Here is a 72089-nt window from a genome sequence, read left to right on the forward strand (position 1 = left end):
TCTTAAAAGACCAAAAGAAGCAGAAGCAAAAGGTATGAGATGAGAAAACGGAACAAAGGGCAAAAATCAAAGAGAAAGCAAAGAAGCTATTCCTAGAAGTGAAATCAAAGAAACCACCGTGAAATCTAGAGGATCAATTTTGATTGACAAAATTTTTGAGCCTATTAATGTAGCCTTGGAAGCCTACCAAGCAGGTCTTAAAGCAGGCCAAAACATGGAAAACAAATGGAAAAAATATCCTTCTCCAGACATGGAAGCAGCTAAGCTTGACACTTATCAAAATTTGGTAAGAATCACACAAGAGTTGTTGGAAAAACAAAAACCCAAGCTCAAAAGTATGGCAAAACCTGAGGAGCTTGTGGTAAGAGACAATCAAGAAAAATACAAAGTGGTGATAGAACCCCACCTTGAAACAAAAGAGCCAAAACTTATAGTGCCGAACAACAAAGATGCCTCAGACGGATTCCATCTGTAGAAGAAGACTGGTTAGGACACTTATGGAAAAAAGTTAGGGAGATCAATGATGGGAGCCTAACTCTAAAGTCAGCTCCTATAGAGGAAGTTTGGTTAGACAACCTACCTCCTGATGTGGACATGGATGTACAATCCGTGTATGGGGATTGCGGATCTGAAGCTTCAGGAATGTCTAAACCATTGACCTTGAAAACACTACCCACTTACTTGGGTGATAACGAGGATGAATCCATAGTGTGTAAAACCACTCAAGTAAAAAGAGCCGAATAGACCCTAGAAGTAGACAACATCCATTCATCATGTCTACACCCATCCAATGCACTCTTACTTTAGAAGAACTGTTAAAAATCAGACCATATTTATGGAATGATCTACAAAAAAACTCTAGAGAAGGTGCGAATAACGGGGCTAATCGCAAAAAAATTAGGAAAATTGAAACACAAAATGCACAACAAAGAGATTCGATCTGTTCCAATGAACAAAGCTTGAGAATACCATGAAGGGAAAGAAGGAAACACCACCCTTCGAGTGAGGTATAATGATATAGAAACCATGGCAATACTGGATAGTGGGGCAGGCATAGCCATAGCCACAAAGCAGTATGGGAATCCTGAGGACAACCAGCCATTAGACAAACTCGAATGAAATTGCAATTGGCTTATGGACACATTGAAAGACCATCAAGACTTCTTGAAAAAGTGATAGTTAATTCCTGTGGGATTGAATATCAACACACTTTTGCGATAGTAGACTTTGGAAAGAAACTCAATTACAAAATCATATTGGGAAGACCTTCCATGTAACACGTACAGCTCATCCAAGATTGGGAAAACAATTATCTGTACTTGAAGCAAGTGGGATCAATAACAAGGGTTAATCTAAAAGATCACACTTATAGAGGTCTCATTCGATTCAGTCTCTTCGGCTGAAACTAAGCTTCCATCTTGGTTGAACAAAGACACTCCTATTTGGATGTGTGAAGCTTCAGAAAATGGGAGCTTAAAATGAGAAGAATGTATCTTAGAAAGGGATTGCACAGATGAAGCTTATGTACCTGAACGCTTTCCAGAGCATTTTTTTGAGCCATTTGAGTGGACTCAAATTTTAGTGACAATGGATGTATGTGTAAATATATCTATGCCTACTCAATTTTGCAATGAGGACGGCTATGGCATAATTCCCATACAAATGATTTCAACCCTCCACATTGAAGACGAAATTCAGGAATCCAAAGGCTTGATGAAAGCTCAACAAGTCTTTTCACACCTCTACTATGATGCAACAAATGGGTTAGAAGAACACTCAGCTACTTTAGATGATTCGGGGTCTGAAAAAGAACATGTGAGAGCTAAGCTACTCATGAAAGGAGGGGAGAAATTTTTTTTTGACTTTTCTAACCAGAAACCAAGAAGACAAAAATGGTATAGACGAAAAAGAGACACTAGAAATTTGAAAACTAAACTTATGCCATCATACTCTAGTAGAACACAGTTCTTGATGCAGATAGATGCACATGATTGTGTCAAGGACAAAATCACTCGTAGATATCCTTCAAACGAAAACCCAAAAATCTCAAAAACGTCGAGAAAAGCGAGAAAGGAAACTCAAGCAAAGCCAAAAAAAAAACAGGACAAGGGTTCAACCATGACCCGAGTTGAGCGAAAAAATAAATATCAAGAGTTGAAAAAAGCTCTAAAGGAGATATATACGACTGAAATGGAAACCACTGAAGAGGATGGTACATATGTAATAAGTGTTCCATTTCATTACAATAAATATACTCTCCAAGATTGAAGAATCATAGTGAAACAACTTGTTAGACAACTACGAAAACAGGGTGAGTCTTACGAAGGGCCTGAAAACGCAAAAAACATAGATTTAGTTGAACCAAGAGAAGAGCCTAAACCAGCCTACATTGCAAATGACCTTACAAAAGAATAAGAAGGGCTTTTGTTAAGCTTACTAAAAGAATACCGGGATATCTTTGCTTGGTCTTATAAGGATCTCAAGGGTGTTGATCCAGAAATCTGTCAACATACCATACCCATGAGAGATGGAAAATTGATTTTCCTATTTCTTATGCTAGCTGACAGTTGAACACGGCGAAAAAGAATTATACCACCACCGAAAGGGAAGGATTATGAATGATCTATGCCATAAAAAAGTATACATATTACCTATTAGCAAACAAATTTGTGTTCTTTGTGGACCACCAAGCCTTATTATACTTGGTCAACAAGCCATGCAACACAGGAAGAATAGTGAGATGGTTCATCGTTCTTCTAGAATCTGATTTCACTGTAGTTGTAAAAAAGGGCACCACTCATCAAAGAGAAGATTATTTGTATAGGATTGTTTCAGGGGAACCACCTAAAGGAGTAGACGATGATCTACCAGATTCATATCTGTTCTCCGTGGAAATGATACCTCGATGGTCAAAAAATATGGTGTCATTGATGACCATAGCTCAAGTGGATTCACAAATGCCACTTCCTATTACAATTGGATTAATTGAGCAATCGGCTATGTATCAATTACTAGCTGGTAGACTATACAAAAGAAATTGAGAAGGAATATTGCTCTTATGCATTAATCCTCAAGAGAAAACCCAATACCTAAGTCAAGCACATATTACCATAGTAGGACTTCACTTTGTGGAAGACCAAACTATGCAAAGGATCTTGAGACTTGGAGTATTTTGGCCAACTATGAGAAGTGATGTTCGCTCTTTTGTAAAGGATTGTCCTCAATGTATAAAAAAAACACTCATACATCATGTAACATTGTTCCAAATGTCACATGTTCCTAAGTGGAGTAACTATCTAGTTACTTACTTATCGAGCCGAACATTTCCTGACGGTATGAGTAAATGCCATCAAAGAGCAATTGAAACTGAAGCAATAGACTATGCTCTTATTGGAAACCAATTGTACCGGAGAGGTAAGGATCAACATTTGCGTCTTTGTGCAAATGAAGACAAATATATTCCAATTATAGAACAAGCACATGCTGGACTAGCTAGAGGTCTACCTAGAGGTCACTTTTCACTACAAGAGCAATCTTAATGGCAGGCATATGGTGGCCAACACTTCCTTTAGATGCAAAAGAATATGTTCGGAGATGTGATGCTTGTCAACAACGAGCAAAAATGCCTTGGCCATTGATCCCCTCCTAAAAAATCCCGTGTGAGATAGTGTTGAGGCTCATCGTGTCCATGCTCTAGCATCCGACACGTGAGTCCTCTCTCTCTCTCTCTCTCTCTCTCTCTCTCTCTCTCTCTCTCTCTCTCTCTCTCTCTCTCTCTCTCTCTCTCTCTCTCTCTATTCCCCTTCCACGGTGTTCTCTTCTCCAACAACGCAATAGGGCTCGACGATTTTGTGGATTGCAAAATCTTTACGCCTTCATAGCCTTCACACACTCACCTACATCTTGGTGTTAGCTTCGACTAGCAGAGACAGAAATGCAAAATAGCAAGGGGCTTTGAAATGTATTGTGTGGCTGGACCCAGCGATTACAAGCGAAGCCACTATGATTGCATCTTGTTGTGTTGAACAAATCAAGCGACCTCTCTCTCTCTCTCTCTCTCTCTCTCTCTCTCTCTCTCTCTCTCTCTCTCTCTCTCTCTCTCTCTCTCTCTCTCTCATTGCTCATGCATGAACACTCCAATTTGGGCCTCGTCCTCCAAGGGAAAAGTAGGGGTCTTATGGTATGCCTGCTAGTTGGAACACATCCCATTGTGAGCCCTCTAAAGAAGAAGCAGAAGGAGCAACTAGTACTGCAGGCAAGTCAAGTGGGGGTTTCAAATACTAATGCTCATGCATCTGCATCTGTGCTCTCTGCAATGGCGTATGTGAAGCTGTTTTGAGGTGAGGAGAAAATCAAGGATCCGGCCATAGATAGAGCGTGGATTTTAGAAACAGGGTGAATTGAACGTGTGAGCAAGCTGCCCTGAGTCATCCACCACCATGTCCAAGGATAAATCCACACCATGGCCTATATTAGGTTAAGCCGATCACTCTAAACCCCAGGTCTATGGTGCACTGCAGCCAATATCACTCCCCATCGACTTTGCCTGCAAAGCTTGGAAGTGTGTGTGGATGCGAACATGCAAGGTAGATGCAATGGCGCTCAAACTGACTTGGTAAAGACCCTACTCCTCCCTCTTAGGCCTCTCCTTCCTCTCGGGCTGTGGGGCAGGCCCAAACCACGTGCCTCTCCATCCTCTCAGGTTGCGGGTAAGTATTGGGTTGAGGGAGGTTCAAAGAAAGTGGTGGAGTAAGTTGTGGATGACTCATGCAACCACGTGGAGTCTCTAATTGGTGCACACATTGGCAGCAAATGTAGCATATGAAGCACCATCTCAAAGTTTTGAGGCTGTGGTTGCATGGAAATGCAACCACGTGGAGGCATAGGTGTGTCTTTTTAATATAGATATATAGATTGTGGACGACATATGCAAACATGTGGCGTCTCTAATTGGTGCACACGTTGGCAATAGATGTAGAATATGAAATGCCATCTCAAAGCTTTGAGGTTGTGGCTACATGGAAATGTAATCACGTGGAAACATAAGTGTGCATATTTAATATAGATATATAGATAGAATCTTCACACACGACTTCTTGTGTGCACACGCTAGTAAAATGTTGTATAGTGTGTCGTATGCTACATATGGCATGGATTCTAACTACAACATCACAATTGAGTACCTGGATTACCACTAATAGTGCTCACAAAGAATATTGACACTTAGCACTTGATGCTTTTGGCGTCACCTACCAGGGTCGGTATGAGCATAGATATTGCCAATTGTGATAATGATGCACATACCAATGCTCATACCGACTATAATGGCGAGACTCACTTGCGGTGTCATAAAATATAATAATTAACTTTACCAAATGATTTTCTCATATTAAACTGATAAAAGGGAAGATAAAAGGGGAACAAGAGATATGTGCTTCTAGACCTATCTCAATAGGGGACCAAAAGGAGAAATGGTTGCATCTCAATAGGGGTCCAAAAGGAGACGGTCTACCAAGAGCAATGTGCAATAAGTGCTTCTAGATTTACCTCAGCAAGGGACCAAGCGGAGAGATGGTTACATCTCAATAGGGGTCCAAAAGGAAGTAGTCTATCAAAGAGAAACGTGCATCTAATGGAGCTTAAAAGACCTTAGAGTTAGCTTCATTAAAGACAGCCAAAAGTTAGCGTTAAAATTCCTTTGACCTTAGACAAGTTAGGGCTGACCTTGCGGTGGGAATCCTACCCAAGCATGAGGTGCTTGTCGGCTTGCTAACTAAAGTGCTTAAAGTGTTTGTGGGAACCTTTCCCGAAGCTTGAGATGATTTTTATGCTTAAATGACTAAGGTTCTTCAACTGTTCAATTCAAATATAAACTCTCAAGAGGCATAGAAGTTTCCATGCTTGATTGACTAAGTGCTTGAAGTATTCAATTCAAACCAAATGACTTAATAAGCATAAAAAACACATGTTTCGATTGTTCCTCCACACGTGGCCCTCATGATGTGTTTGAATCCTATTGGATAGGTTTTAAAGGAGGAATCCAAAACTTCGAGCAAGTGTTTTCGAGCTAATACAAAATCGATCGATATCTAGCAAAGCACCTTGAATATATCCATGTTGTAAAATTGATGCAACTCATGATCAATCAAGAAATCAAATTCAAAAGTACATTTTTATGATTTTCAACTTCACATATGCATCTTCTCCATCTCTATGTTTACGGCCTCCAAACTTCACTTGTGCTCCCAAAATGTCAATGGATACAAGGATACAGTCTCCAATAGGCTCAAAATTCTTTTCCAAACAATAACCTTGATCTCAAACATTCTACATTCTAACATCAACATAACCTTATGGCCAGGAAGAGGACTAAAGATAGGGATATGGCTATCCATCGAAGGCTATTCTCTTGCAAAAGTTGGAGAGGGATGGGAGGTACTAGCATTTGTTAGAGAGAAGCTAAGGAAGCAAGCTTGTCAGCATTGAATGTGAAACTTTTGTAAAGAGAGAGTTAGATGACTCTCTCAAGGGGAAATTTCAAAGGCCATAGATGGCACATAGTGATGCATCATAGTGGAGCATCCTTCCATACCATGCGTGCAGAACTTGTGCACACAACCTTCATTTTTCTTTGGGTTAATGGAAGTTTTTTTTGGTGGTGGTTGTCTAGGTGATGGTCAAGTGATATCACCTAGTTATTCTTAAATGATAACTAAGGTAATAATGCCTAGCATTAATTACAAGGGAAAGTAGTGCTCCATGTCATGTTCAAGTACACTAACTAACATCACATTTCCCAACATCGACCACCACATGGAGGTGAGCTATGTGCATAATATATGTGATAGCATCTAGTTTCCACTACCTTCTCATATTTGCTTGGTCCATATGTGCTATTGCTTGCAACCATCTTCACAAAAGTAAGAAAGGGGTTAATAGTGTAAGTATGTTGATTTTGGCATGGTTGCTAAAGCCCCCAACATAGTTCTACTTTGCTCATAGCTACAAAGCCTATGAATCTCGTAATTGGTGCATAGTTATTTGAAAAGCAATTGAAAAATATGCATCATGCGACCATGCTTTTATTGCAGTCTACAAATAGCATACCCTCATGATCAAGTGGCATGCTTCAATTAATTCAAGGAATAACTTTTCCCTAAATTGAAGCTACTCCAAAGCTAGACCTTAACACTAGAGGAAAAATTCAAAGACCAATAAAGGGTTGATACAAGAGCTACATAGTCACTGCTAGACTAAAGGGGTGTGGGCTCCCTTTCGCCACTAGCAAAATTTTGAACTCTAACATGTCCTCTCTCTCTCTCTCTCTCTCTCTCTCTCTCTCTCTCTCTCTCTCTCTCTCAGTCAAAGACTCAAATTCCATTTGCACTGATGATTGATACATGCGAGTATGAATGTAGAAGCCCTAAAAAATTCAATTCCTAAAAAATCTTGCTTAGCTCTTGGATATCTTTGTGATCTTGTTGAATGCAGCTATAACTAGAGCAGCAGCTTCAACACCAATAGCTCTTCCCTTTTTGCACCCTTCCTCTAACAAATAGCCTTTCCTTAGGCTCTCCAAGCTTCAAATTGCTTTGAAAATGTTTTCTTGCGTGCATTTTTTAGCCTTTGAGACATGTGGATACTCCCCACAAGAAACGGTTGGTTCTTGAACATGTTCATGTACACATCAGACTTATCAATCTTCTTGACTTCCTTGTACGTACAAAGAAGCCAACGGTAGAACACACATGCATCTCAGCCATAAGACCTTGGATGGCATCACACTTCATCCTTGGTCTAAAGTAACTATTGGTTAGCTTCCAAATTACAAAACCATCTTTGACAAGCTTCGTGATGTCCTGCCATATTGAAAGTGAGTTGGCCATGGAAATCTCATTGACCTCATGGGGATTGGGCCATCGCGCATTTGAGAATACTGGCTACCATGCACTTTTGCAGCTTGAGAGAAACCATGGCTGAATTCACTCGGGTGACACTCACCATTTGCCCTTCTCTCTCTCTCTCTCTCTCTCTCTCTCTCTCTCTCTCTCTCTCTCTCTCTCTCTCTCTCTCTCTCTCTCTCTCTCTCTCTCTCTCTCTCTCTACGCAGTGCACAGCTCGCCTACACCTCCATAGTGTTGCCTTGCTGTTGCACAGATGTCAGTCTCATTCACCATATGTCATTTCCCTTCATGTGTTCTTAATTTTCAAAGTGCAATTCCTATCATGTGCAGCACGCAAACACCCCGTTAATTTCATGCATTGTTTCTACAAACGCGTCCTCACCAAGCTCTTGCTTCCAACGATGATAGAGGCTCCCTCCCCTTGGTTTTTTGCCCCACGCCACCTGCATATACATCCTCCCATTCTCATCACCTTATCATGATTAGTTTTGTCAATTGCAGAAACAAAAAGTTGTTTTGTCGAAATTACTACCCATTGAAAGGGTAGAGATATACATACTCTTTTCTCAACTTGAGGATCCAATGGGCTACATGTAGGACTTGCACAAGATCAGCCATGGGAAACTTGAGTTGTTGCCACACAACGCTTTCTCTACAAAATCACTATTGTTTCCACCACCATATCGACAAAAGTTTTATCGTGCCAATTATGTTATTATAATTGTCTCTATAACTCTTGGAGCCAAAGACTCACGAATCACGTGTCTCAAATAAGGATGTGAAGACAAGAATCGACACATATAGATCAGTACTCTATTAGGCTTTAAAGGAAATAAAATTGCTATAGTGCATGCACGAGAGAGAGAGAGAGAGAGAGAGAGAGAGAGAGAGAGAGAATATTAGAAAAAACTATAGACATGGTCTCTAGGTGGCATGCCCCCCTCTTCTTCATCCTTGATGTTGAGGATGGGAACCCAATAAGTAATGTTGAGTAGAGAAGCTTCCAATTGTTACATATTGCCACTAGGAAAATTTAAACTCTAAATTGTTGGAGGAAAATTTTGCTAGTGGCGAAAGGGAGCCCACACCTTGTCTTTTTATGTAGAGAGTTAAAGGACCTTTAGAGCTAACTTCTCTAAAATATTTGCTCGGATTTTGGTTCACTCGAAAAATGTTGCTCGGTGAATGGTAAGACTCGTTTTGAAGGGGTCCAATGAGAATTTAGATGCATAAAAATAAATAATTAAGTTCTTTCTCTCAAAGAGGAAAAAGAGAACACATGTCCAACTGAAATAATTAAATAATTAAATAATACAAGAGAGAGAGAGAGAGGAGAGAGAGGTGTGGATCAAGCATGAGAGGGGGTATACTCTCCCCCCCCACACACACACACATTTTCTCTCATTGTGTGGAGTGCAAAGTGCAAGAGCTCCATCTCCTTCTCCAAGCTTGTTGAGAAGTTGAGAGCCTACACCAACACTCTTGGCTATGGGATGAAAATCCAACCAAGAGACATGCTTCAATGCTTAAGCTTGCCATCTCCTTCATCTTCATTACTATGCTATTATGCTATGCTAAACAAGAAGAGTGATGATAAGTGAGGAACTATTTCTTTCTCCTATGAATGATTCTTCTTCCTCTTGCCTACCCTCATTCCCCGCTAGCTCTCTCCACCTTCGAAGGTGTTTGAGGCCTTGGGACTGAGGCTTGGGAGAGTTAATGCTTTTTTCAAAGTTTATGTTATGCTTATGATGCATGAAGCTTTCCATCTTCATAGCATCACCAAGGTCACAAGGAACACAAAGATTGTATTGTGCCAAGTCTTTCTTGATGGGAGAATCTATAATACAAACGTCTTTTGGAGGGGGAATTGGCTCCAAGTAAATCCGGTCCTCAACTATTGTCATGTTCTCTAATACTCTCTCTTTTGCAAAAGTATTGTTCATGCCAAGTTAATTAAGTACTATGTTCATGTTGCTACCATCAATTAAGTTCACCCTCTATATTCTCAAAGTGATCTCACAAAAAATTCTCACTTTAATTCTCTTAATTTCCCTGATCTCAAAGTTCATAGGCCATTTATATTACATTGGTATCAGAGCGTTTGGTTTCTCTTTTCTTGCTTAAGAAGAGAGGTCCTTAAGTAGCATATTAATGTTTGATTTTGTTAATTATATTAGGATAAGTGGGATTGGGATCTATTATCGATTTTGTTGAGCCCACTATTATCGGTTTTGTTGAGCCCACTATGTGGGATATGGTGCACACCTGGGAGCTTTGGTCTTAATAATGGGGTCTTTTTAGACTTGCCTATGGCTTTGCCATTATTGAGCCATAAGAAGTCCGAAAGGAGCTATCCCTCAGCAATTGTGCTATGTTAGACCCACTCCACTACTCTTTATAATTAAAGAATTCGAGTTGTGGATGTAGATACTTAAGTGCTTATTTTCAAAGGCTAAGAGGAGTAACAACTAAGGTTTTGAATTGACAAAGGATACACTAAGTAAACACATAAGTATAATTAGCATGGTTGACAATAACCAATAGAGTAGGATGAACATTGATAACTTTGATTTTGCACATGAAGGTGCTTATGATGATGCCCCCATGTTTATCAATTATCTTGTTACTAGATTGCATCAAGCTATGGGCAACCCTACCTTGCAAGGCGAAGTTACTCAATAGCTTCGTGCTTATGGGATTTCCCTTTCTCTTTAAGCAGAGAGAGAGAGAGCTTAGAGGTCTCTCGATGAGACTCCCGAAAGAAGACTCTCTCCCATAAGAGAGGAGGATCCAAAGAACAAGAAATAAGTGAATCCCTAAGTTCCTCTAAAGATGTGGCTCCATGAAGATGGCGGTCTAGACTATCGCCAACTGCTCCCAAGAGGAAACGGTCAACCCATAGTCCTTCTCCTCATCACTCCAAAAGGGAAGAGAGGAAACAAAGTAAGAAAAATGCAAGAAAGAGGTCACCCTCTTCTCCTTCTTTTTCACCTTCCTCCTCTTCCAACGAAAGCTATGGCTATTCTTCTAGAGACTACAAGAGAGGAGGACACCGCAAATAATATCCTGCATGGCGAAGATTACAAAAGCTCAAGAAGTTCAAAGAGGGAGGAAAGAGTATCTCTTTCCTCACCTATGATGGCACCTTTGGTGCCACAAACAAAGTATTGGCCTTCATCCAACAATTTGATGCGACCTTTGGAGACAAGGACTTCACAGAGTCCTCCAAGCTACACTGTGTAGCTATGCACTTCCAGACATCTACTTGTCAATGGTGGGGTAGCCTTTGTGGCAATGGCGAGGCCCCCAAAGACATGGAAAACTCTACAAGTTTCCATCATGAAGCAATTCCTTGCAAGCGATGCCAAGGACAACGTGCTCATCGAATGGAAAAGTTTGAAGCTACTCTTCAACAAGTCTATCCACAAATAGGTAGACAAGTTTTGGGATTTACATCTCAAAGCTACAGTCTTTTAAAGGATAGACTTCTCCGAACAAAAGCAACAATTTGTGCGGTATTACCTGAAGAAATGGCCAAGTATGTCAACTCACAACTGCCTAGCACTATCACAGAAGCTATCCACCACACTATGGTTGCTTCAAGGATAAATTTCCAACAAGGGGAAAGAAGAAATTTCAAGCCCATGGAAAACAAGGATCAAAATGAAGCTAAAGGGAATAACAATGCTCAAAACTCTTCCCAAGGCAACACCAAAACCAACAACAACAAGGCCAAGCATAAAGGAGCTTACAAAGGTAAAAATAAGCTCTCTCCCAAAGAATTATCGGCCTTTTATAAAGACCATAAATTCTTTAAGTGTGGGGAGCAAGGACATGGTTATTGTTCTTGCCCCAAAAGAAATGTACACAATGACACTCCTATAGCTTCCATGGTTAAAGCTCCAAAAGAGGATACTCATTGCAAAGGCTCATTTCTCTCCTATGGTAGGGGAAAAGTAAGGGATCATGATATCTTCATTTTGTTTCACCCTGGCTCTACTCACAACTTCATATCAACGGAGTTGGCCACTAAGTTGGGCATTCAAGATTTTGAGATGGGAGATACTGTTACTGCTGACATGAATAGAGGTGATGGAGAAAGCCTCAAAATGGGGACACTAGACATAGTCACCCTTCTTGTCCATACTTCTCATAAGCTCCAACCTCTAGATGTTTCAGTTTTCAATCCATTCAAAAGCAATTTCCAGAAAGAGAGGAATCTATGGCAACTTCAAAGCTTCTCCACTCAAGCAACCAAAAGTGAGCTAGCAGGTGTTGTGTCTGGAGCTTTAAGTATTGCTTGCACTGAGAGCAACATAAAGGTAGGCTTTAGAGCCACTCGCATATGGCCTTTCACCATCAAGACATGGATCTATCCCATATGCCATGCCACTACATGGATGTATAGGTGGTGTATGATCGACTCAAAGATACGCCAGATTGTGATGAAATGCTTGTAAAAGAGGCAACTTGTAGTCAAGTGTCGTGCTGCAATGGAAATGGCCTATGAACTTTGAGAATAGAAAAATAAAGAGAATTAGAGAGAACATTTTTGTGAGACTACTTTGAGAGCATAGAGGGTGGACTTAATTAATGGTAGCAACATAAACATAGTTCTTAATTAACTTGGCATGAGAAATACTTTTGCAAGAGAGAGAGTTTACAAAACTTGACAACAGTTGAGGACCAGATTTGGAGCCAGTCCCCCCTCCAATAGGCATTTGTATTATAGATTCTCCCATTAAGAGATACTTGGTACAATACAATCTTTGTGTTCATTGTGACCTAAGTGATGAAGATGGAAAGCTTCATGCATCACGAGCATCACATAAACTTTGTAAAAAGCGTTACCTATTCCAAACCTTAGTCCCAGGCCTCAAACACCTTTGAAGGTTGAGAGAGCTAGCGGGCATGAGGGTAGGGAAGAAGAAGAAGAAACATTCCATAGGAGAAAGAAGTAGTTCCTCACTTATTATCACTCTTCTTGCTAGCATACATAATATCATAGTAATGAAGATGGAGAAGATGGCAAGCTTAAGCATTGAAGCATGGCTCTTGGTTGGATTTGCATTCCACAACCAAGAGTGTTGGTGTAGGCTCTCAACTTCTCTACTAGCTTGGAGAAGGAGATAGAGCTCTTGCACTTTGCACTTAACACAATAAGAGTGTGCGTGAGTGTGTGTGGGAGAGTATACCCCCCAAGCTATCCCCCTTCTTGTTTTGGTCGACCTCCCCTTGTAGCTCATGCTTGAAGCTCATTGGACCCCTGCAGGCCTAGCATATCACATGCAAGAGGCATATCAAGCAACAAGGGTAGAGTCTTGGGACAAGTTTCCCCTTTCCCCTTTGAGAGAGAGGACTTGATAAATGCAAAATCAATTAAGTAATCAACTAAATTATCAATGGACCCCTTGAGAGGCTATCCAATAGGATTCAAGCACACCTTGAGGGTAACCTAGCTAGGGGCTTGACATGTGTCCTACTTGCCTCTTAAGCAAGGGGTGCCCTTTGGGAGAGAGAGAGGTCAAGAAACCACCCCCCCTACCTGCATGGCTAGCCTCCTCCTTGTAGGGATTTGTGTTGACTTTTGTGACACCTCAAGCCCCTCAACCTTGGGCCCAGTTCTCACCACAAGCTCGACCCTTAAACCCCTCAAGCTTGGGTTGGGTTCCCACCTCAAGTACAACCCTAGCACCTAAAGAATCTCATTCATCAAGCATGACAACAACCTCAAGCATCTCAGTCATCAAGCATGTAAAGCAACTCAAACATCAGGCACAACAAGCATATCAAGCTTGGACCGACTTCCTACCTCAAGCACAGATCTAGCTTACCTAAGGTCAAAGGACTTTTACACAAACCTTTGGATGTCTTTAATGAAACTAACCCTAAGGTCTTTAAACTCCATTTTCTAGCCTTGCTCTTTGACAGATTATCTCTCATTTGGACCCCCTTTAGCATTGGCCCCGTGTCGAGATAGACCCGTAAGCACCGTCTATATTCTAACCCTTGTTCCCATATATTCTCCCACATTAAATGATCAATTTAATATGAGAAAATAATTTGAGTTGGTTAGATATTAGATTTTATGACATTACCTTTTTCTTGAAATCATAGTCGTACTCGACTATGAGGTAGAAGAGATAAAGCCTTAGTCATTAGTCAAACTTTCTTAGCGGGTAGAGTGTCATAAAATATAATATCTAACTTTACCAAATTATTTTCTCATATTAAACGGATCATTTAATGTGGGAGAATAAATGGAAACAAGAGTTAGAATAGATACATGTGCTTCTAGACCTATCACAACACGAGACCAAAAGAAGAGATGGTTGCATCTCAATAGGGGTCCAAAAGGAGATGGTCTATCAAAGAGCAATGTGCAGTAAGTGCTTCTAGACTTACCTCAGCAGAGAACCAAGAGGAGAGATGGTTACATCTCAATAGGGGTCCAAAAGGAGGTAGTCTATCAAAGAGTAATGTGCATCTAATGTTGCTTAAAAGACCTTAGCATTAGCTTCATTAAAGACCTCCAATGGTTAGTGTTAAGAGTCCTTTGACCTTAGGCAAGCTAGAGCCAAGCTTGAGGTCGGAACCCGACCTAAGCTTGAGGTGCTTGTCGTGCTTGATGATTATGGTGAGTGCTTGATGACTAAGGTGCTTGAGGTTCTTGTCATCCTTGATGACTAAGGTACTTGAGGTGCTTGTCATACTTAATGAGGAAGGTGCTTGAGAATCTTCCCATGCATGGGGGGTAAGGTGCTTGAGTCAAAAAAAGACCCTACAAACTTAATGAGGAAGGTGCTTGAGAAGCTTCCCATGCATGTGGGGGTAAGGTGCTTGAGTAAAAAAGAGACTCTACAAACTTAATGAGGAAGGTGCTTGAGCAGCTTCTTATGCATGAAAGTCCCAAAGTTAAGGGAATCTTTGATTTAACCTGCCACCCACCCAAAGGGCACTCCTTTTCTAAAAGGGCACATGGGACACATGTCAGACTCTTCCTATGCTTAACCACATGGTGTGCTTGAATGCTATTGGTTGGGCTAAAGAGGGGTCCAATGAGCTTCTAGTTCCATCCAACAACTATCTAGATATTTTCAAGCTCTCTCTCTCTAAGGGGTAAGGAGGACACTTGTCAAAAGACTACCCATGTACTTGAATACATGTTGCAAGTGATTGGCTAGGGGGGAGAGGGGTCCAATGATCTTGAAACATGTGTAAAAGCTACAACTCACCCCAAGCAAGCAAGGGGGGTGCTGGAGGGATATACACCACACACACACTCATTTTGTGGATTCATTCTCACTTGGTGAAAGTTGAGAAACTCCACCTCCTTCTCCAAGCTTGTGAGAAGTGAGAGCCTACACCAACACTCTTGGCTAGGGAATGCAAATCCAACCAAGGTCCATGCTTCAATGCTTAATCTTGCCATCTTCTCCATCTTCATTACTATGCTATTATGTATGCTAGCAAGAAGAGTGATGATAAGTGAGGAATTATTTCTTTCTCCTATGGAATGTTTCTTCTTCCTCTTCCCTATCCTCATTCCCCGCTAGCTCTCTCCACCTTCGAAGGTGTTTTAGGCCTTGGGACTGAGGCTTGGGATACTTAATGCTTTCTACAAAGTTTATGTTATGCTTGTGATGCATTAAGCTTTCCATCTTCATTGCATCACCTAGGTCACAAGGAACACAAAGATTGTATTGTACCAAGTCTCTCTTGAAGGGAGAAACTATAATACAAATGCCTATTGGAGGGGGGACCGGCTCCGTATGCATCCGGTTCTCAATTGTTGACATGTTCTCTAAACTCTCTCTCTTGCAAAAGTATTGTTCATGCCAAGTTAACTAAGTACCATGTTTATGTTTCTACCATCAATTAAGTTCACCCGTTATGCTCACAAAGTAATCTCACAAAAGTGATTTATCTAATTTCCTAATTCCGCTACTGTCAAAGTTCATAGGCCATTCCCATTACATTGGTATCAGAGCATTTGGTTTCTCTTTTCTTGCTTAAGAAGAGAGGTCCTTAAGTAGCCTATTAATGGTTGATTTTGTTAATTACATTAGGGTAAGTGGGACTGGGATCTATTATCGGTTTTCTTGAGTCCACTATGTGGGATATGGTGCACACCTCGGGAGCTTTGGTCTTAATAATGGCATCTTTTTGGACTTGCCTATGGCTTTACCATTATTGAGCCATAAGAAGTCCGAAAGGAGCTATCGCTCGGCAACTTCGCTATGTTAGACTCACTCCACTACTCTCTATAATTAACCAAAATCAAGCCGTGGGTGTAGATACTTAAGTGCCTATTTTCAAAGGCTGAGAGGAGTAGCAACTAAGGTTTTGAATTGCCAAAGCATACACTAAACACATAAGGTTAATTAACATTGCTGACAATAACCAAGAGATTAGAATGAACATTGATAACTTTGATTTTTCACATGAAGGTGCTAATGATGATGTCCCCATGTTTGTTAATTATCTTGTCACTAGGTTCAACAAGCTATGGGCAACCCCGCTTTCCAAGCCAAAGTTACTCAACAACTTCGTGCTTATGGGATTTCCTTTCCTCTCCAAGAGGAGAGAGATCTTAGGAGCCTCTTGATGAGACCCCCAAAAGAAGACTCTCTCCCATACGAGAGGAGCAATCCAAAGATCAAGAAAGTAATGAATCCCTGAATTTATTCGAAGATGTGGCTCCACGAAGAAGGCGGACTAAATGATCGCCAACTCCTCCCAAGAGGAAACGGTTAACCCATAGTCGTTCTCCTCGTCACTCCAAAAGGGAAGAGAGGAAACCAAGGAAGAAAAGGGCAAGAAAGAGGTCACCCTCTTCTCCTTCTTCTTCACCTTCCTCCTCTACCGATGAAAGCTATGGCTGTTCTCCTAGAGAATACGAGAGGGGAGGACATCACAAATCTTACCTTGCATGGCGAAGGTCACAAAAGCTAAATAAGTTCAAAGAGGGAGGAAAGAGTATCTCTTTTCTCACCTATGATGGCACCTTTGGTGCTACTAACAAAGTATTGGCCTTCATCCAACAATTTGATGCGGCCTTTGGAGACAAGGGCTTCACGGAGTCCTCCAAGCTACGCCATGTAGCTATGCACTTCCAAAAGTCGACTCATCAATGGTGGGCTAGCCTTCGTGGCAACGGCAAATCCCCAAAGACATGGAAAACTCTACGAGTTTCCATCATGAAGCAATTCCTTGCAGGGATGCAAATGACAAAGTGCTCATCGAATGGTGGAGTTTGAGTCTTCTCTCTCATGATTCTATCCACAAATATGTTACAAGTTTTGGGATTTACATCTCAAGGCTACTGTCTTTTAAAAGATAGACTTTGTCATACAAAAGAAACAATTGTGTCCGGGATTACCCAAAGAGATGGTCGAGTATGTCAACTCTCAACGACCTGGTTCTAACACTGAAGTAATCCACCACACCATGGTTGCTTCACGCATCAATTTGCAACAAGGGGCTAGATGGAATGTCAAGCCCATGGAAAATAAATACAAAAGTGATGCCAAGAGGAAAACCAATGCTCAAAATTTTTACCAAGGCTATTCCAACAATCGGTCCAAGGAGAAGGGAGTTTACAAAGGTAAATATAAACTCCCTCCTAAAGAGCTAGAAGCTTTTCGTAAGGACCATTAAAGTGTGGGGAGCAAGGCAATGGTTATCATCCTTGCCCCAAGAGAATTGCCCGCAATGAGACTCCTAGAGCCTCTATGTTTGAAGCTCCAAAAGAGGATGCTCATTGCCAAGGATTTCTCCTTTCCTATGCTTGGGGAAATATGCAAGAGCATGATTCCTTTATTTGTTTGACCCTGGTACAACTCACAAGTTCATATCCACAGAGTTGACAACCAAGCTAGGCATACAAGCCCACATACTGGGAGATGCATTGAAAGCCAATCGAGCTATCAAGGGACAAGACGTCTCAGTTACCTCCTTAATTGGAAAATTAAGACTTCATGTCCAAAGCTATGTAGACAAAAAGATTTTCTTCATCTCCCCTCTCAAACATGAGGATGTTATCGTTGGGGCACCATGGTTTAACCGCATGGCTTCCAACATGAAGTTCCTTGAAGGAGAATCTACTTCACCTACAAGGAAAAGAGCATGTACATAGATGCTAATGATTTGGGGAACATCATATCCCTGCAATAAAGGGAATCAAGAGGAATTAGAGTTGTCTAATTTCCTAAGATGTTTTCATTGATGACATCCCTAGTGAGCTACCTCTAAAATGAGGGATGATGATCATGCAATTGAGCTCCTACCAAGAAGCTCACCGCCTAACAAGCCTCCTTATCGAGTTTCACAAGCTCAACAAGAGGAGATCATGAGGCAAGTGGATGAATTGGTGGAAAAAGGGATGGTGAGGTCTAGCTCCTCTCCATTTTGTTCACCATTTCTTTTAGTGCAAAAAAAAGAGGACACATATCACATGTGTGTCGACTACAGAGCACTAAAAAAGATCACTATCAAAAATAGATTTCCCATGTCGCGGATAGAAGATCTATTTGATAATTTACAAGTTTTGGCTTGACAAATGCTCCATATGCATTCAAACTCATGATGGAAAAAAATCCTCAGGCCATTCACAAGGGACACCTCTAGGTAATCTTTCAAGTTGTGAGAGAGAATAAGATTTTCATTGATCAAAAGAAAAGTGAATTTTTCCTACAAGAGATTCAATATTTAGGTCACATTATCTCTAAAGATGGCACCCGTATGGATCCAACAAAGTTAGAGATAATAAAAGGATGGCCTAATCCAAGGAATCTATAGGAGGTACGAAGCTTCATAGGTATGTGTGCATACTATAGATGCTTCATAGAAAAAAATCTCGCTAATAGCAGGCCCATTACATGACGTAACAAAAAAAAAGAACGTTAAGTATTCATGGACTGCAAAAGCACAAGAAGCTTTTCAGAAGCTTATCTCTCAACGTGTGTTCACGCTACTAGATCTCTCAAAGCCATTTGAGGTCCAATGTGATGCTTGTGGTGATTGCCTTGGAGCTATTTTGCTTCAAGAAGGGCATGCCATAGCATATGAGAGTCAAAGACTCAACTTCAATAAGTGAGTATTGGGCAAATATGAAAAAGAGCTACTAGCTATTCTATATGCCCTAAACACATGGAAACGCTATCTCTTGGGGACTCCATTCATCCTACAAATGGATCACAAAGCCTCAAGAACTTCATGACACAAACCAAGCTCTCCAACAAACAAATGAGGTGGGCAAATTTTCTTTTTCAATTTAAATTTCATATTGCTCACATTGCTAACAAGCACAATCATGTGGTCGATGCACTTTCACAACGACCAAGGGTAAATGTGGTGTCTATAGCAACTCACAATGATCTATCTTTTATGATCGATGAGTATGCTATTGCCTGAAACTTTAAGTACGTAATTACAGCCTTTGCAATAGGGAAGAAAAAAAAGAACGATTCACCTTGAAGGATGGTTATCTTATTTGTTACTCACCCATACAATAAGAAAGACATGTATGAATCCCATACTTCTCCTTATGCGGGGCAAAGAGGGAATCCATAATCTACTCTTCATATTAACAAGAAAACACACTCTATGCCTGTCAAAAAGACTATTAAGGCACATCAAATGGCAACCCTCTTCATATCTAAAATTTTCAAGCATCATGGCTTTCCAACACCCATAGTGTCGGACAAAGATCCTAGAATGACCAATAAGTTCTAGAAGGGTCTCTTTGAGAATCTAGGAAGTAGATTAAATTTCTCTTTTGGTCTATCATCCACAAACGGATGACCAAAGTGAAATAACTAATCTAACAATTCTTGATATACTAAAAGCCTATGTCATGGAAGTAGATCAATGTTCTCAATGATAGAAGTACCTACCTCTTATAGAGTATTCGTACAATGATATTGTACATACTTCTATGGGAAAAGTACCTTTTGAGGTTAAAGAAAGAAGATCCAAAAGTACCTTACTACTTAAAGTACATGGGAAGATCTTCGTTGTTGATGAATATAGCCGAGACCTACAAGAATCTTTTCCAAAGATTAAAGGGGTTATATCCATGTCATAGGAAAGGCAAAAAGGGCTACTGCTAATAAGCACAGAAGAGCCTTAGCCTTTAAGGAAAATGATTGGGTCTTGCTAAAGTTTCTCAAGGCTCATCCGAGGCACATTATGGGCAAGAGTCCTACGGACCACCAAGAGTATGATGCGAAACTAGAAAAAAGATACTATGGTCCTTAAAATTCTTAAGCCAGTCAATGAGATGGCTTATCAATTGAAGTTGCCCAACCATTGGCTCATGCACAATGTTTTCCATGAGAGCCTACATAAGACTTACAAAGGAGCGCCATTAAAGAATCAATAGTTGTAGACCCTCCAAAAATTGAAGATCAAGAAGAAGTACTTCAATCTAAGTCCATCCTATGACATGAAGACAAGGTATTAAGAAACGGTAAGATTATGTGACAATATCTTATTAAGTTAAAGAATTATCCTTTTAAAGATGCTAAATGAATGCAAGGAACCTAGCTTAAGGATAATATGAACCTTGTCAATGCTTACAATGTTGCACTAGAGTAAGCATATAAAAATGCATTTTAAATAAAAAATGTTTTTGTCTATAATACTAGTTCTCTTTTTATTGTGCACAAATTTAAATAGTATGCATGCTTAGAATCATGTTTGTGGTGACGACATCTCCCAAACACCAAGTAGAACTTGTCACTCTACTTTGGAAGTATGATATGGACTAAAGAGCAGACATGCTTCCGGCAGCTACGTCTCCCAAGCACCAAATGGACTAGTCATCCATCTTGGAATGATGTTGTAGGGTAAAAAGGGATCCTCTACCCGCTAAGAAACATGGACTAATGAATAGGCTTTGTATTATCTACCTCATAGTCGAGGACGACTATGATTTCAAGAGAGAGGTAATGTCATAAAATATAATATCTAACTTTACCAAAAGATTTTCTCATATTAAACTGATCATTTAATGTGTGAGAATATTAAACGGGAACAAGAGTTAGAATAGAGACGTGTGCTTCTAGACCTATCTCAACACAGGACCAAAAGGAGAGATGGTTGCATCTCAATAGGGGTCCAAAAGGAGATGGTCTATCAAAGAGCAATGTGCAATAAGTGCTTCTAGACTTACCTCAGCAGGGGACCAAGAGGAGAGATGGTTACATCTCAATAGTGGTCCAAAACGAGGTAGTCTATCAGAGAGAAATTTGCATCTAATGGAGTTTAAAAGACCTAGGGTTAGCTTCATTAAAGACCTCCAATGATTAGTGTTAAAATTCCTTTGACCTTAGGGAGCTTGAGGTGGGAACCCGGACTAAGCTTGAGGTGCTTGTCGTGCTTGATGACTAAGGTGCTTGTCGTGCTTGATGATTAAGGTGCATGCTTGATGACTAAGGTGCTTGAGGTGCTTGTCATACTTAATGAGGAAGGTGCTTGAGAAGCTTCCCATGCATGGGAGGTAAGATGCTTGAGTCAAAAAGAGACCCTACAAACTTAATGAGGGAGGTTCTTGAGAAGCTTCCCATGTATGGGGGAGTAAGATGCTTGAGTCAAAAAGAGACCCTACAAACTTAATGAGGAAGGTGCTTGAGAGTTTCTTATGCATGAAAGTTCCAAAGCTAGGGGAATCTTTGACTTAACCTACCACTCACCCAAAGGGCACCCCTTTTCTAAAAGGACACATGGCACACATGTCAGACTCTCCCTATGCTTAACCACATGGTGTGCTTGAATGCTATTGGTTGGGCTAAAGAGGGGTCCAATGAGCTTCTAGTTCCATCCAACAAATATCTAGATATTTTCAATCTCTCTCTCTCTAAGGGGTAAGGAGGACACTTGTCAAAAGACTACCCATGTACTTGAATGCATGCTGCAAGTGATTGGCTAGGGGGCAGAGGGGTCCAATGAGCTTGAAACATGTGTAAAACCTACAACTCGCCCCAAGCAAGCAAGGGGGGTGCTGGGGGGATATACACCACACACACACACTCATTTTGTGGATTCATTCTCACTTGGTGAAAGTTGAGGAACTCCACCTCCTTCTCCAAGCTTGTGAGAAGTGAGAGCCTACACCAACACTCTTGGCTAGGGAATGCAAATCCAACCAAGGGCCATGCTTCAATGCTTAAGCTTGCCATCTTCTCCATCTTCATTACTATGCTATTATGTATGCTAGCAAGAAGAGTGATGATAAGTGAGGAATTATTTCTTTCTCCTATGGAATGTTTCTTCTTCCTCTTCCCTATCCTCATTCCCCGCTAGCTCTCTCCACCTTCGAAGGTGTTTTAGGCCTTGGGACTGAGGCTTGGGATACTTAATGGTTTCTACAAAGTTTATGTTATGCTTGTGATACATGAAGCTTTCCATCTTCATTGCATCACCTAGGTCACAAGGAACACAAAGATTGTATTGTACCAAGTCTCTCTTGAAGGGAGAAACTATAATACAAATGCCTATTGGAGGGGGGACCGGCTCCGTATGCATCCAGTTCTCAATTGTTATCATGTTCTCTAAACTCTCTCTCTTGCAAAAGTATTTTTCATGCCAAGTTCACTAAGTACCATGTTTATGTTGCTACCATCAATTAAGTTCACCCGCTACGCTCACAAAGTAATCTCACAAAAGTGCTTTATCTAATTTTCTAATTCCGCTACTCTCAAAGTTTGTAGGCCATTTTCATTATATAGAGGATCCCTTTTTACCCTACAACATCATTCCAAGATGGATGACTAATCCATTTGGTGCTTGGGAGACATAGCTGCGCAAGCATGTCTGCTCTTTAGTCCATTTCATTCTCCCAAAGTAGAGTGACAAATTCTACTTGGTGTTTAAGAGATGTTGTAATCACAAACATGATACTAAGCATGCATACTAGTTAAATTTGTGCACAATAAAAAAGAGAACTAATCTTATAAGACAAAAACATCGGTCACTCAAAAGAAATTTGTACATTTTCTTACTCTAATGTAGCATTGTAAGCATTGACAAGGTTCATACTATCCTTAATTTGTATTCCTTGCATCCATCTAGCATCTTCAAAAGGATAATTTTTTAACTTAAGAAGATATTGTCAGATAATCGTAGCATGTCGTAGTACCTTGTCTTTATGCCAAAGGATCGCTTCGGGTTGTAGCACCTCTTCTTGGTCTTTGACTTTGGGAGGATCTTCAATAATATGTTCACTTGGTGGCTCTCCTTTGTAGGGTTTAAGTAGGCCCACATGAAAATCATTGTGTATGAGCCAATGTTTGGGAAACTTAAGTTGATAAGCCACCTCATTGATTGGCTTGAATATTTGAAAGGGACCATAGTATCTTTTTGCTAGTTTAGCATAATACTTTTGATGGCCCGTAATATTTTTTCCCGTTGTTTGCTTCAATCGAGCCTTTGGAAACTTAAGTAAGACCCAATCATTTTCTTTGAACGTTAAGGCCCTTCTGTGTTTGTCAGCAGCAGTTGTTTGCCTTTGTTGAGATATGGATATAGCCTCCTTAATCTTTTGGAAAGATTCTTGTAGGTCACAACGGCTATACTCATCAATAGCAAAGATCTTCCCATGTACTTTAAGTAACAAGGTACTTTTAGGTCTTCCCTCAATGATTTCAAAAGGTGCTTTTCCCGTAGAAGTATGGACAGTGTTATTGTACGCATACTCTACAAGAGGTAAGTACTTTTCCCATTGTGAGCATTGATCTACTTATGTAACATAAGTCTATAGTAGATCGAGTATAGTAAGATTGGCTATCTCACTTTGGCCATCCGTTTGTGGATGATAGGCTGAAGAGAAATTCAATCTTGTACCTAGATTTTCAAAGGACCTTTCTAAAACTTACTAGTCATTGTAGGATCTCTATCTGACACGATGCATGTTGGCAATCCATGGTGTTTAAAAATCTGAGATATGAAGAGGGTTGCCATTTGGTGTGCCTTAATAGTCTTTTTTGACAGAAATAAAGTGTGCTTGCTTGCTAAACATGTCGAATATTGTCTATATTCCCGTATTCCCATGGATAGACTTGGGTAATCCAAAGATAAAATCCATGGATATACGCTCCCATGGTGAATTTGCGTACACAATGTCTGGAGTAATCCAAGTTGCTTCCCTCTATCATACTTGGTCTTTTGGCATACTACACATTTTGAAACATACTCTTGTATGTCCACTTTCATGGTAGGCCAATAGAAGTACGTTTCTACTCCTCGGAGAGTAGGTTGAAGGCCTCTATGCCCAGCATAAGGAGGAGCATAGGATTCATACATGACTTTCTCACAAAGGGAGTGGGTAACACATAGCCTATTTCCATGGAGAAGATAAACATCCTGCAAGGTGAACGGTTCCTCTTCCTTCCCCAAAGCAAGGGCTGACATTATGTCTCTATAGTCAGGGTCACTAGCATACTTATCTATCATAGAAGATAGCTCATTGTGAGTTGCTATAGACACCGCATTAACTTTTGGTCGTCGTGAAAGTGCATTGGCCACTTGATTGTGCTTACCAGCAATGTGAGCAATATGAAAATCAAATTGCGAAATAAAATTTATCCACCTCATTTGTTTGTCGAAAAGCTTGGTTTGCGTCATGAAGTACTTGAGACTTTGGTGGTCTATTTGTAAAATAAAGGGTGTCCCCAATAAATAGTGCTTCCATGTGTCTAGTGCATGTAGAACAGCTAAAAGCTCTTTCTCATAAATGCCCAAGACCCGTTCATTCGCATTGAGCCTTCGGCTCTCATATGCTATGGCATGCCCTTCTTGAAGCAAGACTGCTCCAAGGCAATCACCACAAGCATCACATTGGACCTCAAATGGCTTTGAGAGATCCGGAAGCATGAGGAATGGCTGCGAGAGGTAAACTTCTGTTTAAGCTTGTCAAAAGCATTTTTCTCCTTATCAATCCATGAATACTTAACGTTCTTGTTTGTTAAGTCATGTAATGGTCCTGCTATTTAAGAGAATTTTGCTATGAAGCATCTATAGTATGCACACATACCAATAAGCTCTTAGCTCATGTAGATTCCTTGGATTAGGCCATGCTTCCAATTTTGACGGATCCATTTGGATACCATCTTGGAAGATAATATGACCTAAGTACTGAACCTCTTGAAGAAAAATTTCGTTTTTCATTTGATTGAGAAAAAGCTTGTTTTCCCTTAATGCTTGAAAAATCACTTGGAGATGTTGCTTATGTTCCTCCAATGACTTGGAGTAGATAATGATATCATCAAAGAACACTCCAGTGAATCTGCGATAGGGTCTAAATTTTTTCTCCATTAGACGATTGAATGTGGCTGGTGCATTGGTCAAGCCAAAAGGAATGTCTAGATATTCATAAAGACCAAACGTTATACGAAACGCGATCTTTCAGATATCTTCATCTACTATCCTTATTTGATGATAGCCACTTTTAAGGTCAATCCTACTGAAGTAGGTAGAGCCTTGTAGCTTATAAAACAGATCCTCTACTTGAGCCACGGGAAATCTGTTTTTGATAGTGATATGGTTTAGTGCTCAATAGTCCACACATATATGGTATGTACCATCTTTCTTTTGCACTAAAAGGATTGGAGAACAAAAGGGAGAGGAGCTAGGCCTCACCATCCCTTTGTCAACCAATTCTTGTACTTGCCTCATGATCTCCTCTTGTTGAGCTTGGGAAACTCGATAAGGAGGCTTGTTAGGTGGTGAGATTCCTAGTTGGAAGGTCCTGGTAGGAGCTCAATTCGATGGTCACCATCATCCCCTTGTTTTGGAGGTAAGTCCATAGGGATATCATTGATGAACACATCTTGGAATCCTTTTAGAAAATTAGACAAGTCTAACTCTTCTTGATTCCTACCATTTACATTTGATGAAACATTATGACCTTTTAGGGACTCTTTGACAAAAATCATGTACGCAAAAATGAAGCTCTTCATTGATTTATCAAAAGCAGGAGGATTTACAAGTGGTATAGTACTACCAAACTCACTAGCATCTTTATACATGTTCTTTCCCCTATAGGTGAAGTAGATTCTCCTTTCAAGGAACTTCATGTTGGCAGCCATGCGGTTGAACCATGGTGCCCCTAGGATAACATCCTCATGTTGGAGAGGAGAGATTAAAAAATCTTCTTTGTCAACATAGCTTTGGACATGAAGCCTCAACTTCCCAATCAAGGGAGTAACGGAAGCTTGTTGTACCTTGAAAGCAGTATCGACAGTTACAACACCTCCCATCTCAAAAGCTTGAATGCCCAGCTTGGTGGCCAACTCCATTGATATGAAGTTGTGAGTAGAGCCAGGGTCAAAGAAGATGAAGGCATCGTGCTCCCTTGCCTTTCCCCAAGCATAGGAGAGAGGTGATCCTTTGCAATGAGCATCCTCTTTTGGAGCTTCGATGGTGGAAGCTCTAGGAGTCTCATTGCGGGCATTTCTCTTTAAGCAAGAACGATAGCCGTGTCCTTTCTCCCCACACTTAAAACATTTATGGTCCTTGCAAAAATCTTCAAGCTCTTCAAGAGAGAGTTTGTTTTTACCTTTGTAAACTCCCTTCTCCTTGGATCAATTGTTGTTGTTCTTGTTGGAATTTCCTTGGGAGGAATTCTTGGCATTGGTTTTTCCCTTTGCATCCTTCGTCTTTGTTTTCCATGGGCTTGACATTCCGTCTAGCCCCTTGTTGTAAATTTATGTGCAAAGCAACCATGGTGTGGTGGATTACTTCAATGATAGAACTAGGTCGTTGGGAGTTGACATACTCGGCCATCTCTTCAAGTAATCCCGCACAAAATTGTTGCTTTTGCTCGGCAAAGTCTATCTTTTGAAAGATAGTAGCCTTGAGATATAAATCCCAAAACTTGTCTACATATTTATGAATAGACTCATGAGAGAGAGAGAGAGAGAGAGAGAGAGAGAAGCTTCAAACTGTACCATTCGGTAAGCACTTTGTCCTTTGCATTGCTTGCAAGGAATTGCTTCATGATGGAAACTCATAGAGTTTTCCATGTCTTTGGGGCTTCATCACTGCCACGAAGGCTAGCCCACCATTGACGAGCCAATTTCTTGAAAGTGCATAGCTACATGGCGTACCTTGGAGGACTCTGTGAAGCCCTCGTCTCCAAAGGCCGCATCGAATTGATGGATGAAGGCCAATACTTTGTCAGGAGCACCAAAGGTGCCATCATAGGTGAGAAAAGAGATACTCTTTCCTCCCTCTTTGAACTTCTTGACCTTTTGTGACCTTTGCCATGCAGGGTAAGATTTGAGATGTCCTCCCCTCTTGTATTCTCTAGGAGAATAGCCATAGCTTTTGTCAGAAGAAGAGGAAGGTGAAGAAGAAGGAGAAGAGGGTGACCTCTTGCCCTTTTCTTTCTTTGTTTCCTCTCTTCCCTTTCAGAGTGAGGAGGAGAAGGACTCTGGGTTGACCGTTTCCTCTTGGGAGGAGTTGGCGATCGTATAGACCACCATCTTCGTGGAGCCACATCTCAAAGGAACTTAAAGATTCATTACTTTCTTGCTCTTTGGATTCCTCCTCTCGTGTGGAAGAGAGTCTTGTTTTGGGGGTCTCTTCAAGAGGCCTCCTAAGCTCTCTCTCCTCTTGGAGAGGAAGGGAAATTCCATAGGCACGAAGTTGTTAACTTCAGCTTGCAAAGCAGGGTTGCCCATAGCTTGTTGCAACCTAGTAACAAGATAATTGACAAACATGGGGGCATCATCATTATCACCTTCATGTACAAAATCAAATTTATCAATGTTCATTCCACTCTCTTGGTTTTATCAGCCATGCTAATTAAACTTATGTGTTTACTTATTGTATCCTTAGGCAGTTCAAAACCTTAGTTGCTACTCCTCTTAGCCTTTGAAAATCGGCACTTAAGTATCTACACCCACGGCTCGAATTGGTTAATTATAGAGAGTAGTGGAGTGGGTCAAATATTGCAGAATTGTCAAGGGCTAGCTCCTTTCAGACGTCTTATGGTTTAATAATGGTAAATCCATAGGCAAGTCTAAAAAGACCCCATTATTAAGACCAAAGCTCTTAAGGTGTGCACCATATTCTACATAGTGGGCTCAACAAAACTGATAATAGATCCCAGTTCTACTTACCCTAATATAATTAACAAAATCAACCATTAATAGGCTACTTAAGGACCTCTCTTATTAAGCAAGAAAACAAAAACCAAATGCTCTGATATACCAATGTAATGGAAATGGCCTATGAACTTTAAGAATAGCGAAATTAAGAGAATTAGAGAGAACATTTTTGTGAGATCACTTTGAGAGCATAGAGGATGGACTTAATTGATGGTAGCAACATAAACATAGTTCTTAATGAACTTGGCATGAACAATACTTTTGCAAGAGAGGGAGAGTTTAGAGAACTTGACAACATTTGAGGACCAGATTTATGTGGAGCCGGTCCCCCCTCCAATAGGCATTTGTATTATAGATTCTCCCACTAAGAGAGACTTGGTACAATACAATCTTTATGTTCCTTGTGACCTAGGTGGTGCAATGAAGATGGAAAGCTTCACGCATCATGAGCTTCCCATAAACTTTGTGAAAAGCATTAACTATCCCAAGCCTCGGTCCCAAGGCCTCAAACACCTTCGAAGGTGGAGAGATCTAGCGGGAATGAGGGTAGGGAAGAGGAAGAAGAAACATTCCATAGAAGAAAGAAGTAGTTCATCACTGATCATCACTCTTCTTGCTAGCATACATAATATCATAGTAATGAAGATGGAGAAGATGTCAAGCTTAAGCATTGAAGCATGGCTCTTGGTTGGATTTGCATTCCACAACCAAAAGTGTTGGTGTAGGCTCTCAACTTCTCTACTAGCTTGGAGAAGGAGATGGAGCTCTTGCACTTTGCACTTCACACAATGAGAGTGTGCGTGAGTGTGTGTAGGAGATTATACCCCCCAAGCTAGCCCCCTTCTTGATTTGGTCGACCCCCCCTTGTAGCTCATACTTGAAGCTCATTGGACCCCTGCAGGCCTAGTCAATCACATGCAAGAGGCATATCAAGCAACAAGGGTAGTCTTGGGACAAGTTTCCCCCTTTCCCCTTTGAGAGAGAGGACTTGATAAATGCAAAATCAATTAAGTAAATTAATTAAATATTATCATTGGACCCCTTGAGAGGCTATCCAATAGGATTCAGGCACACCTTGAGGGTAACCTAGCTAGGGGCTTGACATGTCTCCTACTTGCCTCTTGAGCAAGGGGTGCCCTTTGCGAGAGAGAGAGAGAGAGAGAGAGGTCAAGCAACCACCCCCCCTACGTGCATGGCTAGTTCCCCTCATCACTATATCACACAGGCATGCTCAAACGGGATCAATGGTGGAGGAGGAAAACGCGGGGCACGCCAATCATGGACCGTCCAATCCAACAGTCCCAAATTTACTAGTCTACCCGAATTTACAAATTTGCCCCGATTTTTCTAATCAGCCCACATTTACAATATGACATACTCGAATCCCCAATATTTTAACAAACACATGCAGGCGTAGTGGTTAATGCACATGGCTCGCAGTGGGGAGGTCGCTAGTTCAAGACATAAGGTGTGGACTGCCCCAAATTTATAAGCTTACTCGAATTTACCAAATGTCCCAAATTTACAAATGTGCATCTAACGGTCTGAATCACCTCAACCGTAGATCCCATTTGAAGCCGCCCATGCGAGATAGTGTGGAGGGCTCGCCCCCTCCTTGTAGGGATTAACCTTGGGCCCAGTTCTCACCACAAGCTCGGCCCCTTAAGCCCCTCAAGCTTGGGTTGGGTTCCCATCTCAAGTACAACCCTAGTGCCTCAAGAATCTCAGTCATCAAGCATGTCAAGAACCTCAAGAATCTCAGTCATCATCAAGCATGTCAAGCACCTCAAGCATCTCAATCATCAGGCACGACAAGCACATCAAGCTTGGGTCGGGTTCCCACCGCAAGCACAGACCTAGCTTACCTAAGGTCAAAGGACTTTTACACTAACCTTTGGAGGTCTTCAATGAAGCTAACCCTAAGGTCTTTAACTCCATTTTCTAGCCTTGCTCTTTGACAGATCATCTATCGTTTGGACCCCTTTAGCATTGGCCCTGTGTCGAGATAGACCCATAAGCACCTGTCTATATTCTAACCCTTGTTCCCGTCTATTCTCCCACATTAAATGATCAATTTAATACGAGAAAATAATTTGGGTTGGTTAGATATTAGATGTTATGACATTACCTCTCTCTTGAAATCATAGTCGTCCTCGACTATGAGGTAGAAGAGATAAAGCCTTAGTCATTAGTGAATCTTTCTTAGCGGCAGAAGAGGAGGTGCTAGCCCATGTTCATGGTATAGGTGCAGAGGAAGTAGCTAGTATGCTCAGCAAAGACCTGACCAAGCAAGAGAGGGAAGGCTATGTCCAGTTGTGTGTCTTCTGAGGTAGAGGATCCCTTTTTACCCTACAACATTATTCCAAGATGGATGACTAAAGAGCAAACATGCTTGCGACAGCTATGTCTCCCAAGCACCTCAATCTTTTGTGTTGACTTTTGTGGCACCTCAAGCCCCTCAATCTTGGGCTCAGTTCTCACCACAAGCTCGGCCCTTAAGCCCCTCAAGCTTGGGTTGGGTTCCCACCTCAAGTACAACCCTAGCACCTCAAGCATCTCAGTCATCAAGCATCTCAATCATCAGGCACGACAAGCACCTCAAGCACAGACCAAGAGGAGGGTACTCTGAGCTTTTTCATTTTACCTATGTGTGCAATTACACATATAAATTATGCTTATCTTGAACCTTAAGATGCCTTGTTGTCAAAGTTAATGCTTATTGTGATACCCTGATGCCGTAATTAGTGCTTGACTAGAAATTTAGTATGCATGCTCACATCCAAGCACACAATGAACTGCACGCTCACAGCAAGGTACACATTGCATTGCATGCCCAATTTCCCCTATTGTGCTTGAGAATCATAAACAAGCTTGGAGCAGCATGAGTTTTGAGTGAGTTGAAGTACTCACCTGCATGTTGCACAACGAGAGCCTCTTTGCCTCTTCTTAGGAGAGTAGTTGTCTCAACTCACCATACGCAAAATCTCCTCTTGCTCATCTCCAAGCCCTTTGATGATGTTCATCCTTGCTCATGTTGCCCATCTGTGTCTCTCTATTTAGCACCATTCTTCAATAATACACTTGGTCCTCTGCAACACCATTCTTGAGGATGCTCTCATCATTCAATGCCGCAGGCACCATTCTTGAGCTTGAGCATGCTTGAGCACCATTCTCAGCATTCAACATAGCGAGCTCCATTCTTGAGCAACTCATGCTTATTCCCTTCTCCTGCTACATGTCTGATTTGCTGCTATATACGTTTGCTACTACTAGGCAAATGCGAGAGAGAGAGAGAGAGAGAGAGAGAGAGAGAGAGGACGTATGCGCTTAAACGGCATCCATTGTGTGCAAGAAACAAATAAATTGTGGAAGAGATGAAACCAGGGGTGACCTATTCTTAATTAGTGGGCGTTTTTTCAACACCAAAGCTTCTTAAATGAGAGGCTCAAACTTTCAAATTGCCACCAAGTTTTTAGAGTGCCCTCCCTACCTGCAAGCGATGGAGCCCAACACATAGGATCTTTTAGGGCATGGTCACGCGAGGCTTAGTTATCAGTTATTGATAACTATGCCAACTATGCAAAGACAAAGCATTAAATGAATAACTAAGCCTCTTGCATGGTCACGCGAAGCTTAGTTATTCATTCATCCTCCCAACTATGCCTTGACCTTGATTTTGGCATAGTTTTTTTTTTTAACCATAACAAGGCGCGAGATGTATAATATTAAAGAGAGAGCAAAATTACAAAATATGAGTCAGACCAAGGTGACTGATAAATACAACTGTTGAATGGTAATAGAACCCAGAACTTGTACTGAGTTTCTGATGAGTCTGGTATACACAGACAGCTCCAAGACTGAACACAGCTTCACTTCAATCTTAGTCATTAGACAGATTGTTGATCAATTCCTCTATATTTGTGACCAGCCTCAAACCAGTAGCATATAGCTCAGCAGCCTTATCTCTCTCTGCCTTGCATTCCTCCATCATCTGATGCAGGTGATCATTGGACCCCTTTAGGAGGACCTCTTCAATTTTGCTACGATTAGCACCATTGTAAAACCCCAGGCAGTCATTACGGACTTTGTAGCTGGCCTTGTAAATACGACATTGGTCCAACTTCAGTTGGTGTACCTGCAGGTTGACATTAGTGTAGTTACAAAGTGTAGGCTTAGTAACTCATTTAATGCTCCTTTCTGCGTGTGACCAAGAATGAGGCTTAGTTATTTGTTCAAATAATTGATAACTAAGCCTCGCATGACCATTGCCTTAGAGAGTCCAAGTTTGCTGCCTCTGCCCTAGGGACATTTAAACTGTAGGCGGCTAACATGCAGACGGTTGTTCATTTTTCCTGCAACATGCCCATTAAAGGGTGAGCACTGAGGACCTTAGCCTAGATAAAAGCGTTCGTCCCATCTTCCCAAGTTTCGTCGGCAGTTTTTTGCTTTGCGTAGGGGCGGAGGGGCGAACATTACACAGCTGCCGTCCGCCTTTCACAACCACCCCCACCTCCCCGTTCCTGCTTGTTTACAGCAAGGAAGCAAGCTATGGCATTTGGAGCTATGAAGATCCTTCTCATTTCTTGCGTGCTTCTGGTGGGACTTCCTCAGCTGAGCAATGCAGAAATCAAGAATCCCGTCTTTGAGCGCGACACGCGACCCATCATCCTCTTCGAGAAGTTTGGCTTCACACTGCGAGGAATGGTTAACATCTCCATCTCGGATGTAGCCCTAGCGCCTGCGAGCCCATCATCAAGCCCAGATCCAGGTGCTGCAGCTCCCGATCCTGCACAACTTGGCTTCTTTCTCGCAACAGATGACGCCCTTGTGCAAGTCATCCTTGAATATGAAAGATCAGAGGTATGCCTTCTCAAGAACCCTCTTGTTCATTTTTTGTTTGCGTTCAGCGACCTTGATCCCCAAACCAATAGCTTGTCCAAACCCTACCCCGTCTCTGAAGCGAACGAATATGGGCTTTACTTCGCAAATTGCGGACGCACCGTTGCTGTCTCTATGAATGTGAGAACAGAAATGTACAACCTTGAAGGTCCTGCTGGCAACCAAAAGAATTTCTTGCCTGCCGGCCAAACCCAGTTGCCGACGCTTTACCTTACCTTCTTCTTTATCTACGCTGCCCTCGGTGGTGTATGGATATGGCTTTGCCTGAAGAATCGGCTGTCCGTCCACACAATTCACATCCTTATGGGTGCTTTGGTGTTTGTCAAAGCCCTAGATCTCATCTGTGAGGCTGAGGACAAGATTCATATCAAGGCTACAGGCACGCCGCATGGATGGGATGTCGCATTTTATGTTTTCAGCTTCCTCAAGGGCATCATGTTGTTTGTCGTCATTGTGCTCATCGGTACAGGGTGGACAATTCTCAAGCCTTTTCTGCAAGACAGGGAGAAAAAGGTGCTCATGATCGTCATCCCACTTCAAGTATTTTCCAACATTGCGAGTGTCGTCATTGATGAAACGGGGCCGTTTGCTAAGGATTGGGTGACATGGAAGCAGGTTCTTCTTCTTGTTGACATTGCATGTTGCTGTGCAGTGCTTTTCCCTATCATGTGGTCGATTCGCGACCTCAAGAAAGCAGCACAGACGGATGGAAAAGCTGCACGAACTCTTGTCAAGCTTACCCTCTTTCGCCAATACTACATTGTCCTCTTTGTGTACATCTACTTCACTAGAGTGGTGGTGTTTGCGCTTACGACAGTGACAGTCTACAAGTACAGGTGGGTTAGTGATTGTGCTGCAGAGTTGGCAAGCCTCGCGTTTTACTTGTTTACAGGCTACAAGTTTAGCCCTGGAGAGAAAAATCCTTATCTTGCAGTGGATGATGATGAGGAGGAGGCAGCAGCGAAGGAAGCTTTGAATATGGATGATTTTGAACTATGAATTTAGGGTTCAAGGATGTATCTCTGCATGGACATGAAAACCCCAAACATGGCCTTCTGATAACCAGGCTTTCTGTTTTGGAGATGAAAGACAAATAGCACATGCTCTTTCCTTGTGCAGTTACTGTGAAGCAACATAGGGTGCTTTATGTAGTTGCCTACTAGCGACTGCGTATTAGGTACATCTTTGTAGGAATTTGATGAGCCCTACAGTTGTTTCAATAGCATCCTGCAGATGTACATGTGTGCTTACAAGTGTATTTTTTTATTGTCATTATCACAAACGGCTCCTGGAGTCTTCTCGGTGTAAGAGAGAGAGAGATGAACTGTCGTTTTACATAGGTTGATGTCAGGATACTACCACTGTATGGCAAGTTTATTTGCCCCATGTTGGCCATCATTATGCCATAATTTTTCATCCTCACCTGAAGCAAATACCATTTTTTGCATTGCAAATCATGGAACGGCAATTAGCACAAGTTCTGTTGAATGAAAAAACATTTGCGATGTTTTAGAAAAAAAGGGCACCACAAGCAAAACAGTGTTTCTTGATAGATTTCGCACCCTTCAATTTCAAAAGTTCCTTGTTGTTGACTTAGTGTACCTGAAATTCCATGCAGTTCTGTTTCCATTCTCGGGTGGCAATGGGTTTTGAACATCTGAGTGCTGGGTTCTTCGATAATCGAGATGTAGGTCTGAAGATATTATTCTGTTCTTCTGTTAAGACGAATGATATGATGTAAGATTGCAAACTTACATTTCTTAGAAAACAAGGAGAAAGGCATACAAAGTTTTGAATGCAATATTTAGTTTGTAAGTGGGTCCCGTCATGGAAGAGCCTCATCAACTTCGGGCCCAACCACATGGCCAGGGTTGAACCTCAGCCTGCATATGCCAGCAAACAAAGCCCTCCCTTTGCAACTCTGCTGAAATTGTCAGAGTTTGGAAACCCCTTGTTCTACCCCCACTCTTCGCAAATCAAGCTGCAAAGAGTCCGCTGAGTTTAGAGCTCCAAGACAAGTTTGCTGATGAAAGGGTAGGACCCCCCACTCCTGTGAATCAACCCTTCCTTTCCAACCTTTTGTTTTGAAAAGACTTTGTAAGTGGTCCCTTCATTTAGAGGCCAGTTGTCAAGGTGAGTCTTCATCTTGTTATATTTTCTCCATATAAGGGGTATGAGCCTCCCGAAGACCGGCCACGGGAGGGGACCCCCCACCTAGGCACGTTAGCCTCACTCCACGCACTCGCGCACCGTGGGGACTCGACGCAAGGTTCCCCGGGGCACGCTATGACCCGTCGGCGGTGCGGAGGAGCTTGAGGCTACGTGGGGCTAGGGACCCGAGACGCGAGACCCGCGAAGACCCGCGAAACACAAACGGCCGTCGACCCTTGGAACGCAACCACGCCCGAGCCGGGCCCCCGAGAAGGCAACTTGACCCGAGCCGGGCCCTCCTGAGCCGGTGCCGTCCGTGCCAGGACCCCTTGAAGCAACACCTTGGTCCCTTGGCTGCGTGCGGGTATAAATCCCCGCCGGGCCCTTGAAAGTAGAAGTCCCTCGGCCGCGTGCGGGTATGAATCCCCGACGGGCCCCTTGAAGACAGAAGTTCCCTCGGTTGCGTGCGGGTAAGAATCCCCGCCGGGCCCCCTCCCCGACGCGCCCAGAAACTGGGGCGTCACACTTGGTATCAGAGCTCCAGAACGAGCTCCTGGAAACGAGCCGAAGACTAACGTGCCCGACGCGCACGATACTCACAACGACTCCAACCGCAATGGCCCGGGTCGTCAAAATCTTGGTGAAGAGAGCTCCAAAAAGCAACCACACGCCCTCCGCACCGTGACGCGTTCCCTGAACACCGGGCCATCACTTGTGACCCGCGCCGGCCCCGATCCGAGCCGGGCACCTCCATGAGGAAAAGGAACGATGCGAGCCAGACAGGGCTTTTCGTGACGCGTCCAAACAACGGGCCGTCACCCGTGACCCGCGCCGGCCCCGATCCGAGCCGGGCACCTCCACAGGACAAAGAGCAAAGATGCGAGCCAGACAGGGCTCTTCACATGAAGAAAAGGCAGATGCGAGCCAGACAGGGCTCTTTATAACAAAAACAGAGAAACTCCAAAAACGCGACGAACCAAGCCAACGGTGTTCGTCGCGCCCCGGCCACGTTTGTGGCCCATGCTGAGCTAAAGATCCAAACGACGTCCAAACAGGGACCAACTCGCAAGTGCTGCATTGCGACGGAACGCTTTTTCAGATTCGGCTTTCAAGAAGCCTCCGCGCGGACCAACGCAGCAGGTGGCTCCGCGCACATCGGGTTACCTATTCGGGGAACGCTCAAGTACGGGGAATTCTACTTGGGTGTTCAAAGCATATCTTTTCAGCCTTCTGCCAAAACCCCAAAAATACTCACTCACTCATTTTCAAAAATGACAAAAAACAAAGCATGCCGACTTACTTGCATTTGGGAACAGTTTTTGATCACTTTGCACTTATATGCACCCCTTTGTCCCCACGGCCTCATGCATAGCCGAGCACTCTTTTCCCACGTTCGACGCGGTCGTCGAACTCTCTTCAAACGGGGGTGTATATAAGGGGTATGAGCCTCCCGAAGACCGGCCACGAGAGGGGACCCCCCACCTAGGCACGTTAGCCTCACTCCACGCACTCGCGCACCGTGGGGACTCGACGCAAGGTTCCCCGGGGCACGCTATGACCCGTCGGCGGTGCGGAGGAGCTTGAGGCTACGTGGGGCTAGGGACCCGAGACGCGAGACCCGCGAAGACCCGCGAAACACAAACGGCCGTCGACCCCTGGAACGCAACCACGCCCGAGCCGGTCCCGTCCGAGCCGGGCCCCCGAGAAGGCAACTTGACCCGAGCCGGTACCGTCCGAGCCGGGCCCTCCTGAGCCGGTGCCGTCCGTGCCAGGACCCCTTGAAGCAACACCTTGGTCCCTTGGCTGCGTGCGGGTATAAATCCCCGCCGGGCCCTTGAAAGTAGAAGTCCCTCGGCCGCGTGCGGGTATGAATCCCCGACGGGCCCCTTGAAGACAGAAGTTCCCTCGGCTGCATGCGGGTAAGAATCCCCGCCGGGCCCCCTCCCCGACGCGCCCAGAAACTGGGGCGTCACACTCCATTGTGCTGATGTAATAAATGTGAAGTGATTCCATGTTTGAGAAGTTAACTAATGTATTGAAGCTCTCTCACATTTACTATTGTTGATTAAAATTAATCTGTGGGTTGTGGACAAATGGGAATTGTTTTCTCTAATTGGTGGTTGGCGAATCATGGTATTGCTCTACAGCTTTGTGCATTCTTTCCCTTGTGCTATACAAATATTGTGGGGACGGTGGGATTCTTACTGAGCATTGGTTAGCAAAACGGCATTATTTCTTTTTACTACATTTGTGTGTGCGGTGGTGCTTGAGCCTGCCATGTCTGTGGCAATGATGCTTCATTCAAGTAGCCATGTCTTAAGCTTTGTTAAAAGCACCCATTTTGAACTGCCCATGGTAATGTAGTTTGTTTTTGTTTATGGGAAACTTATCGGCTATGTATCTGCCATTTTCAACCATTAAACATTAATCTTTCATTGAGCTATTATAACAATTTAGCTTTTTGAAGCGCAATAAACAAGTAACATATCCTTAAAAAGGAAAACCTTTTGGCTATAATGTGCCTAATGATAATTGATGGGGATGAGCCCTTGAATTCAAACCCTCCCATGTTTTGACGAGTTTAAGTGAGAAACACTGTTTCTTTTTAACGCACCAAAGGCCCACAGGAAGAGGTGCTTATCCCTTCCAAATATCAGCCATGAAACATGGTTGGGCAAGAGCCACACATAGGCATCACCATGGCCACCTAATCGATGCACCATGTGTTGGGAACGTCGGAGAGAACTCGTCGCAACCAGCTAGGAACCTCCTCCTCGGGTGACCCACCCCAGGAGGAGGATGCACTGGAGTGTCCAAGGGCAAGAGCCCTAGCAACGTGAACACCAAGGGAGCACAAGGTGTCCCTCTAGAGGTGACCCAACGGGGGATTTGAGCCGACAACTTGTAGGTGGAGAAGTCAAAGCGTTGTCGTTAGACCAACTCTTTGGGACTCCATCGAAAAAGGGCACATCCCTATTGGTCTTGATCCATAAGTGCATCATTGTGTGGGGTGACTCTCTGGCAATTGAGGACGTTATCAAGGTAGGGGAGCTTAAGAGGTCGTGAAAATTATTGTAGGAACTCACACGGAATGTTAAGACTTGTGGCATCCACAAAAAAACAACAAAACAGTAATGCTGCTATAAGCAAGGGGTACATATGAGCTAGTGATGAGGTTTTTTATAGCATACAATGAATATTATGTCTATAAATGTATTTAAAATATGGTGATAATGCATTAAAAAGAGAACGGGACTTAATAAGGTCTCTTAACTTGCCACAAGATTATGGAGGTGATTAAATTATTGTTGAATAGGTGGAGAAAGTTGGCTATGTAGAAGAGATCAAAGAATGCACTTTTTCTCAAAAAGACCATGAATATTTTATTGATTTTTGGCCTTTCGTAACTTTTGCATGCATTCTCTAATTTGAGTCGAGCTTATAGATTTGAAATTTAAATGCCAAACTCTTTTTATAGACATGCTACATGATATAGTTTTTACTACTTGATTGCAAATTTCATTGTGAGAGAAAAGTTGAATTTCAATCAGCTAGCCTTTTTGCCCATTTGCTTTTAATGTTGCATCCATTGTTTACCTTCTTGATATTACAGGTTTGACTCCTTGAACTTTTAAACTAAAGAGGCACTCTTGAACCCCCATTCTCTTCCTAAAGGTATGGATATGGATTCACGCACATTGAATCGCATGACCAGCAAGTTGAATGGTTTGACAATATGGATTCTCTATATGCACATCCTATTGTGCATATAGAGAAAGGGTCATTGTCTATAATAGATGTCAAAGTAATGTACCTTGATGATGTACTTCAAGTAGCCAATAGTATAAGCCTTTATTAGGCAAATGGGTGATCAGTTTGTACCTTGAGTTTGACTTTCATAGGCTACAATACAACAAGAATGGAAGGTTGAGCACGGAAGGAAAGAAGATGGAGAGAGTGTGCAACCTTGATATAAATGTATAGAGATGAAAGTTTCCATGGTTGCACGATGTTGTCATGACGCTTCACGTCCACAAGGTGAAGCTCAAACAGGACACAAGATTTTGAGCATTATCATTCCTCAAATGGATTAGTATGCTTGCGGAGATATGTAATTTTTTGGAGCACATGGATTGCGGGATTATGCTCAATAAGGCAAGTGGCTCGCAAATGCCTTTGACATGGGTGAGAGAAAATCAATGAGGAATTTGGTGGTCGGACCTATTGGTGTTGTGCTAGGCAATGCTTTGGCAGATATGTAAGCCAAATGTGGTGTACTTGGAAGGTGGCCGCCCAAGTGTCAATAAAGTGGACAGCCATAGCTAATTTAAGAGATTAAGTGATAAAATCACGAGGCCTGCAATGTAACTATTGGGTTAAGCATGTTAGGGCCCCAATTAGGGGATTTAACTATAGAAAATTTTTTAATTTGCAGCTGGATGTTGTGTACGCAGCTTTGGATGAATGGGCATGAAGAGCTTGAAGGAGAAATTATGACTATATAGCAAAGGAGCTACCGTAAAAAACAGGAACGAAACAGCAAAACAAATGTAGATTTCGAGTAGGCTACACACAGTTAAAAAATTCAGAAAGGCTTACCAAAAAAAGACTTTAGGACTAGGGTAAAGGGGCCGGTACAAGGCCGCCTAAGGAGAGGTGCGATTTTCTGACTACAAGCTTCACCGATTTTCGCTTGGAGGAATGCAATTGATAGCTCGTTGCCAAGCGCACATGCAGGCGACACACAGCAGCGGCGAACATTTCGCGTGTAACAAAATTGACCTTAATGTCAATGGGGGATAATGTGCCATTGCTGCTAGCAGAGATTAAGCACAAATCATGCGGCCAAGATTGAATGAGCAACTCGTGTAACCAATTAACCCAACGTTGGTCTTTCGGTGCCCCACTACCTGGGTGAAAATATTTAGTGATAATGTTGGAGGTTGATGCGTCCGTCTAAAGGGGGTGGTTTTTAATTGGCCCATTTACCCTACAACAACAATTCTAAAAGAAATTTAACTTTGAAGAGCATTTACACTTGTCAAAAAACTAATCACTGAAACAAGAGTTCTAGAAAAATAATCTCTCTCTCTCTCTCTCACTCACTCTCACACACACACACACACACACACACAAAAGAAGTTTTGGATAAATTCTCGCAATAATTTCCACATTGTGACTTACCTCAACATCATGAGCTTCTCTAAGGGAGGCACCACATACCTAGCTAGGTACGATTGGGGGCAAGGGACCGTCGGCTCGGTGGGGGAGCCGCGGTCCCTTGCCCCCAATCGTACCTAGCTAGGTATGTGGTGCCTCTCGAGTAGGAAGCTCATGATGTTATGCAATGTATGAAAAATGTTGAAAAAGACTTTGTTTTCCCACATTTAAAAATGCATAAATCTTCTTGTGACACACACACACATTCGTATGGACTGGGAACAGACTGAGCTCAGTGTAAGAGAGTTACTATTGAGAGAGGACGTTTTAGAAGCTAGAGTAGACAATGGAGACCTGTAGAAACCATCTATGTAGCAGGAAAAAGAGCAAGAGCTTAGTGTTGTTGTCCACAGATTGTATGGATTGGGATGAACTATTGATTACAAAAATAACCGCTCTTTGAGTCAGTTTTACTAGCAATTTACAGCTCGTTTTTGCATGCAGCAAACAAGTGTGGGATACAAGCGAAGCAAGGCCATCCAATGGTACAAGGTAGCTCATAACTTGCAAAGTTTGATTACAAACTTACTACAAGGTGGGTTGCTTTTGCAAGAACCTAGACACATACCACAATATAAAACGAAAGCAGAGAGTTGCTTAAGTAGAATGGTCTTGCAATAGGTGGTTTCTACATGAATTGGCAGTGCTGCTTGATGTGAGACAGCTCTTAAATTTTTGAACTCTAAGAAAACTTGGAAAAAGGGTGAATACAGCGCCCATATGCACATTGTTGTGATATGAGAATGCGAGAGAGAGAGAGAGAGAGAGAGAGAGAGAGAGAGAGAGAGAGATAGATTTTATTATCGTCCTCGGAGGTCAAATATGACCTATGAGACCAAAGTTACATGTGATGTAGTATGTGTATGACTGATGAGTGACTCTCGATGCTCCAAATTGTGGTGATGAGAGTCGCAATGGAGATCCCACACTCAGTCATTGCTGAAAATGTGAGAGAAGCAAGTTCGGATGTGACCAAAATGTGAGCACTCTAGTAGTGTGTGGTACTCAGACTCTCGAACTTGCATTGAGCATAATGTACACAATCGATTTGACTCTTCTCCATTTCGCCAACGCCCTGTCTCGCATCGAAGGAAGTGGGAGCTAAGCCGAATGGATGCGATAGTGCGTATCGCCGACAAGGGGATAGGTTCATGCATGTAAGTGTGTGTATGGTTTCCTCTTTCAACGAAGAACATGGTTTTGTAGTTGGGGGCAATATGGGTGGTGTAATGAATGAAATGTGACCCACTGGATTTCTCCCAAGCCGTAATACATTGGCATTGTAGAAAAGCTTCATTCACTTGAGAGTCAATTGAAGCATCATGTAGCAAGTGTAATGCATCCCATCTCCCAAACCACTTCTTTATGTCTTGCATCCATCCCGTGCTCAAGATCTTGCTTTTATGTGTCTTTTGAACTTTTTTGCTTGCTACCCATGCAATTGTAGGAAGTCGATGTGAGGGGTTTTGATGCATCTTTATCATGTACTCCACACATAACCTCAATTGAAAGAGATCCCGACTGAAGAAGTAGGAGCATATATGGTGTTTTTGTCTTAACTTGGAGAAAGTTTGTAAGAAAATGCTTTTGGACATTCTCAAACTCTTTCCAAGTAGACTTTGAGATGCTCCCGCCCCACACTTCAACTCCATAAAGAAGAACCCGTGTCACCAATGCATCAAAAAGGTACATAATGGTCTTGCTAAGAGGAAAAAAATGTCACCTATGGAGATGGCATGATGTATAGTGAAAAGCCAAGCTTTGTTCTGGCTATCATGTGCGAGCTTACATACTTAACAAGTGGCCCACCAAAAGCATTGTAGTTTATGACTCCATATGAGGCATGGCTTTGACTATTGGTCACTTGCATGTTTTTAATTGCTTAATTTATGTTTTAATGGCGTAACTACAACACTAGAAATGGAATGATAAGGCTGTGAAATGCATCTTTGTTGGTTACAATGTTGAAAGCAAGCATTGTCATCCGCAGTCAAGACTTCTCGAGATGTTATTTTTGTGGAAGATGCAGTTCAACCTTGTCATGTTCTAAAGATACATGTGTGAGCTTACAAAGCATTTTTGATACCTTGTTGCCACTTTTCAATGGTAGGAACATAAATGTAAGTCCAAATGAGGCAAATATTGAGTCTATGCAAGTTTCAAGCGATCCCATAGATCAACATATTTTTGATGCAAATGTAAATAATGCACTTGATGAGGATAAGGTTGAAAATGCTACAACAAAGTGGTATTGATTATCAAAAGAACGTTCCTATCACAAAAGTTGCAAGAGCATAGATAAATGCTTCATTGTTATTGGGTTGAGGCAAATTTTACACTCGTCTATGTTATGAACAAAACCCTGCTAGTGCAGTGCATAAGATAACACCTCAAGAGAACTTGATCAACAAAAAGCTTGATTTGTCAATCTCAAAGTTTTTGGATGTATGGCATATGCAAATGTCTCGGATAATTTGTAAAATACTTTGGCTTCAAAAATTGAAAAGTGTGTTTATTGGTTACTCTTTTGAATGAAAAGGGTACAAATCATACACCTCTATCACATGCCAAGTGGGGGTGAGCAAGGATGTTATTTTCAATAAAGTGAGAAGTGGTATGTTAATGTAACGAATGACTTGTACTGGATAATGTGTCTGCAAAAAAATTAGGCCCCTCCTCCTTGCCCTCTTCCTCATCAATTTGACTACAATTTTGATGGTTTCCATTTATGTTCATGGGATGCAAACCTAAGGAGGGGATACCACAAGCTTAGGACAGTCCATGGCGATGAGCAGGGCAGATAACAAGCTTGAGGAGCACGCAGTAGGCATGAGGCAACAATAACATGTCGGTGGAGCTTAGGACTACCTTGTCATGCACGTGAGTATTGTGTGGTGTCTTATCTTCTGGATCATCGTGAATGTGAGCTTGCACTATGGCCTCCTCAAGTCTTCTGGGGTCTTGAGTCTTGACGTGCTTCTTAAGCTCTAACGTCAGACCGCGAATAAACCTATGCACTTGTTGAAAGGTATCTAACCCTTTCAACTTGAGGATAATATCCCGATAGTCCGAGATATATTCCAACAATGATTTGTGTTGTCGCATGGAACACTTATACCAAGCCAACCAACTTGTGTTTGTCTCATTCGTGGGTAGAAATTCCTTTCTAAATACAGACTCAAAGGTTGCCCTAGTTTGTGGTATAATGTTCTTCTCCTTGAGAGACGTCCACCATTTATAAGCCTCACCTTCCAGAGTCAGATTTGTCTGCAGTGCCCTGCTTGCATCCGAAGTCTGCCATGGGTCGTGAATTCCTTCCCACTTGTTGACACTGAGATATTCACTACATCCTTATTGCGCTCTCGTTCCTCTCCCTTAAAAGTTGGTGGCTTTGTATTTTTCAACAACTCGTCCACCTCCTTTGGAGTGCGAGAATGCAAAGAATCCGAAGGGGGACGTTGTCCCAGACCAAGAGGACCCTACCTCTGATCGACTACGTGCTCATGCATGTGTTTATCAACAGAGCCCTTGGATTGCTGTTGCATAAATTGCACCACTAAAGTGGATAATCTACTAACATTTTCATTCAGAGATGCAAAATTATTTTCCATCATAGATATGTGTGTTTGAAGTGCTCAAAATTCTTGAATATCAAGAAATTTGTAGGCGTCATCTCCTCCCGTAGCTTTGCGGGTATCCTCTATGAGAGTATCCACTTGTGAGCCATCATTGGGAAGATCAGGCATATGGTGCTCAAAATCAAAATTCATATTGATATCGGAATCCATATTGATATCGGAATCCATGGCGACTCTATGCAGTGCTAGTAAGAGAAAGAAGAATACCTTGTTTCAAAGAAAACTTGTAGCCGTAGTATACACCACGGACGCCAATAATTAGCCATGATAATTACCCCTTCAAGTCATAAAAGGTTGTCAAAAGAATTGTAATGGATTCAATCTGCTATTGTCAAGCTTCTCTCGAGCTACGATCGGTTGGATAGATCCAAATCCATTTTGTCATAAAATCTAATATCTAACCAACCCAAATGATTTTTTCATATTAAACTGATCATTTAATGTGGAAGAATAGATGGGCACAAGGGTTAGAATATAGACATCTGCTTACAGGTCTATCTCAACACAAGGCCAAAGGTTAAGGGGTCCAAATGAGAGATGGTCTGTCAAAGAGCAAGGCTAGCCAATGGAGCTTAAAGACCTTAGGGTTAGCTTTGTTAAATACCTCCAATAGTTTGTATTAAAACTCCTTTGACCTTAGGTAAGCTAGGGTTGAGCTTGAGGTGGGAACCCTGCCCAAGCTTGAGATGCTTGTCATTCTTGCTGACTAAGATGCTTGAGGTGCTTGTCGTGCTTGCTGACTAATATGCTTGAGGTGCTTGTTGTGCTTGATGACTAATATGCTTGAGGTGCTTGTCGTGCTTGCCGACTAGGGAGCTTGAGATGCTTGTGGGAACACTACCCAAGCTTGAAGTGCTTTGTCGTGCTTGCTGACTAAGGTGCTTGTGTTCCAAAAGTCAACAAAAATCCTACAAAGGAGGGGGCGAGCCCTAAAGCTAGGGGGATGAGAGAGAACACACACACACACACACAAGGTAAGCCCAAGCCTCAAGAGGCATCAAGGACACATGTCAAGCCCTTACCCATGTTTCCCTCAAGGTGTGTCTGATTCCTATTGGATAGGCTTAAAAGGGGGTCCAATGAGCATTTAGATTAATTAAATTATTATCTAAGCAATTATCAAGCCTCTTTCCCTCAAAGGGGAAACAAGGACACTTGTCCAAAACCTACCCTTGTTGCTTGATATGTCTCTTGCGTGTGATTGGCTAGGCTTGGAGGGGTCCAATGAGCTTCAAGCATGATCTACAAGGGGGGGTCGACCAAAGCAAGCAAGGGGTGTGCTTTGGGGGTGTACTCCCTCACACTCTCTCATTTGCTCTCATTCTTCACTTGGTGAAGTGCAAGAACTCCATGTCCTTCTCCAAGCTTGTTGAGAAGTTGAGATCCTACACCAAACAGTCTTGGCTATGGAATGCAAATCCAACCAAGAGCCATGCTTCAATGCTTAAGCTTGCCATCTTCTCCATCTGCATTACTATGCTATTATGTATGCTAGCAAGAAGAGTGATGATAAGTAAGGAACTATTTCTTTCTCCTATGAATTTTTCTTCTTCCTCTTTCCTACCCTCATTCCCTGCTAGCTCTCTCCACCTTTCAAGGTGTTTGAGGCTTGGGATAGTTAATGCTTTTTGCAAAATCTATGTTATGCTTGTGATGCATGAAGCTTTCCATCTTCATTGCATCACCTAGGTCACAAGGAGCACAAAAAATGTTTTGTACCAAGTCTCTCTTGATGGAAAAATCTATAAGACAAAAGTCTTTTGGAGGGGGGACCGGCTCCACATAAATCCAGTCCTCAGTTGTTGTCAAGTTCTCTAAACTCTCTCTCTTGCAAAAGTATTATTCATGCCAAGTTAATTAAGTACTATGATTATGTTGCTACCGCCAATTAAGTTCACCCTCTATGTTCTCAAAGTAGTCTCACAAAAATTCTCTCTTTATTTCTTGTAATTCCGCTATTCTCAAAGTTCATAGGCCATTTCTCTTTTCCAAATTAAGAAGAGAGGTCCTTAAGTAGCCCATTAATGGTTGATTTTGTTAATTATATTAGGGTAAGTGGGACTGGGATCTATTATCGGTTTTGTTGAGCCCACTATGTGGGATATGGTGCACACCTCAGGAGCTTTGGTCTTAATAATGGGGTCTTTTTAGACTTGCCTACGGCTTTATCATTATTGATCCATAAGAAGTCCCCCAAAATTTCTACAATATTAGACCCACTCCACTACTCTCTATAATTAACCAATTCGAGATGTGGGTGTAGATGCTTAAGTGCTGATTTTTAAAGGCTCAGAGGAGTAGCAACTAAGGTTTTGAATTGCCAAAGTAAACACACGAATTCTGTTAACATGTGTGACAATAACCAACAAAGTCGAATGAACATTGATAACTTTGATTATGCACATGAAGGTGCTAATGATGATGCCCCCTTGTTTGTCAATTATCTTGTTACTAGGTTGCAGCAAGCTATGGGCAACCGTGCTTTGCAAGCCGAAGTTACTCAACAATTTCATGCCTATGGAATTTCCCTTCCTCTCCAAGAGGAGAGAGCTCTTAGGAGGCCTCTTGATGAGACCCCCAAAAGAAGACTCTCTCCCATACAAGAGGAGGAATCTAAAGAACAAGAAAGTAATGAATCCCTAAGTTCCTCTGAAGATGTGGCTCCACGAAGACGACGGTCTAGACGGTCGCCAACTCCTCTCAAGAGGAAACGGTCAACCCATAGTCCTTCTCCTCGTCACTCCAAAAGGCAAGAGAGAAAAAAAAGGAAGAAAAGGGCAAGAAAGAGGTCACCCTCTTCTCCTTCTTCTTCACCTTCCTCCTCTTCCGATGAAAGCTATGGCTATTCTCCTAGAGAATACAGGAGGAGAGGACATCGCAAATCTTACCCTACATGGCGAAGGTCACAAAAGCTCAAGAAGTTCAAAGAGGGAGGAAAGTGTATCTCTTTTCTCACCTATGATGGAACCTTTGGTGCCACCAACAAAGTATTGGCCTTCATCCAGAAATTTGATGCGGCCTTTGGAGACGAGGGCTTCACGGAGTCCTCCAAGCTACACCATGTAGCTATGCACTTCCAGAAATTGGCTCATCAAAGACATGGAAAACTCTATGAGTTTCCATCATGAAGCAATTCCCTGCAAGCGATGCAAAGACAAGATGCTTATCGAATGGCAAAGTTTGAAGCTTCTCTCCCATGAGTCTATTCACAAATATTGGACAAGTTTTGGGATTTACATCTCAAGGCTACTTCTTTCAAAAGATAGACTTTGTCAAGCAAAAGCAATAATTCAGTGTGGGATTACTTGAAGAGATGGCCAACTACTTCAACTCTCAATGGCTTGGTTCTATCACCGAAGTAATCCACCACACCATGGTTTCTTCGCGCATCAATTTCCAATAAGGGGCTAGACAGAACGTCAAGCCCGTGGAAAAAAAAAGACAAGAATGATGCAAAGGGGAAAACCAATGCCCAGAATTCTTTGGTGAGGCAATTCCAACAACAGCAACAACAATTTGTCCAAGGAGAAGGGAGGCTACAAAGGTAAAAATAAACTCTCTCCTGAAGAGCTTGAAGCTTTTTGCAAGTACCAAAAATGTTTTAAGTGTGGGGAGCAAGGACATGGCTATCGTTCTTGCCCCAAGAAGAATGCCCGCAATGAGACTCCTAGAGCTTCCACCATCGAAGCTCCAAAAGATTGAAAAGGATCGCCTCTCTCCTATGCTTGGGAAAGGTAAGGGAGCATAATGCCTTCATTTTGTTTGACCCTGGCTCTACTCACAACTTCATATCAACGGAGTTGACCACCAAGTTGGGCATTCAAGCTTTTGAGATGGGAGATATTGTAACGGCTGACACAGCTTTCAAGGGACGGCAAGCCTCCGTTACTCCCTTGATTAGGAAGTTGAGGCTTCATGTACAAAGATATGTCAACAAAGAAGAATTTTTTATCTCTCCTCTCCAACATGAGGATACTATCCTAGGGGCACCATGGTTCCACTGCATGGCTGCCAACATGAAGTTCCCTGAAAAGAGAATCTACTTCACCTACATGGGAAAGAACATGTATATAGATGCTAGTGAGTCTGGTCGTACTATACCACTTCTAAATCCTCCTGCTTTTGATAAATCAATGAAGAGCTCAATTTTTCATACATGATTTTTTGTCAAAGAGTCCCTAAAAGGTCCTAATGTTTCAAAATGTAAATGGTAGGAATCAAGAAGAGTTAGACTTGTCTAATTTTCCAAAAGGATTCGAAGATGTGTTCATTGATGATATCTTTTTGGACTTACCTCCAAAACGAGGGGATGATGACCATGGCATTGAGCTCCCTACCAAGAAGCTCACCGCCTAACAAGCCTCCATATCAAGTTTCTCAAGCTCAACAAGAGGAGATCATGAGGCAAGTACAAGAATTGGTAGACAAAGGGATGGTGAGGCCTAGCTCCTCTCCCTTTTGTTCTCCAATCCTATAAAGTGCAAAAGAAAGATGGTACATATCGTATGTGTGTGGACTATCGAGTACTAAACCATACCACTATCAAAAACAAATTTCTTGTGCCTTGAGTAGAAGATCTGTTTGATAAGCTACAAGGCTCTACCTACTTCAGTAGGATTGACCTAGCTCCTCTCCCTTTTGTTCACCAATCCTATAAAGTGCAAAAGAAAGATGGTACATATCGTATGTGTGTCGACTATCGAGCACTAAACCATACCACTATCAAAAACAAATTTCTTGTGCCTTGAGTAGAAGATCTGTTTGATAAGCTACAAGGCTCTACCTACTTCAGTAGGATTGACCTTAAGAGTGACCAAATGGATTAGTCATCCATCTTGGAACGATGTCGTAGGGTAAAAAGGGATCCTCTACCCGCTAAGAAACATTGACTAAATGACTAAGGCTTTATCTCTTCTACCTCATTGTAGTCAAGGACGACTATGATTTCAAGAGAGAGGTAATGTTATAAAATCTAATATCTAACCAACCCAAATGATTTTCTCATATTAAATTGATCATTTAATGTGGAAGAATAGATGGGGACAAGGGTTAGAATATAGACATGTGCTTACGGGTCTATCTCGACACGGGGCCAGGGGTCCAAATGAGAGATGGTTTGTCAAAGAGCAAGGCTAGCCAATGGAGCTTAAAGACTTTAGGGTTAGCTTCATTAAATACCTCCAATGGTTTGTGTTAAAAGTTCTTTAACCTAGGTAAGCTAGGGCTAAGCTTGAGGTGGGAACCCTGCCCAAAGTGGGAGGATCTTGATACTTGTGCTATGGTGACTATTTGTCTACACCTTGGTGAGTCCATTTTCTTTATGATTATGGACAAGACTATTGCAAAGAAATTATGGGAGTCATTATACTCAGGTTGGAATGGTAAGAGTGCATCAAACAAATTGTTTTTAATGAGGAATCTTATGTGCTTGAATGTGAAAGAGGGTAGTAGTGTCAATTCACATTTGAACAAGTTAAGCCTTGAGGATCAGGGGCTTATTTGTTCATTCCTGAAGTTAATAAGCATGGCCATGAGATGTGTCATACTTTTAAGGAGTGCCTTGGATCGTGCCTCTAGTTTAACAATGCTAGCCATGTGGACACCCAAAGGAAGAACTATCACACTAAAAATAGGTCGGTCACACTCAAAGTCAAAGCCACATGTGGATGGTAAGTTTGAAGCCATGATTTTGAGTGACTGATTCAAAGAAAAGAGCACCTCAAATTGTTTCTCCTTGAACAATCTAGCTTGAGCAAGGTAAGAAATGAACTTTAGATAGAGAGGGACATGTCAAGTTTTAAAATTCTATGCAACAACAACTTGTTTAAGGTTGAAAGACTCCCAACATGCCTTACATATGCCAAAACAACAACCAAATTCTAGAAATAGCTATGTTAACACTAGAATGGTAACATGACACTTTTATGTTCTTGGACACTTTTGTGTCTTGTTAAGTGACCATTTTGCTTGAATTATTTGAAGAGTATGAAAATGAATTTCTAGGTGCTATATATCCACAAAGTTGCCTTATGAGCTGAAAAAAACTTAGCATTTTTTTTGGAGTATCGATCTCACCATTAACCTTACTCTTGCACAACATTTTTGAACCTAAACTGTGTGAAAAAACGGGTCTTGTTTTTGGCTTTTTTTCAATTTTTGGCAACTATACCACTCTAAACTTCATGTTTGTGAGGTTTAGATGGCTAGAGGTTAGGCCTTCATAGTTCTCAACATGTTTTGATGCTTGTAGGGAGAGCTAAGTGTTAAAATTGAAAGTTATGACCAATTTACAAGAATTGCATAATCCTGTTTTTTTTGCCAAAATTAGCACTCTTGATATCCAAATTCAATTTTGATTGTGTAAGTGTAATGTATAACATAAAGCTAATCTTACTTGAGTTTTGGGGGACCTAATATGCTATATAGCATAGTATATGATGATGGTTGAGTTTTTTGATTGCTGAAGAATACGATACATTTTAGAGTAGCAAGTATAACTTTCTCAATATTGCTAGTTCCTAAGGCCAATTGTGTGTATTTTGTAGGTAGTAACCATATCTAATCATAGACTACAAACTTGGCTAGATATTGAGTAGTTTCTATGGGCTTCTAGAGGTCATAATGCTCAACCCAGTTTTTTCATGTTTGCTGTATTTAGCACTTTATCATATTTAGCACTTTATCATTGCCCCCAAGGTTCCAATTCTAAGAGATCCATTACCCTTTTGACATGCTCCATGGCTCCTTTTGAATCCAAAGGCCCAAAGGGAACCAAGAAAACCTGTATATAGTATCTGTATTGAGCGTGACTATAGATAGGTCCGCAGAATGGCAAAAATGCAACTTTTTTGTACCTTTTTTTTTTGCCCAAAAAAAAATTAGTGAGGTAAAAGAAACCGTATTTTTTGGTCACCAACCCATTGAAGTTAATGGGGCATTTTATCTCATGTCCTACAAAAATCCCCACTCTTATTTATATGCAATCAATCGTAAGAAATTGTTGTTTTGGGCAAAATGCACTGGTCCATCAACTTTGGAGGCTTGTAGTGACCAAGTGATGAGAAAAATTACAAGTTTCTCATTTTTTCCGTATGTAGTAGTTATTGAACTATAAGCTCAGAAGAGTATTTTTCAAAATGAGTATCTACTATGGTTTTGGAATTTTTTCCCAAAACCCTGAAAGGACACTTTTATGTCCTGTTAGGTTACCATTCTAGTGTTAAAGGAGATCGGCTCAAATGCACTAATATGCAAGAGCCAAAACTTAAACTTGCTAATGTGAAGAGTCAAATTCATGAAAAATTGGCAACACACAATTGCATGCAACTAGAGTTAGTTGCCAAAATATACCATGCATAAAAATTGGTCAAGAAATTGCAATCAAATCGTAAAATAACTTGCAAAACTCAAGCACCAAAATCTCCAAATTGTGAATTTTTTGGAAAGTGGAGAATTTTTGCCGATGCGGAGAAAATCTCGAGTTAATGCAGTAGCGCTTGACTACTGTTGCTTGGTGTGAAAGAGCCCTTGGGCCAAACTTGGGTGGCCAAAGCTAAACTTAAAGCCCTCGACGTGAATAGTTTATGCTTTTTGAGCTTTGGCAACAAGCAAGCACCATGAATTGATCTCGACTTTTGAAGATGAAGTTACTACCCATACCTTGGCACTCCTATTTGGTACCAACCTTGCTAGATTTGATGACATCAACCATCCATCCTTCTTGTGTGCAAGGGGTGCTCCACAACTGACTGTGGAAGCTTCAAGATAGCACCAAGTGCTCAAAGATACCCTTGTCCTCACATTAGCTTTTTAAGTACATCGTTACAAGTCTTGTCTTTCTGGAATCTTGTCAGAGAACCTCTTTTTAGGACCTCATAATTCTCAAGGTGAGCTAAATCAACTTATCACTTTCCCTTCCATTGTGGTTGAGGGGTGCTTTTTCTTGATCTTGCTTGGATGGAATCCAAAGCCACATTCTTGCCATTGGGTCTCAAATTACATAGCATGACTTTGCCATCAGATTTCTTTGATTTGCTAAATCTAGCTGGACAACCTTTGGGTGGACACAAATACTCCTTGACCTTTGGGTCTCCAAGGCGAAGGAGCGTTTGTGGGAGATGGCCTATGAAAATTTTTAATAGGTTAAATATCACTTGTTCCCTTCTCTTTCTCAAAATTGTGGCAAAAATCTAGACACCCATAAATGTCAAAAGACTTTGATGTATTTTTTCCTTCTTCCCTCTTCTTCTAGATCCCCAATCCATCTAGTATTGAAAGAATTGACATAATCAATACTTTCATAATTTCTTGTTTGAGTGGCTTCTTCTTCTTAATTTTTGTTTAAGCTCAATGTTGTATGGTAACAAGGAAATATTCTTTTGAATTGATCTTTGTTGTCACGTCATATACATTTAGTGGCTTGTGTTAATTGATGCCAAGGAGCATTTGTGCCATCTCCTATGGAGATTTCCTATGAACTTTTTTGATAGGTTAAACTTCACTTGTTCCGTTCTCTTTCTCAAAATTGTGGCAAAAATCTTGACACCCATAAATGTCAAAAGATCTTGATGTATTCAATTATTCAATTGAATAGTTTTTACCTTCTCCCCTCTTGTTCTAGATTCCCAATTCATCCAGTATTGAAAGAATTGAGATATTCAATACTTTCATGATTTCCTATCTCGAGTGGCTTCTTGTTCTTGGTTTTTGTTTAAGTTCAATGCTGTATCATAATAAGGAAACATTTCTTTGGATTGATCTTTGTTATCACATCATATACATCAGTAGCTTGTGTTAATTTGGTAACTGTAGCAACATTTAGAGAATATCTTCACTTGCCTTTTTGCATTAATAATCCCAAACAAACACAACCATTTTTTGTCATTGCTTGCTTCATAATAAGTTGTTGATCTTGCACACAATCTCCACTACAAGGATATGGGAAGTGCTATTGTAAAAATACTTTTGAATATTCCTTATATAATTTATTTCAAGGGCCCATTTGAAATCTTATCAGAGCCAAGGATATTTTCTTCCCCAATAACATTAGCCTTATTCTTCTGCAATAATGGTTCCCCAACACACCCGTTAAGTTTTAACAGTGAACTCGATGCTAACACATACTATTACTACTAGAAATTGAAACATCGGGGTGCCTCAACACCTGCACTAGCATAGCTAGATCAGATACAATATAATGTACTAAATTGTAGACTTCTTAAAACTTAATCAGCAAAAATAACAACTTTCAAGAATCAAGAAATTGAAGACAAAATGAGTTTCGTTATGTGAACTTGTTCTAGATATAAATGGTCAATACATTGTATGGCGCTAATGCCACATAGCCAAAAAATTATCGCTACAAACAATCATTGGTCCACAAAATCACATTTCACTCAACCAAGTGAACATTGACGTGGTCTTGAAAGGTTAATGACACTTGTAGATAGCATGAAATGATGGGTGGGAGTATGCCAACAAATGCTAAAGTTTGGTGCATGCAACAAGCAATCTCAACCAATGATAGGCTCACTTCAAACAATAAAAGGACATACAATTGTAAAGAACTTGTTGGCCGTGACATGGTAAAGTGATGGTGTTTTGGATTTTTCTTTAGTATAATGGCATGAAAGCAATTGAAGTCCCTCTCTCTCTCTCTCTCTCTCTCTCTCTCTCTCTCTCTCTCTCTCTCTCTCTCTCTCTCTCTGTGGCACATCCAGTCTATATCTCTCTCTCGCTGTTCATGGAAAGGGTTACAAAAACAAAAACAAAAAAAATCCACTTAATTACAAGATTAGACCACTTGAGAATAAGCATATCTCTATTCAAAAGCATGTCAAAAGCGACAGTTCATATTGGTTTACAAAAAAGATCATTGTCTACACAATGCGAGGCACAACCTAAAATATCTACTCTAAGTCGTGGGTTGGTGGATCTAATTCCACAATGTTTGAAAGCAGCCCCAACAAAGATGCTGTCTTCAAGGCACGATCCACCTCATATGCATGCCTCTTGTCTCACTCATGCATCTATCTGAGTCGATGGGCTTGCATTTCCAAAACGGTGAGTAGTTTGGTGGAGAACTCTTTGTTGCTCTCGAATATTGCCATCATATGGCCCATCTGGTTCACCAACAAAGCCAATGCCCCATAGTCTCCTATGTATTGGATGACAATGTCGTTCTCGTTTGTATACTTCACGAGCAACTGTCAAACAAACTGTGCGCGTCTGTCTCACGTGTCAATGCAAGGAACTTGCTGATACACTGTGTGCGAGCCACAAATGGCTCCAAGCACACAACAAGCCTAAACTAGTAAGCTCAAAGATAGCGATGGTGTGTCACTCACCGCTCTACGCTTGCTGTCGTGGAGGATTCCTGGCCACGAAGAAGAGGGAGACACCGCTATGCCACGCTCAACCGCCTCGCCGCCATCGTGCCGCCGCAATGCTCTCTCTCTCTCTCTCTCTCTCTCTCTCTCTCTCTCTCTCTCTCTCTCTCTCTCTCTCTCTCTCTCTCTCACGCATACACACACACACACACGAGATGAAGAAGAAGAAGAAGATGGAGATGGAGCAAGAGCACTCTTCAATTGCACAAATGAGAGAATAAGTGAATTTTAGGTTTAGTTGACATTTATATGAGCTCGCCCCATTCACACTTGGGCGCCCATGCTTAGCCAACTAATCCCATGAATGTTCCAGTTAGAGTGCACCTCTCATCGGTGATCACTCTTACCCTTTTCCTATTGAACTGACAAGCCCGGTACCTGACTCTATCAAATAAATAATACAGCGTCCGTCATAGGTGATAGGAATGTGCGTGATGGTTAACATGCCCCCCTTCTTGATGTAGATTCTGTCCTCGAAAGCTATTAGTTAAAGCTCGTTTATTGAGGTGGAAGAGCATTTGAGATGAATGTCCTTAGCCTTCTTCAGTCACTGCAAAATCAAACAACATTGGCACAGTAATTGCATTCTCATATACAATTAAAAAGCATATGCAATTTTAGGCAGACAAATTGATTGGTAGCATAATTCTAAACCATTTGTCAGCAATAAACATTAAATTGCAATATAATCAAACGCATAAACAGTTGTAAAGGTAAAAATTTGAACAAGTCTGGGGTCACTAATTTAACGGTCGAAAGGCACTAAAGATCGACTATTAATACCATGGGCAAGTCTCTCAATTTTCTCTGGTCAATTAAGTTGTTTAATCGCGAGAGCCAAGTATTTCATGTTCGAGAGCTGACTAGAGGCTATACCTAGAAAACCTTGTAGTTAAGCTACGATAAAAGGAATTTCTCATGAAATCATCGCGTGACTTATTTCTTTTTCTTGGACCCCCCAAATTCTTTTCACAGTGATTCAATTTTGATGTATGTGCTTATTTTGTATGCCTTGGGTTTTTTGCTTTTCAAGGAAAAGCGCCCACACTGGGAACCTCTAGGGCTCTAGTACCATAGGCGATACATGTGAGTGAAGTACCAAATCAAGCTGAGATTTTTTTCCCGCTTAAGACTTTACATTGTGGAACTTTGATTTTTTGTTCGTTCGTTTTTAGTATTTTAATTTTGTAACTTTGGGGGGTCATATAACATTGTTACCCTCCCCAGGCTCATCACACTAGTAAACTCCCTTTATAATACTTAAGCTAAAGGTCAATAGGGACTAAGCCCACTAGAAAGCCCTAGTACATTTCACACAATGCTGCCTAAATCGGATTAAGAACCTAAGTAACCATTGATAATTAGGAAGGCATTCCCGATGGTATTAAGAGAAGATCTCTAATGCCTAGCTTGGTCAAATTAGCTTAGTCAGACTGCTTGATTTTTAGACCTAGACAAGTGATTATGACAAAAAATTACATTGAATTTAATGTTTGATACTAAGCAAATGTGTTGAATATTATGCTACTAATCACAATTAAAGCAGACAAACATGGATGCAAAAAGATAAGGGTCAATGCTAATGGACGAGAAACACCTGTTTGTGTTGATGGTCATGCTTGATTTGAAGTGTGAACGAGAGAAAGATTCCATGAAGGTCCAAATTCTAACCACAACAACACGTTTCTGTACACACTATGAAACACAAGGATACCTCTAGGAGGCACATCAGTGGGAAAAGGTACCAACACTTATTGAACACAACAAAAAAACATAAGGAACCCTAACCTAATTATTTTCACTCCCCCTAGAGAGTCAATGGAATAGGATATTGTATAGATTGGGGGGAAACCCTAAGGCTAAACCCCTATCCTCGTCGTCGACATAAACAAGGTCATCATCCATGAGACCATATGTGCCATCCGTGTAGTCATGTAAATCTTCTTCTTCATCATAGGTACCCATGTTTACTAGGAAGGTCACTAGACGCCTATAATCATCTTGGTCAAAAGGGTAGGCTTGTGCAATGGGAGAAACGCTTTTTACTAAGTATGGATCAGTCGTGGTCAAGAGACGTATCAGCCATTCTAACTCCTCGAAATTCCTCTCACATGCTAGCGTACCTACCAAATCCCATTCACATGCAAGCACTGGAAAGACCATGTGAAACAATTGTGAAAAGTAACGAGGATACCTCTCACCCAAGGCAGGAGTGGATGACTCTAGCGTACTAGCCATATTTGTACACGCAAATAGATGATGGTTAGAGTGCAAATATTACAAGAGTCGTGTTCTTTTGCATAATGTGTTTTTATGATTTTGTGTTATGGCTCTTGCTCTTTTACTTTTTTATCTTGTTCTTTGAGTATAAGGCTTTATATATACATTCCCTAAGATTGGAAATTGAGATGTCGGGGAGGAAGGTTGAGAGGGAAGTAAGTGAATGATGGATGTCAGCAAACACTCCCCCCTTCCTTGGGTAGATCATGCCTTTTGGAATGATATCGTCACCTTTTGAAACCAATTGTTCCAAGTTGTTATGGATGAAGCCTTTAACCAATAGTTTTCGACCGCCCTATGCGTTTCATCTAGTTATAAGGGTGGTAAGGTACTCTCCCATGATTTTATTTGCAACATTGTTGTAGGGGGTGAACTTACAACGGGAGGTGCATACTCTTTCTTGCTTGTATGGATATGTACAATGGTAGGTGGAGGTTGTGTTGAAGCTTCTATTTTTGTATAGGAACTACACAAAGAGCAAGAAGCTTCATTTGATTTCGTTGTTTCTGACCTAGGTGGAAAAAATCGTTCTTTCTTTGGTACCCAAACTAGCTCTGGAGCAGGTGTGTAGCATTCCGTGATTTTTTCCTTTCCGCGATCTTCAATTTGTTTTGGAGCCACAGAATTGAGCTCACATGGGGCCGGTGACAAGTAAGAGCACAATTTACGTTTTGGCACCCAGATTTGATCATTTCCTTTATAGTAGCCTTGGGCTTCCACTAGTTTTTTAGGAATCCAGTGCAACGTTTCTTTACATTTCTTGGGGCGAATGGGACGTCTCTTACCAGGCTCCTGTCTTTTAGCACTGGCTATGGTTGCTTTAGGGACCCACTTGTATGTTTTCTTTGCTATATTGGGATGGTTCTTGTGTGTCTCAAGCTTTATTTCAGCTACATCAGTTGAAGCTCTAGAGAGTTGGGCTATGGGGACATATGGTTCACCTCTTGGACATGCAATGTTTTGGGTTTTATTTCCTTAAGGGGAAATATCTCATGGACTATGGCTTGAGTGGCAGGGCTAAGAGTTGGTCTCTGTGTTGTGACACCCCCTGTCCCCCAATCAATAGTGCATTTGGTGGCTATCATCCACGTGCATCCTAGTTTATATTACCCTCCATAGTTCCAACAGGCACGACCAAAAAGTCTTGAGCTACAACCCCATTGTCATAACCGATAGAAGTGTGCCAGATTCCAAAAACTGAAGTTTTTTTCTTGTTGACACCCTTGACTTGGATAACACTCTCAGATAGAGGTGGCTTCCCTAACTGACACCACACCCCATATGATAGCAGATTATATTTAGCACCCATGTCCAATAAGGCATTATATAGCACTTTTCAATAGGTGTTGTTTAGCTCAATAGGGTATCGCAGAGGTGTGTCAGAGTCCAACCAATCCTCGTCAGTTTCAACGTGGAATGCATGTGTGACTCCAAGGTTAGCCTCTCGTTTCCGTCTTATGCGTTGTTGTTGCTCCTTAACCTCAGCTTGAGCTTGTATCTTCTTCAATTCTGTTTGTGCCTTGGCTGCCTTTTTGTATGGATGGCACGTAGATCCTCTTGGCTTAAAGGATCATAATATCTTTTAAATTTGCTCCCATTGAGAAATCCATTGGTTTCAACTCCATCAAGAGTATCCACACGAATGGTTCCTTGTCGGGTGATCTCACATACTCTATTGTTGGAATTAGGGTTGCAGAGAAACACACACAGCTTGAAGAAGACGAAGGAAAATCAAGGCACACAATAGAGAGTGTATTACTTAGTGTGCAATGGAAAGATAGATAGCCCTAGAGTGATGGATGTATATACAATGCTCGGGGGGGAAAACCTCCTAAAGAGGGAAAAAATGCCCCGGCGGTCCTAGTGTGTTCACACACATCACTACCACATGTATATGGTAACAAATCCCCCCTGGAGTGATGCGATGAACGAGAGCTGGCACATGAGTAGAGGGAAGTGCCATTCCCTGAGGACATGATCAGTCCACAAAGGGGAGTAAGTCCAAAGCTTTGCGGAAAGCTTCAAGCTTCTCACGAGACAATGCCTTTGTGAAAAGGTTTGCAAGGTTGTCCTGTGTTGGCACATAAGCCAAGCTGATCTCTCCTGCTGAGAGCCTCTCCCTGACATAATGGTAATGCACCTCAATGTGCATTACCAATGTGCTTTGTGCGAGCATGAAAAACTGGGTTCCTCGCAACTGCCAATGCGCTCTGACTGTCAGTGTAGATAGTGTTGGCAGTGGCCTGTCCAACACCTAAATCAGCCATAAGGCGTCTGAGCCATACACACTCAACCGTAGCTGTAAAGACTGCCCTGTACTCAGCTTCACAACTTGAACTGGCCACAGTAGGTTGCTTCTTGCTCAACCATGATATACATGAACTGCCAAGCATGAAACAAAAACCACTTGTGGACACTCGCGTGTCAAAACAACCAGCCCAATCTGAGTCCGAAAAGGCATGTAAGTCTGGCGGCAATGATCCCCCCTTGGGATAAAACAAGCCAAGATGTAAAGTGCCACTAAGATAGCGGAAAATCCTCTTGACAGCCTGCCAATGCTTAGACCGTGGGCTATGCATAAATCTGATGACCTGTGAGACTGCAAACTGAATATCCGGCCTCGTGTTGCATACATAAATGAGGCAGCCAACAGTAGTTTGATAAAGAGTGACATCAAGAGGATCGCCAGCATCATGTAGACATAACTTCAAACATGTTTCCATGGGAGTGGCAATAGGTTTGCAATCCTCAAGTCCAAACTTACATAGCAATGTCTCTATGTAACTTTTCTGACACAAGGCAATACCACCATCACACTGCTTAAATTGTATACCCAAGTAATGATGCAACAGCCCCAAATCTTTCATCTTGAAAGTAGCATTCAAATCAGCCTTAAATTTAGAAATATGTCTCTCATTTGGTCCAGTGATCAGCAAATCATCCACATAAAGAACCACAATGAGAAGTACATCACCCTCACGCTTTACATACAATGTGCTTTCTGTTGGACTGTTACGAAAGCCTCGTTTAACCAAATGAATGTCAGCTTTCTCATACCAAGCACGAGGAGATTGCTTCAACCCATACAAAGCCTTTTTACATCTGCACATTTTGTCCCCTTGTCCTTTTACGACAAAACCGCGAGGCTGCGTTACATAAACTTCCTCAAATATGTCACCATTCAAGAAAGCAGTAACAATGTCTTATTGATGTACATCCCAACCAAATGAGCTGCCAATGCACATAGAAAACGCACAGTAGTCATACGACAAGTGGGAGCAAAAGTCTCTTCATAATCTATGCCTTTTTGTTATGCATAACCCTTTGCAACAAGTCGAGCCTTATGGCGATCAATCTCACCATCCGGCTTGCGTTTCAACTTGTAAACCCACTTCATACCAATGGACTTTTTTCCAGGAGACAAATCACATAAAGTCCATGTGTCATTTTCTATGAGTGCATCATATTCTGATTGCATGGTAGCCATCCAATTTTCTGAATTTTGTGCTTCATCAAAAGACAGAGGCTCCTCAACATCATCCAAGCTAGACACAGCCAAAGCATAACAATCTGATGCATAAGATGCATGGCGAGATCCTGAACGAGTACGACTAGACAAAGGTGCATCCAATTTACAGTCACGCAAAGTGTGCACCAGCCATTTTGGCATACCTCTAGCCTGATCATTTTCAACACTTTCCTCATCAAGTACATCATGTACATCTGCATCAGTAATAGGCTGATCTAAAACATTTTCAGAAACCCCCATAGGCTGTACATTTGCCTCATTGGAACTTACATTCGTATTTCCACCACTGAAAAGAGGCAACAAAGTGTCATAAATGTCCTGTGAGCTTACATTACTGTCTCTAGTACATGACAGCAAGGGCTGAACAGAATCTTCCACAAACACTACATCTCGTGAAACCAGAATACGTTTTTTTTTCGGGTGATGCAACTTGTAACCTTTGCTTTCAGCACTATAACCAACAAAAATACATTTGACAGCCTTATCATCCAATTTTCTGCGCTGCACTTGTGGCACCAAAGCATATGCCAAACAACCAAAAACACGCATGTGCTCAATAGAAGTCTTTCTATCATGCCATGCTTCATATGGAGTAATAGACTACAAATCTTTCGTAGGACACCTGCTAAGTACATAAGTGGCACACATGATGGCCTCAAGCCAAAAAGAATGCGGCAAAGCTTGACTTTTGACCATACATCGTGCCATTTCCGTCAGTGACCTGTTTTTCCTCTCATCAACACCATTTTGCTGAGGTGTATAAGGCACTGTACATTGGTGTTTTATCCCACGACTAGCCACAAATGCATTAAATTTATGAGACATATACTCCCCCCTCGATCGGAACGGAGGGTGCCCATAGTACATTTTGAGACATTTTCAGCCATAGCCAGAAATTGTTTGAAGCACATAAAAACTTCGGACTTCACTTTAAGCGGAAATACCCATGCATGCCTGGAGTAATCATCAATGAAAGTCACGAAGTACAGGTAATTGCCCAAGGACGGAGTTTGCATGGGCCCACAAACATCACTATGCACAAGCTACAACCTGCATGTGGCCCGGACTGAACCATCCTTTGGAAACTTAGAACGTTGCATCTTACCCAAAATACAGCCTTCACAAACATGCTTGACAGGTGCTTCAAGAGGTGGCAAAGAAGCATTCATATCAGATTTCTGCAAACGCAGCAAACTGGCAAAATTCACATGACCAAAACGTGCATGCCAAAGTTTTGCATCTGAAATAGCCCTTGAATCTGCAACAGCATTTGCAAAATTCTGTCCACGCTTGTCATACAAAGTGAGCTTATACAGCCCACGGCACAAAAGCCCAGATGCAACAATTTCATCACCAAAACTGAGATCATGAACTGTACATCTGTCATCCACAAATTTGACTACAAGTCCAAGTCTAGCAAGTGCGGATACAAACAAGAGATTCTTCTTGATCCCAGGTACATAAAGTGCATCAACAAGTGTGAAGGAGCTGCCATTAGCAGCAGTGAGCACAATCTTTCCAACTCCCTGAACTGGATAAGAGGCGTTGTTGGCACAAGTGACTGAATTCCCATGAGGGACAGACTCGAGAGAGGTAAACAATTCACGATGTGAGGTAATGTGCTTTGTAGCACCACTGTCGAAATACCACACATGTGAATCTGCAGCAACTGACAAGCATGCATCATGGACAGCAAGATTGTAAGTGCACTCTGCGCTAAAAGCCCATTCTGCATCAATATCAGCATTACAGTCTCATTTCACAGAAAACTCAACAATGGCTGCATTTGTAGTGGAACCACCCTCTTTCTTCTTAGCCTCTTTGGCCTTCAACTCAGGACACGACTTGATCAAGTGATCATTAGCTTTACAATAATGGCAATGCATCTCCTTTTTGCCCTTATCACCAGAATTGCCAGACGAAGTGCTGCCAGCAGAAGCATTAGGAACAATATTTTGGCCGCTCGCAACAGAACCATAAGAAGTGGTTGCATTGCTGTTACCACCCTTTCTTTGAGAAGCAATAAAAGCATGTTCAACTACATGCTGCCTAGTCTTGTTTTTTCTGGAAAGTGACTTTTGCAACAGCAATGTGCATAATGCATCAAACTTGATACCTTCAGGATTTCCTTGGGTCATAAGTCTCCAAGTACTAGCAAAAGTCTGGTAAGGCATCAAGAACAGTCTGCACAAGGGAACTGTCTGAAATGACTTCACCTGCAGAAATAAGTTGCTCATTGATATCCTTGACACTAGCAAGGAAAGTGTCCATATCATCTTCCTCATGCATAATCTTCGACTCCAGTTCTTTACGCAGCAAAGCAATTTTAGCCTCATTGCGACTTGCATAAAGACCAGCCAAAATATCCCAAGCCTGTTTTGCAGATTTTGCTGAACGGATGTGAGGAACAATGGTGCGCTTCACAAATAACGCAATCAATGCATGAGCCTGCGCATCCTTAACATCCCAACGAGCTTGTTTTACCGTAGGCAAAACAACTCTAACAATAGCAATCCTTGCAGCAAGACCTGCAACATCCTCAACATCGCCTACATCTTCAGAACCAGGACGTACATCAATGCCCTGCACAATGTTCCAGACGCCCTTTGACACAAGAACATGTTGCATCATATAAGCCCACATAGGGTAGTTGTCCCCATCCAACCTGTCCTCAGCAGCAAACATCTTGAACACATCTGTGTTGTTGTTGTCAGCCATGGTAAATGCTGCACCTAATGTGAAAATTGCCCGAAAATAGGAGAAATCGAGCGGGAACAACACGTGCTATATAGCACAAACCGTAGAAGACTATAAGGCACCTGCTATGCAAAAAACGGCACTGATAGAAATTTTGCACAAAATGACAAAATTGCCTGTGCAGACCTGCCTGTAGTGGAAACGGAGGCCGAAATGAGCCCAAATCGAAAATCTGAGCAGACCGAGCTCTACGAGTCTACCCAAAGTATTTGTCGACCTGCAAACGCTCGCCAAAGCTCACTAAAATTGGAGAAAGTGAGCAGGCGTGTACTGGAGCAGTTGGCGACTAAGCCCGGGAGGACGCAACCTGCTCTGATACCAATTGTTGGAATTAGGGTTGCAGAGAAACACACACAGCTTGGAGAAGACAAAGGAAGCTCAAGGCACACAATAGAGAGTGTATTACTTAGTGTGCAATGGAAAGATAGATAGCCCTAGAGTGATGGACGTATATACAATGCTCGGGGGGGGAAATCTCCTAAAGAGGGAAAAAATGCCCCGGCGGTCCTAGTGTGTTCACACACATCACTAACACATGTATATGGTAACATCTATATGGTCCTTTTCCCGCATATTTCAACTTTTTCTTTTCATTACGCACTCCATACATAAGGACTTTATCACCAACATTGATATCTTTGTTCTTTAGATGATGGTCAAACCGTTTCTTCCTCCTATCCACAAGTGCATTTTGCACAGATAATTGCCTCTCTTCATCTAGCCTTTCAAGGATATATAATTGCTCAACTAAGGGGTTACCATCCCAACCTTCTTGAGAAGCTACTCGAAGACTAGGAATGACAAACTTCCATGGCATAACCGCTTCTTGGCCATACCCATCTTAAATGGTGTGCAGTTAATGGAAACTTTGTACGTAGTACGATAAGCCCATAGAGATGATGTAAGCTTTAAATCTCAATCTATGCGATGAGCTTGCACCGTTTTGGTCAAGATAGAGATTAAGGTCTTGTTGGTGCTCTCAGCTTGGCCATTTGCTTGTGGATAATAAGGTGTGGACTTATGGTGAGCTATCATAAAGTTGGTAGTAAGTTCTTTTATTACTCCATTTATAAAATGAGTACCATTGTCACTCACAATCTCAAAGGGACAACCAAATCTTGTAATAATGTTCTCAAAGAGAAACTTGGCAGTTGTCCTTGCATCGGCCTTACGTGTCGCCCTAGCTTTCGCCCACTTTGTCACATAGTCAGTGGCAACGATAATATATCGAGATTGAGTGCTACAAGCTGCCGGACTAATTGGGCCTACAAAGTCCAAACCCCATTTTTCAAATGGTTGAGTCACTTTAACAAGATGTAAGGGCATCCTATCCTTTCGTTGTGTGATCTTGTAATGTTGGCATTCATCACATCCTTTTGCAAAACGTGATGCATCCTTGAATAAGGTTGGCCACCAATAGCCTGATTGCAACGCCTTTCTGGCTATTTGTTCCCTTGAGAAATGTTCTCCGGCTATACCCATGTGGGCTTCTTGCAGTATATATAAACACTCATCCTCACGGGCACAACGTCTAAGAATATCATCCTTCCCTAGCTTGTAGAGAGTTCCTACAATGAGAGAGTAAGGTTCACATTCTTTTAACAATTTTCGAGCTATATCTTTACGAAGCTCTTTGGGTGGAAAACCATTAACTAGAAAGTTCACAATCTTCTCACTCCATTTAGGTATGGTTTCGACTAATAATAGAGAAGTATCGGGCAACTCATCATCGACTCCAGTAGGGACTTCACCATTGGGTATGCGAGACAAATGATCCGCCATGACATGTCTTTTACCAAGTCTCACCACAACGGTAAAATCAAACTCAAGGAGAATTAACAACCATCGTGTAATTCTTCCCGTGGAACAAGGTTTATTTACTAGATACAACAAGGCTTGATGATCAACATAGAACACAAACTTGTTGGCTAGAAGGTAGTAGCGAAATTTCTTCACTGCATAAATCATACCTAAACCTTCTCGCTCTGTAGTGGTGTAGTTTCTCTCGGCATCATTCAATTGACGACTTGCAAAGCTAATGGGGTATCCAGTTTATGTTCTCCTGGTTGAGCTAGAACACACCCAATAGCAAAGTTCAATGCATCAATATGCACATGAAAAATTACACTCCAATCAAGCACTCATAGAATAGGGACACTAGTCAAGGTCTTTTTCAATGACTCATAAGCATAGTCACACTCCGCAGTCCATTGGAACTCAATAAGAAGCTTGTACAAAGGACGAGCTATCTCAGCAAAGTTTAAAATAAACCGTCGGTAATAACCAACATGGCCCATGAACCTTTGTGAAGTCCTTTATAGTTTGTAGGTGGTGGCAATTCAGCAATGGCTTTAATTTTGCTCTCATGTGTGGAAATCCCATTTTTGGACACGATATGCCCTAAAATGACTCCATGTTTAACCCAAAATTGGCATTTGAAAGGGTTTAAGGAGATGCGACATAATCTACACTTCTCAAACACTTTTCGTAAGCATGATAGATGTTCTTTCCAAGAGGAATAAACACAAAGGTCATCTAAGAAAGCTTCACAAAACTCTCTCAAATATTCTCTAAAAGCAGTGTTTATTAATCTTTGAAAGGTAGCCCGGGCATTGGTTAAGCCAAAAGCCATAACACGAAATGCGAACACTCCAAATTTGGTTATAAAGGTTATTTTAGCTTAGTCCTCCAGCACAATTGTGATTTGATTGTAGCCAGAGTACCCATCTAAAAATCTATAAGCTTCCTTCCCTGCAACTCTTTCAAGCACATGTTCTGAATATAGCAAGGAGTAATGGTCCCTCCTAGTGGCGGCATTGACCTTCTTGAGATCCACGCACACTCTGAGTTTCCCATTCTTTTTTGGCACAATCACTATTGGAGACAACCATTTTGAGTGCTCAATAGGGTATATAAATTCGCATTCCACAAGCTTTCCAATCTCTTCTTGAACGATTTTTGCATATTTAGGATTCATTGGGTAGGGTCGTTGCTGAATTGGTTTAGCCATGCTATTCATGGGGATTGTATGTTACACCACGAAAGGTGGACCACCTTTCATATCATGATATGTCCAGGCAAATATATCCCTGAATTCCTTGAGAAGTTCTTTAAGTACACACTCCTCACTATTTGTCAGATCTTGGGCAACGAAAACAGGTTTAGACTCTTCTCCTGGGTCTGCTAACTCTATTTCCTTAACTATCGCCGGACCGTCATAGACTCCATTGCTCCCATCGATAGGTTTTCTTTGAGCTTTTGTATACACAACCTTACGTTCCTCTGTGGTGTAGGATTTGAAATGTTCATGTGCAAGGTGTAAGGCTGTGGGGTCTTGTTGTTCTGTGGACTATGATTTCACTTCCAATTCCTTTTGTTGTTGAGCTAACTCTCGATTTTTTCGTCTCCTTACAATATGGCTCAACTTTGGCTTCTCCGTAGCCTCTAGTTGTGCAATGTCAATGGGTTGTGGACTACACCACATAACACTTTGAAGGTATTCACCCCAGTTATCTACCAACTTCCGATGAGCATCACATGCCCCTATATAATTAAGCCATTCTGCGGTAGGTTTATTTTCATTTATTCTAGCACGCACATTTGCTCAATATCTTCGCCTCTTATATCTCTTACTCTTCTTGTCTAATTTTCGATTACAACAGATCTCTAGTGAAGTGTCACTGGATGCATCGCTTCTTGTGTCTTCTGCTCCCTTGGATAGATTGTCATCTAGGGTACCACTGGGCCTTGAATGGTTTGTCCCCACATTTGCACTAAGATTTAACTCAGATTCTTCGTCCTCATAGTCAATTTCAATTGATGATTCTGACCCCAAATCGTGTGGGCTATAGTCTTGTGAGGCGCTAATGGTTCCAATGCCAGTCAAACTTTCATCTTGTAGATCATAAGAAGCTATATGCATTGCTTTTAGCATATTTAAGGGTACGAGTGGTGGCATTTCATCCCCCTTAGGTGTTACCCAGGTCATCCCCCTATTTCCCCAAGTGTCTATGGTTGCTGCTAGGTGGACCCAATCCACATTGTCCGACTCAGTCATCCCAGGTAGTACATCCATATAAGGAGAATCTTCCCCAACATCAGTGTCCGCTGTACATGTGTAACAATATTTCAATGGGGCCGAGTGAACTGTGGTGTCAGATCTATGATCAATTATAAACCAATTTCCTAGAGGATGTGCTCGACCAGTCACAAGATCCACTCGAATTATAGAATCTTGGAACTATAAGTAGATATGGTTTTTAGACGAGTCATGCACCATTTTTGCTTCCCTCATGAAAGGACGTCCTAAGATCATCTCCGATGCCATAGTGTGTTTGGAGAAATCCATAACAATAAAGGTAATCCTTATTTTATGTCCAAAGACCTTGATCTTGAAATCTTCTAGCATCCCAATAGGTTTAACAATAGACCCATTGGCCATCTTCACTACTATGGTTGTGGTCGCAAGGTGAGGTCTTCCCATAGTTTCTCAACAATTTTTAGTCACAATGCTAACCCCAGCGCCACCATCAAGGATTCCCTTCACAGTTAATCCCTTAGTAGTGATTGGTATGGTCGCATTGGATTCATCACCCTCAAAGTATTGTCCCAACTTGTTCACAGATATTTCTATAACAACGTTCTCATCTAGGTTCGGTTGTGGATCTAAGTGTTCCTCCTCAATTGGTATCTCCCCAGCTCCATCCAGCTGGGCAAATTGTGGTAGCCTAAACTTTAGTTCTCCATTGAGGAAGGCTCGAAGAGCTGAGACTAGCTTAGCGTCTTTATATAGTTTGGACATGATGGTGGTACTAACTTCTGAAGACATGAAATCCATCAATTTGGCAATGTTTAACGGCACCTTTTGGACTTCAGTCCCTTGACGTGGGGAAGATAGCATCTCCATTTCTTCGATAGGATCAGGTAGTCCCTCTGTAAACATTCTTTCCATTGATAGCCGTTTTTCGGCTCTCCGTAATTGCCATAGTAAGCTACCTCACCCTACGAAATTCACCCAAACACTATGGCTATCCCTACCATTTCACTGTACATAGGCGTGTGTGAGTTACGGAACTTTTCCAATATCTCCTCAAAAATCCTCAGCTAGCTAGTCACTAAGCTAGTTGAGCCAAAAAAATAAAAAAAATAAAAAATATTATGGTCCATTTGTGTGTAAATATTGCATTATATATATGGCCTAAATATAGGGATTTTTATAATTATTTTGGTATTTTATTTAAATATTTCTACTTAGGTGTGTGTTTTATTGAACCTATATACACCTTCTTTCATCCTCTTACACCATAAGTATATTTTTTGCCAATATGTATATACTATAACCTTATATTTTTCCTTTATACAAATCACTCCCACATTTTCACCCTCACCCTCGTGAAAACAAAAAATTGATTTCTACTCATTGGTCACGTTTATTATATTATTTACTTGCATACCTTTTCCTCTTTCACCCAAAATAATTCAAAGAGAGACCATATCATATGATTCCAATATCTTTCCATATCCATAACTCCTCCATATTTTTATTATTATTTTTACTCATTATTCTAACACCATGTGCTCATTGAGCTAAAGTCCATGAATAGTCCATACACTAGTCCCACCATGTATATATTTCTTAATTCACCAATAATCCTCCTCCATGCATGGGTCAAGGGCAACTTGGATGCTTTGTATTATGATATGAAAAAGGAGGGGCTCACTCTTGGATGCATTGTACAAATTCAACAAAGGAGGGGGCCACTAAAAGACTTTTGCAAGCATAAAAAAAGTCTTTTTGGTGAGAATTTTGGCACCTATCTCCACTTCAAATTTGGAGCGGTGGTCAAAAGAGAAAATGTAGCCCACGCTCTGAATAATCGCCTCAAATTTTTTCATGGTTTTTGGAGCTACCAGCAATGAGATATGATTTTTTGAGTGGACCCCAGTCTGCCCACTTTTCTCACAAGTAGCCCATAGTCTTCTCTCACCTCTTTCCACACTTCTACACACACACACACACACACACACACACATTCCTCTCAATCCCTCACTCAAACCTGCACCTTCAATGGTTTCTCTCATCTTCTTCACCATTAACCTCCCCTCTTACTTCCATAGCTCTCATATGAGCTCTCCATGTACATACACCATCTCTATGCCTCTCTCTATTATCTCCAAAGTACAATTCCATCTTAACCCTTATATACATACATAAATTCAGCATGTGTACCATGCTTAACCTCTGCAAATCAAGAGATCTCATCAATGGAATTACCATTTTCATCGTGATAATCAACCTTGGCGGCGGTGGCGTAAAGAAGAGAAGACGAAGAAGAAGATCGATAGTCATTTTGAGAACCTACACAAGTAAGTCCAAAACTTCTTCAAGCTTCACCATCACAAGGATTTGCTCACTTCATTCAACCATCTTACTCCAACCATCCACCCCATTCTACCCATTGTAAATATATCATTAACTTTCTAGTGATTACTAACACTAACCACTAACATACTAACACAAAATAGCATTGACCTAACCATAAAAGACACCTCACCTCAAGACATGTACAAAGTAACTCTCTCACTCTCACTCACTCTCTCTCTCTCTCTCTCTCTCTCTCTCTCTCTCTCTCTCTCCTTACTTACTTTCACCTTATCTACCATCAGTAATGCTCTCTTTTGAGCCCACACCCATGACTCAAGCAGACAAAGAAGGCCCGCAATGTTTTGATATTCAAAAAAATCATAATCCTGATTTGTTAGCTTGTAAATTAGGATTTCCAATAATCTTAATGAGGGGTCTCCAACCTATAAATAGGCCCCTCTCCTTCTTGTAATCAAGTAGATTTTATGAATCATGAAAACATGTATGACCGAGTTTAATTTCAAGGAAACAAGAATTGATCTAGAATATGGTTCGGATTATGCATAACATAAGAAAGGAAAAAAAACATTTTCACAAAAAAGTCTAAAATTCATGTTGAAAGACCTTTCAAAACTTTGTGTAGTTAGTTGATGATTGTTTGGAACTAATCTTTGTGTGGTTCTAGCATTGAGAGACTATGACACGCTATACCTTTGATGATATCCCAATCTTCTTCGGAAATCTAGAAGAAGATGTTGATGATTTTCTTGCTGATTTTAGAATGGTTTGTCATATCCTTGGTAAAAGGGATGACATTGAAAAAGGGGATTTTCTATTGCTATGCCTTAGAGGCAACGCTGAGCAATGGTTTTGGAGTATGTCTTCTCAGATTGAAGATGGATATACCCAAATTTCCAAAGCTTTGAAGACAGGATTCTCTAAAGTTCCAACAACGGAGAAAGCATGGGCTTCACTACGGACAACATGGTGAAGACTACTATGCTTATGAGGATATTTTTTCTCGTCAATGGGAAGGATGTGGATTTAGTTCTACATTTCCAGATTATGTAAAAATGGATCAATTTATTTTGGGTTTGTCTCCTTTCCTAAAGACTAAGGTTACTTGTAGTAGACCCTCTACCTTTGAAGAAGCGGTCACTATTGCCCGAAGGAAGTTTCACAAGTACTTCTACATCAAAAATGGTTTCCATCATGCTGGAAGAACCAACCATCATGAAAGTGTTTCTATCAAGGAGTCATCTCCTTTGCCATACTTGTCTCCTTCTACTCCGACAAATGTTGAAGAAGTTACTTACATGCCAACTGATTATTCAAGTGCTAAAGTGTGTGGCCAAGATTCAAATGTGGAATCTCTTTCTTCTACCTTTATCACAAGCATGCAAAAATCGACACAAGATATCTCAAATGGCATTGATGATTCAATAATGGATACATCCAACCTTTTGGCGGAGGATCAATTTCTAGTCCGAGCAGACGAAGCTTTTGTGCAACATGACTCTATGGAGAATGAAGACCTTGAAGGTAACCTTGATCTTATGGAATGTTCTGAGAGTGTATCTTGTCTAAAAGAAGAGAGTGAAGAAGAAGATGAAATCATAGGTGAGAGATCATAGACCACATTGATCATAAAGAGATGATTGTGTACATGGAATGCCAACTCCAAAACAAAGTAGAAGAGTGTGAGTTGAATCCAGGTGAGGATAATCTTGAAGAAGTGTTTGAGGACGTTGAAAAGCATTGGTATGACCCATGTATGTTAAGCATAGAGGAACCTATCATGGAAGAAGCCAAATGTTTCACAAAATCAAACAGTATTCCATCAACCTTTGAGGTGGTACAATGTGAGGAGTTACAACCTTGCCAAAGGGGGGGCTTAGAAGGGGATGAAGAACATAGGAGAGTAGTAAAACATAAAATCATAAAAGGAAACTATCAGAAGGGTATCATTCTCTCCAATGGTGTTTTAGTGGGTGGCTCTTCATTCATGGGACAATCTCTTAGCAAGGAAATCCAAGCTTTTGAAGCCCCAATCATCTTCACATTGGGTTTCACCTCTTCAAAGTCAACTTCTCCTCTCTTCACACATACCTTTCATCGGGGACACCATACCTTCTTAAGTGGAAGAGGACATGAATACTTGGTGATTAACGGATGTTTCCAAACCTTCTTCATTTGGTTCTTTGGTGTATGGAGGTCGCACATTGTGATGCTTCTGGTCTTCATCATAGATGAAAAACTTGTTGATTGCTACATGTGGATATTTCATCAATCAGTACCAAAATCTATTCTCTTCCAATGTGTTGGAAGCAATAGAAACCTCCGTCTATTATCTACTTATGTGGTAAACTATTTGCAATACCTTCCAACAGCAGCTAGAAGCATGGCTCAAGCTGTCCTAAATCATGAAGGTCATAGAATTTTTGACTTGATGAGCCTACCCAGGTCGAATGAATTTTATGAGCTACAGTTCAGGAATTTGCTCATACAAGCTCTTGAAGATCGTAGCAGATATATCAACTTTACACAGGAGGAAGAGCAACCAATCTTTTATATCACATTCATAGTGATAGATGCAATGATGGACAACAGTAAAATCTACAAGTTTCTTCAACCGAAATCAGTAAGTGATTCCATACCATACATCTCACTTTGGGAAAGATATTTCAAGATCTTTGATCCTGGGGGGTGCTTATGGAAACTTTCTCAATGGAGGAGGTTTACTCCGTCACTTCACTACATCGTGCTATTGACTCTGAGAACCTTTCATATCACACAAGGTTCTTAATCATACAAAGATGAGAGCAGACAAAGACAGACGTTA

At 41.6% G+C, this 72089-nt stretch overlaps 1 protein-coding gene across 1 annotated transcript; it reads left to right on the forward strand.

Annotated features, from left to right (window-relative positions):
- The first annotated feature begins 32379 nt into the window (after nucleotides 1–32379).
- LOC147454421 (protein CANDIDATE G PROTEIN-COUPLED RECEPTOR 7-like) lies at nucleotides 32380–34217 on the forward strand. The gene has a single exon (XM_086516390.1). The coding sequence runs from the start codon at nucleotides 32570–32572 to the stop codon at nucleotides 33917–33919; it is 1350 nt and encodes a 449-aa protein (XP_086372516.1). The 5' UTR covers nucleotides 32380–32569; the 3' UTR covers nucleotides 33920–34217.
- The last annotated feature ends 37872 nt before the right edge of the window (nucleotides 34218–72089 follow it).

Source organism: Adiantum capillus-veneris, chromosome 7 (assembly GCF_014529385.1).
Source record: "Adiantum capillus-veneris isolate H3 chromosome 7, ASM1452938v2, whole genome shotgun sequence".
Taxonomy (NCBI): Eukaryota; Viridiplantae; Streptophyta; class Polypodiopsida; order Polypodiales; family Pteridaceae; genus Adiantum; species Adiantum capillus-veneris.

Excerpts from the sequence above, each read along its gene's own strand:
- LOC147454421 (XM_086516390.1), top strand. The coding sequence starts at position 32,570 with ATGGCATTTGGAGCTATGAAGATCCTTCTCATTTCTTGCGTGCTTCTG.